Source organism: Pecten maximus, unplaced genomic scaffold (assembly GCF_902652985.1).
Source record: "Pecten maximus unplaced genomic scaffold, xPecMax1.1, whole genome shotgun sequence".
In the NCBI taxonomy this organism is placed as follows: Eukaryota; Metazoa; Mollusca; class Bivalvia; order Pectinida; family Pectinidae; genus Pecten; species Pecten maximus.
In genome coordinates this window covers 1-55,346 of record NW_022979205.1, presented here as the reverse complement: position 1 = coordinate 55,346, position 55,346 = coordinate 1, and the positions used below count along the sequence as shown (strand labels likewise).

At 35.2% G+C, this 55,346-nt stretch overlaps 2 protein-coding genes across 3 annotated transcripts; one reads left to right on the top strand and one right to left on the bottom strand.

Moving 5' to 3' along the window:
* Positions 1-9,201: 9,201 nt before the first annotated feature.
* Positions 9,202-15,371, bottom strand: LOC117318333 (gamma-soluble NSF attachment protein-like). 2 transcript variants are annotated; one of them, XM_033873333.1, is made up of 7 exons: positions 15,268-15,371; positions 15,018-15,102; positions 13,297-13,364; positions 12,622-12,706; positions 11,464-11,481; positions 10,570-10,710; positions 9,202-9,984 (listed from the first exon to the last, which is right to left on the bottom strand). In XM_033873333.1, exons 2-7 carry the CDS (start codon positions 15,083-15,085, stop codon positions 9,831-9,833), a joined length of 534 nt encoding a protein of 177 aa, XP_033729224.1. In that variant the 5' UTR covers positions 15,086-15,102; positions 15,268-15,371; the 3' UTR covers positions 9,202-9,830. The 2 variants fall into 2 exon arrangements, with proteins under 2 accessions (XP_033729224.1, XP_033729225.1); XM_033873334.1 differs by having other exon boundaries at positions 15,257-15,318.
* LOC117318334 (importin-4-like) lies at positions 15,274-55,173 on the top strand (the record flags this gene model as incomplete). Its single annotated transcript, XM_033873335.1, is given in 22 exon segments — positions 15,274-15,440; positions 18,307-18,393; positions 19,030-19,115; positions 21,892-21,933; positions 23,310-23,442; positions 24,366-24,502; positions 25,110-25,152; positions 34,228-34,293; positions 34,683-34,784; positions 37,822-37,905; positions 38,657-38,803; positions 43,263-43,316; positions 43,661-43,770; positions 44,501-44,609; positions 45,054-45,192; positions 45,619-45,732; positions 48,346-48,462; positions 48,873-48,996; positions 51,713-51,824; positions 52,937-53,052; positions 53,282-53,359; positions 55,010-55,173. Coding segments are annotated over 22 exon segments (2,230 nt in total), but the record flags the coding sequence as incomplete, so codon positions are not given.
* Positions 55,174-55,346: the final 173 nt, after the last annotated feature.

Here is a 55,346-nt window from a genome sequence, read left to right as displayed (position 1 = left end):
TTTTTTAAAAAAATTGTTAATATTTTCCCTTGTGCCCATCGTTTTTATTTTTAAATTATTTTTTCCTTGTGCGTGGGGTTTTCCTTTTTTGAAATTAAAGGGGGGGCTTTCTGTTTACTTTGGGTTATGCGTTCCTTTTGAATCATTTTTATTTGAATGAAGACTTAAGACAAAAACACTGGTACTGTGTTTTCTTGTGAAATTTGATGCGACTCCCTCTATTTTCACCCTTGGTTTGTACGCCACCATTCAAAAACATAAGTCTGCCAAAACAACAAAAATATATGTATCCATAAAAACAAAAAACTCTGATATACCTTCTTTCAACTCGTAACCTGTTTAAATCCCCCACAGCACGCATGGGCATATCTCAACCGGAAGGCAAACGTGTTTAGCGGGGCCCATAAACGCAAAACACTTTATGGGGGGGCAAAAAAAGACATGTTTAGGGGGGCGCCAAAAACGAAAACGCTTATGGCGGGGCAAAAACGATGATTGGGGGCGCCATAACGATAAACCGTTTTTGGGGGCGGGCGAAAAGACATGATTAGCGGGCGCCAAAACGATAAACAGCTTTTATGGCGGGGCAAAAAAGACATATTGCGGGGCCCCCAAAACCCGCTAACAGCGGCAAAAACTAATTATCGTCTTGTGTGGCAAAAAGACGCTGTTTATCGGGCCCTACGATAAACGTTTGGGGCGGGGCAAAGACGCGATTAGGGGGGCAATTACCCCCCGCTGATAGCCCTTTCCGTTTTCCCGTTATTTCGCGTTGAGTTGTGGCGTCTTTTCGTTGGGGGCCGGCGCCATAACGCTATTATCGGGGGGGCAAAAACGAAGATTATCGTTCTTTTCGGGGCGACAAACAAAACCCAAAAAAGGGCAGAATCACCACCTAGGTAGAACCTTTTCCCCCTTTTTTTTTACATCATTGCATTTATGGCAAAAATACCTCCTCTTTTCAATATGTGGAACATTATCATTTACCCAGCATTCCCTGCCCCAATCAAAACCAGTTCTCTTGCTTATTTATATAAAGCATTAAAATTTACTTTTTTAAACCCCTCTGACATTGTGACATGATTCCCAAAAACTTGAACAAACCCCGGGATGCTACTCCCCCCATGTCATGTCCTTACCATTGGGTTTTGTTGAGAGAATCATTAAGATCTAGGCCCCCCGACCCTGTATTTTTTAATAGGTCAAACATTCTTTGAAAAAACTTGGTACCTTTTCCCCACATACTAAAGGGCCCTATTTAAAGGTCACGGGACTCTGGTTATTGAGAAGTTTTGAAAACTTTATACACACTTGCCTTGTTTAGGTAAAGTCATTCTTTTGAACAACCTTGGTACCCTTCCACATTTGCACGGCCCTGGCGTAAAAGGTTTTTGGTTTAAAAATAGTTTTGGGAGAAGTTATGCGGACAAAACAGATGGATGACGAAAGCGGGTCTTTCCCTTTTTTCTCTTGAAAAAAAGCTATCGCCCCCTTTTGCTCTGCAGCCTGACTAAATGTGAAGAAAGTGGGGAGAGTTTTTTTTTTAATGCCTAGGTATTGTTTTGGGTTTGTAACTGAATTGTAAAGGGGGTTTTTTACCCTATTTTGGTGAGTGTTGGTGTGCTGTTCCGTGAACTGATACGATTACCCTTTTTAAATTTTTTTGAATACAAATCCGAACAAGGATTGGGGGGTTAAAAATTGTATTTCTCGAAAACCCCAAAAACTTTATTGAAACTCGGTTTGTGACGGTCCCGGACGCTACAGAAGGCACTCCCAAGGGTTTTCCTCTAAAATCAGTTCAGCGATGGGTGATTGCTCCTTACTTAAATGTCTATGAGGCCAAAAAACCACTAATTTTCAAAGGAATGTTTTTGTCAAAAATCGTTTTTTACCTTGGACAAGATGATAAAATTGTTGCACAGTTTCTTAAAAAAAAACAAGTGTCTCACTTTTCAGCATTCCACCCATACATTCAAAAAATTTTCTCATGATAAAATCTTCCACACGAGAACTTTAAAGTTTAAAAATTAATTTTCTAAAGGGATTGCCCCCGGGTGTTTAAAATTCAAGACACAGCTATACGGGCCAAAGGGGATATTTTTACCGGGTGGCCTATTTGGCTACAAAGTTAAAAATCTCCCAAAAAACCAAATTGGGAAAAGTTAGTCCCTGGCTTAGTTTCCAAATTTTTTTTTTTTTAAATTCTTTAATCAGTATAACAATTTTAAAATTTTTTCTAATGTGAACTGTCATTTTAGCATTGACTGCAGTCTTTAAAAAGATTACCAAATTGCCTTATAGGTAAATTACGGTCCCAAATTGTGAATTTAAACCCCTTTTGAGCCCTTTATCCCCTTTACAATTGTTTTTTTTTCTATTGTTGCCCTTGTTTTACCACTGGGGACAAAACCGAATTGACCAAGTACAATGTTTTTTTTTTTTTAAAAAAAATAAAAGATCCAAGCAAAATAAATCTTAAAGAAACATTTTTTGTTTTATTTTTTATAAATTTTCACCAAAAAAATTAGTAGGAGAGGTATTTGTATTTTGTAAGAGGGGTATTTCTATTGTATATTTTAGGGCCAAATGCTATTACAAAATTTCTTAAAGAAGATCTTATGTTGCAAAACTGTCACAAAAATTGTTTTAAATCAAAAAACCTAAATTTTTGTGTTTCATTAACTTCAAAAATAAATCTCCCCCAAAACCCAAAACCTGTTCTTTAAAAGTACCGATATTAACAACTTTTTTAAAAATTTTCAAGACTGATACGCGACTGAATATAGAAAAACAGATTTGACCCACGGATTTGATTCTTTGGCCAACCCCAACCCCTAATTTTCTATAATGGCATGGGTTTGATTTGTGCCAATTTCGGGGGTTTTACACAAAATCAGAACCGACCACTTTTTAAAAGTCAATATACAAATTTTTTACCCCCATCACTCAAAACCCATATCACTTTTTCGTCCCACACTCACGTAAATTTTCACACCATATATACGGGTTCTTACCTTAATTAAAATTAAATGTTCACATCAAAATCATTTCCCATGAAAACAAACTCAAAAAAAAAATCATTTTTTTAACCTCTCTGGACTTTAAAATGGGACAATACCAAAACAAAAACAAAAACTTCAGGGTTTTTTTAGTTTCCCGGGGCCTTTTTTTGTTTATCGCGCACAACAGTTTGATGAGAGAAATTCGTTTATAAATGGGGGCCCTTGTGTTTTTATGCCCTTTTGGATGAGCCTTCACGAGGCCCTTTCAAGGGCCTGTATTAATCTGCGGGTCATGAAGATTTTAATGCCGAAATTCAAAATTTAAAAAATTACAACTGGTTTGTAAAAAAAACGGGCCTATGCTGTTTTAATATCACAATTACTTCCCATTCAAGACTTTTAAAAATGTACATTACTTTTTTAAAAAAACTCTTTTTATATTAAGAAGACTCTTGATGACTTCACAGAAAAAAAATCTATTTACACTCAGTCACAATTGTAATTGTAACAAAGTACCCCAATAAATTACTGTCACGACACAAAAGACCCTGGCGTTTTTCTTTTTTGAAACGATTGGACCATTGGGATCATTGTTTTCGTTTATGAAAAAAGGGGACCTGGTGTTTTTTATATTTTTTCAGATGACCGGAAAAGGCTTCAAGGCCCTATTAAATTTTTGCGGTCCGTCAGATTTTTTTTGAAAATCACTTTAAAAAACTGAGAACCGGTTTCCGCTAAATAACGGGCCCCCTGATTTGCCAACGAACACCCATTGTTATACGCAAAAAGAATTTTGTAACTTATTTCATAAGCTTAAAGAGTTCTTACCTTTATATCTGATTTTCCCTGTCAAAATTACAAAAAAAATTCATTGAAAAATTTGACATTATTTTAAAAAGATCCAATTTGATAAAATTATGACGATCACCTAAAATCTATTAAAAGAAAATAAAAAATTAAACATTTAACAAAAAAGGGTGATCATACAACCACAGCATAAATGTAAAGATTGTGACAATCTCAAACCAATACATTTTAATTCTATAATTGTTTGAAAGCTCTCTCATATGGGTTTTTTATTTCATAACGTAAATGTTTGGGAAAACCGCTAAACTTAAAATTTTTTTTTACCAGAACTGCTGACCATTTCCCCCTTTCCCATTAAATTTAAACCCCTCTATTCTTTCCCAGAAAGAAACATTAATTTCTAAATCAAAGTCCAAAATTTTTTTTAAATTTTTGCAAAAAAACAACGAAAGGTCAACCAAAGCCCTTCTTTTAGAACGTTTTCCTATCCTCCCTTTCATTTAAACTTTCTGTGATTTAATCGGGAAAATTGCCCATCGTCCAGAGCTTGGTAGTTCCCCCTCCTTAAACCCCCTAAAACCCAGTACAAGATAAGGCTTTTTACAAGGATTCCCAAAACCCCTTTTTTCCTTTAGCACTTTTAGGAAAGAAGAGTTTAAGAAGAAATATTAGTCTTGAATCGAAACTGAACTCGACTATTTTTTAAAATCAATACAGGTAGTTTTTCAGGTAATTTAAAACTTACTTTCTATATACTCAAAAACTGGAATGATTCTGGACAGAATACACAGGGGTTTGGAAAGACTATAATTATATATCACGGGGGCATCTTTTCTCGTCCATTTCCTTTTAAAAATGACAATCAGATTTTCCTTTGAAACTTTAAAGATTTATTAAAACAATAAATAAGCAAAATACAAAACCACACTCTTTATTATAAAAACAAAAACCCAAAAGGGAAACCGTCCCCTATTTTCCCAAATCTAAACACAGACCCCCCTAGTTTATCTAAACTGCTAAAAAATGTCCAAAACTGCACATTAGTGTCAATACAGAAATTCTTTAAAACCCCTAAAAACTTTCAAAAAAACTCCAATTTTTCCCTTTTAAACTTATGTTAAATATGGATTATAATAAATTTTGCACCCCCTAGGGATATTTTAAAACTTGGCCTCTCCCGGTCCTAGCGCCCCAAAAAAGTTTTTAACAAAGACACAATGGACACACCCTCGGGAACTTATTAATTACATGGTTGGTTTACCTCTGTGATTTTATTTTTTAATATTACAGTAAATTATTGTGAAAAATTTGTAAATTAAACTTTAGGGAAAAAAAAGATTGTGTTAAACAACAGGGGTCCAAAAAATTTATTATTGGACCTAAAATTTGGGGAAGAACCATTCCACTGTTCTCCAAGTAGTCACAAATTGGCATGAAAAATGTTTAACCCCCTTTTTCGAAACTTGATGTGTTTCATTTGAATTCATCTATCTTGAAAAATTTTCAAAGTGACGAAAAACAGACAATTAAAATGATTCTAAAAGCAAAAAAAAATTAATTTAATTTGATTCACATATTTAAGTTATTTATACTAACCAAAAGTCATTTTAGAGAACATATCTCCCGTCATATCAACTGCTAGTTGCAAAAATAGCCCTATTTTGATACAGAATTTACTGGGAGACAAAACCCTCTTCAATTGCACAGTCCTGAGGTAATCCTTTACAATCAAAACCTTTGGGGAATATTCAAGTTGCCAAAACCCTGTGGTTTTTCCCCCTTAGGGCTTATTACCCCCCTTTTTTTTCCACTGACTCTGAAACCCTGATTTTTTTTCCTGCCACAATCCTCCTTCCTCGGGTCTTCTTCTTCTAGCTGTGCCCTGAGGCCGGCTAAAACAAGGAATCCTTTTTCATCCTGGCCGGGGAAATTCAAAACGGCCCATACCAGCGGGGATTTTCCAATCTCGGCAAGTTACAAACTAAAAACCCAAAAACAACATATTCCAAATACATTTGATAAAACGTACTATACTTAAAAAACAAAAACTTGTCAGAAGAGTAACCTGGTTACTTCGTGCTTCTAGGTAAATAAAAGGGAAACCAAATTTGGTCTTCTATCATAGTCCATTTTTTTTAGAATAATTGACTTACAGCTTTGTCCTGAACTTAATGGTGGGCTGCGAGAGCCACACACCCCTCTTGTCCCCATCACTGAAATTTTTGGATCAACCTCACAGTAAACGCCTCCTCACTATCCCCAAAAACCCATCCTTTCAATTTTAAAAACATAAAACCAATATCCCCTACTTTTTATTTAACTGACATTGAAGTGGATCAACTTTCTTCAGTCATATTAACGACCAAAAGGATCACCTTTTTTCACCATCTTAACTGCCAAGTGGATCACTATTTTTCAGTCATTTTAATCCTTTAAACAAACAAGAACCTTTTTTACACAAAGAAACTAATATATACACCTTTTATATGCTCAAATGAAACTAAAAATCCCAAAAAGTCTTCATCAAAAATATATTGGAAAAAAATATGTTTATCAAAATTAGTTACACCTGATATAAAAAACCCCCTTTTCATTAACCCAAATCAAATTAAAATTATTTGTAATCTCTGCTCCTCTACTAAACTGCAAACAGATAAAACAAACCAGTTGGATCTCTCACATACCTTTTTCTCCCATCAGTGTCTCCGCCTAGGAATTGTCATGTTTTTCGTTTCTTTGGAAGTATAAATACTGATGCAATTTTCCCAAGGTTTTCCCGGGCTAGCAGGGAGGCATATGGCAATCCCACTCGGGCTCCCGAGACACCCAACGATCTTATTTTTTCCTTAACCCGTACCGAGAAAACAAAAAAGGAAATGTTGTGAAAAAAAAAAGAAAAACATTTTGGGTAATTTTTTGGGAAATCCATTTACTACAAAATCCGTCGGTCAACAAAAATTTTTTAAAATTGTTTACTACTCTTGTTTTAATGTAATTCCAGAAAATTAGAAACTGCTTTTATACTGTACCATTATGATTTTCTACCAATAATGTTTCAATAAAACCTAATTTAGTCTTTATTAAATGTTTATGGTCTCATAAAACTCTTGTCATTGGGTTTATTAAAGATGCATTGATAAGTTTTATTGGGTTTTTTTGTAGCTCAAAGGCATGCGAATGAACCTCCAAAAGGGGGTTGTTAGATCTTTTATTAATGTATCATAAAATATGTAGGGATGGAAAAAAGTCTAAATTTTTAAAAAAGTTGAAATTTAAACTTTTTGGGCTAAATAAAAAATGTCCTGCGTTGGATATTGATTCCCTTTAGCCCAGGGGACTTTACGCTTATCAAAATTTTGGGTAAAGTTTCTTTTCGAGTATTTGTAAAAAATTTTCTAATATTTCGTATGGACCCCCTCTTTTCCCCATGGGAGCTTACGGGGACCTCCTCTTTTCCTAATGCCCTCTAAAATTATTTTTCCACATGCCAGTATAGTAGTACAGTAGACACCTTCCCTAACATAACTCCTGGGTATATTAATTGTAATTGTTCTGGGAAAGGTTTAAATTGAACATAAAAAAAGGGGAAAATAACCTGATTTTAGTTAAAAAATTTTCAATAATTACCCAAGGGGAGAAATTTTAAACTGTTCTGCTCCAAAAGGGTCACCCTGCTTCAATAAACCCAAAAAGCCAATGGGACCCGGCTGATTGCTGGGAATTTTCAAAACACGAAAAGTCTTCTCCTCTTAACCCACTAGTGCCTCATCATTCTGCAAGAAATATTATAAAAGGTACACATTGACTCTACTATACAAAATTTAGTGAACTATAAATTCTCTCTTATAAAACCGTTTTTTTGTTAAACCCCAAAATTTCAGGGGGGACACTCCAACGACATTGCACGCAAAATCTCAAAAAAAAAAAACATTGTACTAACATGTACATAAAAGTCAAAAACTGTGTATAACTTTTTATAATTCATTGAAGATATCATAAGATAAGTCTATACATCTTTGTATTTCATGTACGTGATTTTAATTTTACCCAAAAGGAAACAATTTAAAACCATGTAAAAAAGCGTCCTCAATTTCCCTTGGACGAGAGAGCCTTCCTCTTTTTTCGGGGTTGATGCTAAGATTAAAAAATTTTGTTTGGGAGTACGATTTTTCTTCTTCACCTAGCTACACACTGACATTTCATAGCATGTGCAATGAAATTTTGTTTGAAACGAAAAAAGTAAATTTCACCATGTTTTTCAAAAAAGCCCCGGGGGATTTCTACTGTATAACCCCCCGTTATAAAAATAGGAAAACTACTGGGTTAATCCTTGAACTTTAATGTTCCTAATCATATACATATCCGTTATGGGGTCCGTTTTTCAGCACAAAAAAAAAAAAAAAAGACTTTTTTTTTCTGGTTTTTTTATCACTATACAGATCTAGATGTCCCATAAAAAATGATCTCAAATTTTTAAATTTGTTGTATAACCCTATTTCTTTTTTCATTTTCATATCCCTAATTTAATTCTATTTTAACTCCTTGTCCATTTTGTATAAGTAGTCAAAAATTTTTTCAAAATTCTGTTTAATGCTTAATACTAACTGAAAAAATAAAAATTTTATAATTAAAATCCCTTTTTTTTTTAATATACAAATTGTCTGTAGGGGGGAGTATATTTCTATCATTTTAAAAAAATTGTGAAAACAGATCAGGCTTGCTTTTTTTTTCCCCCAAACCATCAATACCATTTTCATCTAACTGCTCAAAATTGGGGAAAAAATTGTTACATGGGTTTTTTGTCTTTTTTTTAAATTATACATGGCTCTAATTGTATGGTTTTAAATAAAGGATATTACCAAAAGAAAGGTTTTTTGGGGTCTTTTTTTTCCACACATTTTTCTCCTGAATAAAAATGGAATTTTTTTTTTTATCAAAATAAAAAAAAATATGAGATGGGGGCTTTGACTTCCAACAAAGGGGAGGGCCGAGAGCCAATAGAAGTTTTGATATTTTTGCAAAATATGATTCTATGCCTTCGTAATGCACTGATATACAATCAGTTGTGCCAAACTAATACATGTTTTAGCAGAGAATTTACCGATTTAAAAATTTCCGGGGGCCCCCCCCTTTTTGGGAACAAATTCTTGGATTATAAGACCCAAAAATTACACGGAGTCCCAAAAGACTCTGGCTCAAAATACTCACTTCTGCAAAAATTAATCCTCTGCTTCCAAGAATCTTCACTTGTCTTGGGTTTTTCTTCAACTACAATAAAAATTTACATTCATTCCCCTTACATATTGGGAAAAAAATGATGGTAGAGGTTGCGAGATGCTTAAAAGAGTTTTGATGCCCTTTGTGGGGAGATTATGGGGAAAGAACTTCAAAAGTTGCCAAACATGAGGTATTTGGTAGGGTTCTATTATCAGATAGCTTAGATCTAAACCTGTGGATTGGAATTCCTATTTCACTCCTGAAAAAAAAAATCTATTTCTCCCATCCTGTTAGCCCTCATATGCTGTCACACACTAATAAAGGACTAATTCAAATATAACATGGGTGTTCTATGGACAGGGATATCTCAACCAGAGAGTGCTGGCCAGCCAAACTGTTACACAAGGGTTGAGATATCCTTTTTCGCAGTATAGACTCATGTTGATTATTTTCTAGCATACATGCAGGCAAATGTAAGTTTTTATGAAAGTTTTTCATCACGCCATCTAATCTTCAAAGCTTCTTGGAATGTGCATTAAAATTGATGACGTCATCATTTATGACTTGGTTACTCAGTGTAAAATGATGATGTTACGTTATTGTGAGTATCGTCTTAGAGCATGTGATGGCTGTTTTTACCTGTACATTACCCTGTGGAGTATGTGAGAAAAATATATCTGGGGGGAGTACATGGCTGATTAAAGTGAATATGAATATGGAATGGTCAATTGCCATCAGAAAAAGTCAGATACATTCGTCATGAACTGAAGATATTTTTCTTAATTGATGTCAGCTAAAATGCTACCTTAAGGTAGGAAACAAGTCTATAATAAATATTGGCTGACAGTATATCATCAATAAAAGTTTATACAGTAGGACTTTTCCTACCTCTGATACATCACAAGCTTTCTGGAACAGCTGGGCAGACTTGTTAGGATGAGATATTTCCACTATTCTAAAAACAAAAACATGTATGGTACTGTTATCAAACGTTTATCATACATTTATAAAATATTGATTATCTTTATACAATTTATCTTTTAAACAATGTAATTTATAATAAAGGCTGAAAAGTAACTGATGACATACAGGTAATGGAAAACTACACAAAATGCAAGTAATGAACCTGCTTCAGGTCTTTCCAGTAAAGATCTACTCTAGTCTTGTGTGGTAAGGTATATTTTTACTATATACATGTACCTCTAATATATATTTCTGTAAGATCAGATAATGTTATTGATCCAAACCAGATACTTTACACTGACTGTGTATCTTGCATGAATATTCAGTGTATAAGACTAAAGTTGTTGGTTACTAAAATTATGACAGAATTTATTATTTGGCGGTTGGAGAATGTCTGAGGATGCAATGTTTCCCATTTGATGTGGTGACTCCCTAGTGGTGTCAAATACTGTAGTTCAGTTAGGCAGATTGACTACATGCATTCTATATACATTTACATAGACAAGTTTGCTTTCTTGAAGACCAGGGCAGCGTTGACAAACTAATATTTGAATGAAGAGAGATCTAAGGTTCTTACTTTCCAGCTCTGTCCAGTACAATGGCTGCCGTATCTGACGATCCATCCTCCTGAAATAGTTTGGCAGCATATTCCATCAAATTAATGGCGTCTTCTATCATGTTATTCTCTTTACAAATAAGTCCAGCTTGCTCATATGACCTGTAACACATACAAGTTATTACAGTTATTACTCATAATACACAATACTTCATTCGTGAAGTTTCAAGCGTTCATTTACATGCGATACTTAATAGAAAATGAAACCCTAAAATGTTTAATGTAAGTGTACTGAAGCCTTCCCTGTTTATTTGGGGTTTATGCATTTTTATTGTACACAGTGTCCACTAGTAACGAGGCAGACATATTCTGTTTCCAAGATCCTTTGAAAATTTGAGATTGTAAGGGCTGTTGCAGGAAAACATATATAGGAAGGGAGGAAAGGTATTTTGAAATTAGGGCATTTTTTTAATTTAAATTTTGATGCCCTCCCACATATCCACTTTTTTGTGAACGGTACCCTGGCCATGGTCTAGAAGCAATTCTAATGTAAAAATGGTACAAACACATCAAATACACCCAACAACAGAATACATTTATTTCACACCCCACCAACCCATAGATGTGATTTTAATTTGAACTCCACACCATGTAATTTATCGTCCCATAGATGTTTTCCTGGAACAGCTCTAACTTGTATTGTACACTATGTCCACTAGTAACGAGCCAGACTTGCCTATTTCCCGGATACTGTGGATAAGACATTAAAATTTGAGATCTATACTAAGCCATGTAACAGATCATTTGAACCTCTGGTATATATGTTTAGTAAGTATAAGGCTTGGATTCATAAAATTTGATAATTTTCTATTAAGTGTTTCCATCAGGGAAGCTAAGGGTGAGGATGATACTTACTTCGCTGCATGGAATGGTCTGGAGGTTAGTTAAAGAAAATAAACAGCTGTTACAACAGACAAGTGCTTGCAAAACAAGTTAAGTAGCTCAACACAGGTGAGATATAACCTGAACTATATCTGGTGTATATTTGTTATTTCAAATAAAACTACCTGAACTTTATATCTCTTGAGTTTGTGTTTATTTTCCAGACTAAACTTACAAGTTATGACTCAGAATGTAAGACCCTGATGGATGTAAGATCTGCGAGCCAAACCTAGGCATAGTATTTTAAGGTGTTGGTTTGAGGTGAAAAAACACTCCTTTTACACATTACTATAGTATATAGAATATTTCTACAGAGGTTGACATAAACTTGTTTCTGTACTTATCCCATTGGACAAGTACCATATATATTCACTTGTCCCACTTGAAAACTTCCAATTAAATTCAATGATGTTTTTCAATGTCTATAAGGCAGGCTCAGATCTCAAAAATATTTTTACTGTAAGTAATGTGAAATGTTGTGAATGTTGATTTCCAAATACAAATAACCAACACAAAGACAATATTTGTTACTTGTCCCGTCGGACAAATGCTTTGATACTTTCAATTTAGTCTGGTGTCCGAACAAGTGAACAAGCCTTATTGTTGACCCCTGAATTTCTAAATTAAAACATACTTTTATGATATTCTATTCAATTGTCATTTTGTACATTGTTTAATGTATAGCTTACCCGGTAGTGTCTGAATCAACCTGTGGGATGGGGTTTATCTCATACATTTTACACATCATTGAACAAATGATTTACTGGTTACACTGTAATAAGGTTCAATATATATATATGTATATATCGTGTACTTTGTTTCAAGTATGGGATGGTCATCATGCAGGACAAAGAAATGGCATTTTGACAAATCTGCAATAGACACGGGTATCCTTATCACTACTAGTCATTCACTTAATATTGGATAAATATAACACTTCAAAACAGTACATTATGTCAGGAATGCAAGTCTAGTAGACTTGATATTTTACAGGCACTTTCACATAGGTAATATTTAGTCTTGATATCATAATAAGGGACTAATTGTGAAAAAAAACTAGAATGAAAATATCCATGAATTCAGTTGACATCTTATATATACTGTATAATAAAATAATTTTGTAAAGGATACGCATTCATTTGGAGCTGCACTTCTGCTGCTTTGATACAAGCATCTTTAGCCTCCTTCAAACATTTGGCATTTCTGTAGCATGTCGCTGAAAAAGATTAAGTCATCAGACTTGGGAGCTACAACTTTATAAATAGTGCTCTCATTATATAAATAAATTAACATCATTCTGACATTTATTGATACAGGAATCAACACAGTATCAACTAATTAGATTTCAGTAAATCTATATTTGTACTATTGGCAGGAAGTTTGTCATTCATGGAGTAAATTGTACCTCTAATTATTGAAACATATTATACATTCATTTCACAAATTGAAAATCTCTATAAGCAGGGCATCCAGTAGGCCTTGAGAGTATGCTTTTGTCTACCAAAAATGTTATTTGTCTCTTAGGACTGAAGGGATCTGTCTATTTGGCTATGTTTTGACTCTTCAGATTTTGAGAAATAGTGACTGGACTTCAGAAATTAATAAAAGTGAAGGTCAACTGGATCTTAAGTTATTTATTATTTCACATTTTAAACATTATCATGTGATATGTATTGTTATGCTCATCTATAATTGTAAAATGTTTATTTATCAACAGATACATGCATATGATAAAGTTAGTATAAAGCCTTAATTATGATAAGAAAAAAAATTGGGAAATCAGATTTTGGTTGAAAAACATAATACCTGCTTTGTTGTATTCTGATGCAGCCCCATCCAAATCCGGTCTCCACTTAAAGAAAGATGTTTTCATGCTGTAAGAAAACAAAACATCAAAGGTGGAATCTTTAGTCTCAACATTAATTTTATTATTACCACCTCATCACACTAAACATATCATCAACAGTTAAAATAAAACTAAATAAAAGTGATGGGCTGATCATCGAAAATAATAAAAACTTAGGGATTTTTTTTTTTTTAAATAAAGCAAGTGTTCCTAAATCTTTAGCTTCGTACGTTTTGGTAAGTTATCGAACTAAGAAGTAGTTGATTTTTCGTTTTACTAATATATTCAATGGTCATTTAAAAGTGATTAAGGAGATTTAAATATATCAACAATAAAGTTTGTTTTCAGAATTAAATTAATTATTGATAAAAAAGGCAAAGACGTGTAATAAATGTACTTGAGATGTAATATTTTTTTACAAAAGGGTAATCCTGAGCTAAATTTAGAAAACCGATTATAATCAAATGATTTCAAGTTTCTGATTATCGAAAGTGGAACTGATTACCACACTACTAAATAAATGATATCCCAATAACTACCTATATTGGTAATATGTAAATGATCATTAAATTAATAATCCCCAGTATCCAGGTAAGGAATGAATTGGATTATTTTATTAATTAGAGACACATTACTCATCAAGAGTTTATGTTATGACTGAACTGCAATGCTGTTATTTATATATAGTCAATATATATGACAGCTAGGGTTTTGCAGACACATAATACACTGCACTAGCATATCATGGTTTTTGTATCAAACAGAGCACTCATCAGCCAATGAGCCATGTCCATTTTGGGGGTAACCTCTCTATTTTAAGCCTTTTATTTCAGTACATGTACTTGATTGCCAGTGAAACTTTATTACCGGTATTTCTAAAGTTTTCAAGAAAGATCATGATCATGATCAGTGGAAATTATAGTTTGCCAAATGGAGGTCTTTAAATCTACTTTTTAAGGATTGAAATTAAGTCCCCAAACTGAAGTTCTATTAGGCAGATCGAGACATAGTATATAGGTCTCTGTATTAGGTGAAAAGTATATTGCTCATATATATGCTGATATTCACATTTCTGGCATTTCATGATCAGGAATCAGACTTTTAATTTATATGTCTGAATAGGAATGATCATACATATAAAACTTACTTCAGGTAGCGCTGAGCCTGCAATGTCTCTGGCTATGGATAATTGATTATTATATATAATTTACTATAACACAATTAAGATGTAATCCTCTTACATTGCTGGAGCACTAGTACTTATTGGAGTGACTATAGAAATATCCTCTGTTCCCAACATCAAACCTTAACATATTCTGACAGATAGCTGTCTGTCAAAATAAATATTATGTTATTACTTGGATCAAATTCAATACCCTTTTGATATGATACATATTTAAAAAAGATTGTTGTTTAGTTTGGTAGCAGTCAATTTAACAGAATTACAAATAACCTGTGAAACAACTCTTGTCGTGTCACAAATGTTGCACAATAATACACCAGAAAAAATAGTCCGCAACCTAATATATAGTTATCAGTTGAACTCAAATATTTGAAGGGTGGCACTGGTAGATGATGTCAGACTGTCAAATGCAAGTACAATATCATTTTAATGTCAATGTGATAACTTTGTATCTAATTTGACTACATTTCCACACATAATACTGTCGTCTCTGTTTACCATTTCTCTGCCTGACGAATGTGATCCTCAGCCTCGGCTGCTTTACGTTGTTTTATGTCACTTGCCATCTCTAGCTGCTGTCAGACTACAAACATCAACATGACCAATTAATTTAGACCTATATTTTGTTTCAGAAATGTTGATATACACAACAAAAATAGGATTCTTGAGTATAACAGTTTTGGAAATATTGTTTATGTATTTTATTCACGAATATATAATAAATTTATCTTAAATACTTTTAACAAACCGAAATTTAGTCGCCGTAATCCAAGAACTGCATTGATTACTGTTATTGAAAAACAGACTATAACTGAGCTCTCCGATTTGTGAAACCACAAAAGGCGAAACACGAAAATGGCCTCCAACTTGGAAGAAACACTCGGGAAACTTCTTGTTCCAGACAACAACACGATTCAACTGGTGATTATAACATGTCATGTCTATCAAGCAATGCTAGTTTAATAACATTACATGTCTTGATCGGTGTGAGCCCGTCATGTTTAATTTTAAATATTATGACGCATTGTTCCCACGTGTCTATGGTATGCCGAACATGATGAAAAACGCGGGAATTTATGGTTCTGAATGAAAAGTAGATAGATTATTTCATTTTAACTATACACACCGTTTCATGTGTATATTTTTTTGTGGTGTATCGTTCATTTAGTGCTATAAAATGACATTGCATTTTATCATAATATACAGTCTTTAGTTGTGGACGTTTTAATTATCTATGCCAGGGGCACAACTTCAATTCGACAATTAGTATCGAGATCACCATGGGTTCATTACTTATTTATTATGATATATAGATGAGTCGCACACACACACACAAACACTCTTATATATTGAGACAAATATCGTTGTCAACATATCACATTGGACTCAGCCAGCGGGACGAATAGTCCTATAAATAATGTGTATTCGGTATTGATCAGTAAAAGTGCAATGTTATAAGCAAGATAGAACGAGTTTCCTCGGGACCTGACACGATGTCTGGTGTAGGGCCAGAACGCACTACTATACGAAAACGTGGAATTATCTGACACCGTTCATTGCTAAGGTTTTGGTGCAAACACAATAAAATTGGGCTTGACATAACACCTACCTTACATATAATAATATGGATAGGTATGTAGACATTATGCCTACCTACGTGTACCCGCTGCTGCTACTATAGCGAACGTCTACCCTGCATGTGCTAGTATAGATTTAGTTCTCTTAAAGGTCAATTAAATTGTCTTACTAATACCATTTCCTATTTGCTAAGAGAAAAAATGATATTTTAGCAACTTTTGCTGAAGTTTTTTCTCTCCAAGAGTGAGCAGAGAATAAAAGCTATGAATTACTGTTTATAGCTGTCACTGTTTCTTTGGTCAGTGGCCCATCCAAATTCAAAATAAGTGCAATAACCTATCAAAGATTGGGAAATGAATATCCTTCTTACATACATGTCAACCTCTGAAACCTCCAATGAGGGAGATCTCCCTCATTCCACATCCAAAATGAGGGAGAAAGTGCGTGAAAAAAATCGCGACATTTTTGTTACTTTAGGTGATGTTCCTCATGGGCTTGCGCAGGTGTAAATTACCTCGGGCTAATACATTTTGATATTTAAATTTGACAACACTGGTTAATTTTAAAGAATAATAATAATTAAAAAAAAAAAAAAAAAATAGATAAATTCATTTAAAAACTGTATTTAGTGAATTATATTATTAATGATGTAGTCACTTGAAATTTGCAACCAGTATACAAAGCAACTACTTATCTCCTGAATTTTTTTTTATCATTTTGTTCTGAAATATTTCTAAATGTATTTATCAAATTATCTCCCTTCCTTTCTCAAATAATAATTACACAGTAATTGTTGTTTTACTAGTATTTCTATTATGACATAAAACAAACTTCTTAAAAAGTCTTTTTATTTTTTTCTGACCCAAATTGAAATCCGGATTTTTGTGTCAGTTTACGACTTTATATTAGTATTGACCAATTAAAGATGGCGGCAGTACAAACGCTGGTACTGACAGCTACGATTAAGAAAGGCATTATTGGCTTTCATGTGAGTAAATCTTGTTGACAGATAGTACCAGTGTTTGTTCTTGAAGTGATGTATCCTAGTTGTAATCACAAAATTAACTGACCATGTCAAATGAAGCCACATTGGTTATAATGTATACACCAGTCGGCAGGCACGCATATGGTGACCAGTGACCGACTCCCCTCTCTCACCAAGCCCCAGGCCAGGGTAGCTACACAGGTGGTAGGGGTGTTTTGTTTACATAAGCAGTTCAGGGTCAAAGTGTCTGAGATTTCCGGGGTTTTATGAGAAAAGACTGCTCAAATCCGGGAGAAAGTTAACCCCGATTCGGGAAATGTACCAAATCGGGATTTAGGGGAAATTTTAATGATTTTCCGGGCACTTCCCGCGTAATCCAGGATGGTTGACACCTATGTTCTTAGAATTTAGTATGTATATGTATTGACCCACCATCTGGCAGTGTATAGCTAGAAGGCAACAGCAAGTCCTCTATATACTTCGCTCCATCTATAAACAACACCAACATAATATACAGCGAGCCAGAGTGGACTTTAGTGGAACACTCGGCATTTATTACAGTTTTAGCATGATTATATGCAACACTACAAAATATCAATACAACTATTTCCCTTTTCACTCTCTCCATCTGACCAATTAAAACGCTTGCATTACACTTAGACCTCCGCGTAAAAATGAATTAGCAAATAAAATTGGAAAGAGCCAAGCAAGACACCCAACCTGAAAACCTTAATAGGTGAAGCAGGAGGTGTACCAACCCTTAAGGCTTAAGACTCAGATGTTGGATTTCTAAAAAAAAAAAAAAACTACCTATGGAAAAACTGCTAACATATTCTGAACTAATTAAAACTGATATAAAATTAATTCGAAAATTTTGCTGACCGCTAATGTTGGTGTCCACGACTAGAATGCCTAATACTCCCCTATACATGCACTACCGCATGTGCAGACAACACGTCGAGCCCTCATTGGCTAAAGCAAAGTAACAAACAACCCACGGAAACATCCGAATACCGAAACTATAGGACAATTATTTTCCGCTATACTCCAAAACGCGGAAACATTAAATCTTTTGCACTAATTTTGAAAAAGAAGCCTGTCAATATGAAAAAATCTCAAGAAGTATATTTTCATAAATGTTTGTAGAACCGGTAATGATAACGATTAAAACTTTTCTGACATACATAATTTTTTATTATACATGTATACAATTTCAATATTTAGGCAACACAGCAGCTGAAGGAGTTATTTAAGGACCCTAACATTGTCCCTGGTCTCTGCCAGGTCCTCGGATCATCTCAAGTGCCTCAAGTAAGTCCTTGTAAGCAATAGGTTTATGACTGTCACTTGTATGGTAAATAGGACATTCGGTTGTATAAAGTCACAGTCACTTGTATGGTACATAGGACATTCAGTTGTATAAAGTCACAAATACTGGTTTAATGCTCAACTTGATAATTAAATATCTGTTATGTATGGAATTTTCTATTCATGGTAAAACTGCCTTAAAAAGTATGAAAAGAGATAATTCTGTACGACTTAATGATTGTTATACTGGTTTAGATGTTGCATTGTTTTTTTGTGGTTTTGTATTGTGATTCTTAGAAAAAGAAAGCAATAAAAAAAACCTGAGAATTTATCATTGGTCACAATTTAGAACAGTAGTTGTTATAATTACATTATATTGGTTGAACTATGTGAAGTTATAATATTTAAATTTTGAAATGATTTCCTTCTTTGGTAATTGATAATTAGAAATTGAAAATATTTTTGAAGACACATTATTATTGCATTGTTTGTACAATTTTTTGGTAGAACCTTAATGAGCACGCCTGTAATTGCTTGGAATTTTGAAAAAAAAAAAAATGAAACCTTGTATAATGACAACTTGTTTATACTGATAATCATGCATGTGGTGATGAAAAAATTCTTTGTTCTCATTCATAGGTTCGTCAATTTGCAGCAGTTCTTCTGAGAAGAAAAATCCAGAAAGGGAGACATTATCGTGCTCTCCCAGAAAATATCATTAACAAGTATGTAAGATATTGTACATGGAGACTATGAACAAACATGGATAATTAACCCTTTGCCACATGCAGGTTATAACACTTCAGCACTCTGTGCCAATAGTGCAAAGATACATTGTTGCAATGCAACATTATTGCGCTGACTGAAATATACATACACCATCTCAATGGCAGTTTTTGAGAAATTAAGCTTTGTTTTGATTAATTTTTCTAAACCTAATTTTGAAAGTGAAATAGTTGTTTTAGACATTTTTAGTAAGTTACAATTATGTTCAGAATTTCTTAAATTTTAATTCTGTGCTATTTTCTTTATAAAACCAACAACACATAACCACGAAATCAGCTGTATACAAACAGAACAGAAAAATTTCAAAATATTTTGACAATGTAATTTATAATTCATTGAATTCCTGTACATGAAATGATTCATCATTAACTCCCAAATGAAACAAACTGAATTTCAAAGTTTTCAAAAGAATATTTCAACAGTTCAGGCTTAAGCCTAGAATATTTTATATCTGATGTCACAACGAAGGAATGTGTATCCGACCATTTCGGGTCAAATCTACCTTCGTTTTTCAAATGCCAGTGAGCGTAGTTATTAGTGTGTCGAGCTATGGTGGAAAACTGATTCTCATTGAAGAAAAGGTAGAAATAATCAATGGGACTTGCAGTATCAAAATCAAAAGTTTCTGGAAGTACTGGCCCCGTTTCCCTAACAAAATCATTTACTGTGATCGGCGAAAAATCTCGGTCAACATTACCTAATGGCGGCGGTACAACTAGTCGCCGTTCGTCCTCATTTTCGGACTCGTTATCTGTTGACAGTTCATTTAGAACATCGTTAAGATCAATATCTGACTCAATGTATTCAGGTCCAAAGCCATCGATCTCTAAATTATCATCATCGGCGTCAAAAACGTCGCGCAAAATCGTAGCCACAGCCGCCATTACGCCTCGTTGTTGTCACACTTTTCTACACTCATGACTCACACTTTCTAGGTTAATTTATTCAAAAACTTTCGTATGAATGACGTGTACAAATCTGATTGGTCGATGCATTGATCTTCTTAAAATAGTATCAGGGATTTCCTGATAGGTGTCGCTCTCAATCACGGGATTTTCCATGTCTAAGTTTACCGAACCGGCATGGCGTCGAGAGGCGCTTACATTGAGATAACGTAGAGGCGTCGAGAAGCGCTTACATGGAGATAATGCAGAGGCGTCGAGAAGCGCTTACATGTGGCAAGGGGTAAAGGCGTCCAGAGGCGCTTACATGTGGCAAAGGGTTAAACCATGTTAAGCAATCATTTTCTAAAGATTGGATGGAAAGGATATTTTTGCTGATATATTTGTACCTGAACTGGTTTTAGGTGTAAATAGGTAATCGGTAGTGTGTTCTTCAATACAGTGGAACTTCGTTAACTCGAACTCGGATAACTCGAATACCCTGCTTAACTCGAAGTACATCATCCGTCCCGGCCGGATTCTCTCTTTATCTTAGTAAAAAAAACTCGGAAAACTCGAACTCGGATAACTCGAAAAACTCGGATAATACGAAGTGAAAATTTGGTCCCAACAATAAAAATCCTATTTGAAATGAACGAATAACTCGAAGTATAATTTTCGTCGATCGTTGGCAAATGCCGACAATTTTTAAGAGCTAAATTCCGTTTGTAATACTGAACATATCGGCACTACTTATAACCTACATGCTATTATAAGTGTTTCATAAATTCATAAAAGAAATTGTCGGTTGAATCTTATTACAACAAGTCTTCGTGATAAAAAGTACTGCTTTACCTACATCAGGTAATTTCCTAAGGCGGTCGCCGATATTAGTACACAAGATAGTCAACAACTCATCTACCTGCTCGCTCAAGCGGAACTAATCTCTGACACACCGGTAGATCTACCCGGCTGATGTTTTTACAGGTGTAGAAATGAAACAGTCACCGGCGCCTATTAAATCTTTAAACTGCTGAAACAATAGCGTAATTACTGCCGAGGTGTTCAGAGTACAACTGTAACGGTCAGTGCTGTCTATTAAATCGGATAAAACGCCAGCTCAGTTACAGTAACATTTTATACGCACATGCGCAGCCTAACTTTCGGTGCTAATACACATGGAAATGGCGTGGTTATCATTAAAAAGTAAGTAGGCCGATCAAACAGTATTTCATATGTCCAATAAAAGGTAATGGTTCTGTTACGTTTTGCATGCAATCTGTGTTAAACTCAAACGGTTACCGGGTATTTGATTTGACATGAATAACTTGTTATTTTGTCAAATTCCGTTTTATCGTTTACCTTTTGCAAACATGACTTGGACATCAGATCGTTCTTGAAGTGACTAAGTGAAAGAAACATTATCGTGACTGTATATCGGCAAAACTACACCAAATTACAAGTAATATAACGAAACATTACATATATATTTACATGTATTGACCAGTCTTCACACTAAACTGATGAGCAACAGAGCGATCAGTTATAATGATTATAATAATGTTGACAAATATTGACCAAACTTTTCACCAAAAATGATAACTCGCTTAATTCGAACACTCGGATAACTCGAAGTTTTTTCGTGGTCCCGTCGACTTCGAGTTAACGAAGTTCCACTGTATATTATAAAATTCTTTAGTATTGATATACTTCAGTTTTGTTCAATCTATTGAATTATTTTTTGTTGAAATGAAAACTAATCCATAGAATTTTAACCTGTCAGAGTGTCCTCACTGTGTCACTTCTTCATGCCACGATAAAACTTCTGTTTCAGTATCAGGGATAACATCTTACAGATCCTTGTACAAGAACCAGAGTAAGTATTCTCATAAATGAGACCGGTATATCTCATGTGCTACCAAGTGCTAGATTGCCTGTTTAATTGTATTTGTCTGGTACCTATACACATGGTGTTTAATTAAAATGACGTAACATCCAATTTCCTCATTGATGCATAGCCCACAAGAGTGGAAATTAAATCAGACAGAATAATTTGTAATACTAATAGGCCACATAGCTTTACTGTAACAGTTATGTTTGTGAATTTGTTTCCTGTATGTGATCAAAATCAATTTAAGTCAACATTCTTGGTTTCCTGTAACATTTCATTCTTGACTTCACTTCAGACAAGATTTTGCTGCAGAATATAAACCATTGACGAAGACAAACTTATCTTAATTAATTTACTGTACATCAAACCTCCATAGTAATATGTGTATTGTGATGAGCAGGACTCGTTAAGTTGCCATGTCAACCAAAAATACTCAATATGTTTTTTCATGTTCATGTAGAATTCTAAAACTGGCAGAATATGCATCAAGTTCAGTGTTAGCACGGGCCTTGAGAAAGCCTTGAATTTCACTTTGGGCCTTGAAAAGCCTTGAATTTCATTCTGGGCCTTGAAAAGCCTTGAAAATTGGTTTGCAGACTTGAAAAATTCTTGAATATTAAGGTTTCATTAGGATAAGTGAAACCCTGGCCACTGATCACTTGGGTTCAACTTTGTCCATGTCGCCTCCCCTACAGACGTTAATAACTACCATGTCAAGTTGTATTTTGATCAAGTGGATAGTTATAAGTTGCGTTTTTGTTCTCTTGCTCCCTCTTAAGCTGACTTAGATGACAGGTAAAATGGGTCTTGGATATTTAATTAGGACATAGAAAAGGCCTTGAATTTGGTTTTGACATAATCCGTATGAACCCTGAAGTTGTAATTGTGGGACAAAGACACTCAATTATTTTTACACAATATAATGTGTGTGGATGATGTACAAACTCTTACTTTACACAATAATGTGTGTGGATGATGTACAAATTCTTACTTTACACAATAATGTTTGTGGATGATGTACAAACTCGTCTTTTACACAATATAATGTGTGTGGACGATCTACAAACTCCAGTTCCAATGTGAATATTGAGTTGGAGTAAAAATAGATATTTCTTATAGCTTTGATGTTTTATAATTGCAATACAACATATGTCCTGATTTAGATAATAACAGGTTAGTTTCTAAATTACAAATTATAGGGAGATAAAGCCAGATAATCTGATTAAATTTAATTACCAGGAAGCAAGATTGAATGAATCTCATTTGTTGATATCCATTCATAATAGTTGAAATTATGAACATAGATTTGGTTCCATTCTAAAAATAGATATTTTATTTTTTGAATTAAAACTTAATCACAGGAAGAGTGTGAGGAACTCCATTGCCCAGGTGGTTGCTGTGGTGGCCAAACATGACCTTCCAAACAACAGCTGGCCACAGCTGCTGCAGTTTCTGGGAACCTCGTGTAAAAGTCAAACAGTTGTGGAGAGAGAGGTATGTCATTGTGCTATATTATCCCTTCAGAAAGTAACTTAAACAAATTCATCAGACACAACTTAATACTATATTATTCAGTAACATCCAATATTTATCTGGTTAGACAATCAAAATTGACACTGACATGGATATAATTTCTGATGTTGCAACAAAAGCATGACCTTGAGAGTTAAATGTAATTTCCTCTCACTCTCAATGTCACTTGCATGACTCGGGGGTAGGGACTCCGTTTTCTGAGGAACTTGAAACCAAAATAAAAGCTTTGTTTGAGGAAATATAGGAATTGAAGGGAGGTAACTGTATTTTGAAATTTGCATCTGCCAGTCTTGGTTATTCTATTTTACTGGCACCACAAAGCTTGACTAGTGTAAAACTAAAGAGCATACATGTAGTATAATTATTATATACCTCTGCAAATTTCAAAATACAGTAAGTTTATACTTTAAATTGGCCTAGTATATAATGTTTTTTGAATTGTGAAAGCAGATATTGGTTGGAAATTACAGTGTATTTCATATATAATTTGGTGCGACCTCATTCCCAATGCACTTTAGCCATATTTCCCCCCCCCCCCCCCCCCCCCCCCCCCCCCCCCCAAAAAAAAAAATAAAATTCTTGATTGTGTCCATTGATTAAAACTTCCGAAAAACACAGAAAAATATAGTGGCAAATATAACAACAAAAGATAAGAAAACAAGATTCACACATGTTCAATTTACAGGTAAAATTTTCCCAACGGTCTATTGGATTTTTCTAAAATACCTAGGAAAAGCACTGAATTACTGTTTTTGTACTATTCATACTTAGGAAAACCTCTCTTCAACAATCAGGTTGGAAACTCGGTGTGAAATCAATATCGGCTATACATTGTACATGTGATTCCTTACTTATGACTTGTTGAAATAATATTTATTTGACAGACTGGTGCATTTGTACTTCACTCTGTGGCATCTGGGGCGGGAGAACAGCTGAAGCCTCATCTTGCAAGTCTGCTGCAGATGCTGTCTGTAGTAGTCAATGATACAGAGAGTGTTCTTGTTCCATACTACTCAGTAAGGTACTGTCATATGTGTCCATGTCAGTAAGGTACTGTCATATGTGTACATGTCAGCAAGGTACTGTCATATGTGTACATGTCCCCCTATACTCAGTAATGTAGTCATATGTGTCCATGTCCCCTTAGTAAGGTACTGCTACATTCATGTCCGAATATAATGTGATGTTTAGAATGCCACTTGTCAGATATCATTACTTCCAAACTTAAAATGGTTATTTCATACTACTAGTTTTCTCACAATATTTTCTCTCTACCCGAGGACGGAAATTGTAGTGGAGAATACAAGTTGAGAGCGGATATCTTTTAGTTCATATACACATACTGCCAGACATTAGATAATTTCTTTTCATCGAGGCATCAATTGTACTACACAAAATAGTTGTTGGCCACATTTGCATCGAGTGACAGGTCTGGTTTTGTTGACACTAAATTACATTTGCACTAGTGATATTTTAGTTCTGCTGATTAATCCGATTTAGAAATTTGAAATTTGACGTCAAATTTTTGTACGGTGTGTAGATTTATCTTGCTGGAGTCCTTTTAGTAGGAAAGTGTCTGATTTATTGCTTAAAGTCATTTATATTTGATACACATATTTTATTTACAGAACAATCACAGAACTTATCTTCTTTATTGGCGAAGATGAGAAGGTAAGGTACACTCTCTCATATTGGATGTTTACAATTGTGATGTCATTAATCAATAGTGCGGGTGACATCAAACTATGGTTAAATGGGAAAAAAATATTTCTTAATTTTTATTGTGCTTTTATAGACTATATTTTGTTTGTGTTTGCATGTATGTCAAAATTTGACAAGAGTATTAGATACAATAAAATCCCATCACTATCAAACAATCTGCTTTTGATATTGAAGAAAACTTGTTAAACAATGGATTTTTAGCTCACCATCATCAAATCGCCTTTCGTCCGTGGTTCGTCGTCCGTCCGTAAACAATTCTTGTTATCGCTATTTCTCAGAAAGTACTGAAGGGGTCTATCTCAAATTTCATATGTAGGTTCCCCTTGGTGCCTAGTTATGCATATTGCATGTTGAGACCAATCGGAATACAGCATGGCCGACAGGCAGCCATCTTGGATTTTGACCATTGAAGTTTGTTATCGCTATTTTACAGAAGGTACTGAAGGGATCTTTCTCAAATTTCATATGCAGGTTCCCCTTGGTCCCTAGTTATGCATATTGCATTTTGAGACCAATCAGAAAACAACATGGCCGACAGGCAGCCATCTTGGATTTTGACAATTGAAGTTTGTTATGGCTATTTCTCAGAAAGTACTGAAGGGATCTTTTTCAAATTTCATTTGTAGGTTCCCCTTTATCCCAAGTTGTGCATATTGTATTTTAGGATTTATCAGAAAACAACGTGGACGACAGACAGCCATCTTGGATTTTGACCATTGAAGTTTGTTATCGCTATTTTACAGAAGGTACTGAAGGGATCTTTCTCAAATTTCATATGTAGGTTCCCCTTGGTCCCTTGCATTGCATTTTGGGGCCAATCTGAAAACAACATGGCCAACATACAGCCATTATCGCTAAATCTCAAATTTCATATATAGGTTCCCCTTGTTTGAAAAGTACTGGAGGGATGTTTCTCAATTTACACCGATTAGTAAGAGGAAGGAAAAAATAGAAGATCAATCTGACATGGAACCTATAAAGCTCATTCAATGGTGGGCGCCAAGATCCCTTTGGGATCTCTTGTATATTAATCCCGCAGAATTAAATCCCCGTGTCACTGGGGGAATTGGTTAGTATTTCCTCTTGTCCTGTATTACCTCTATATAACACTGCCTACATTAGTAGATAGAGTTAGATACTGTAATACTAGTCTGCAGATCATGATGTCATTATTGTTGTAATGTTAGAGATGGCTTGTTCACACTGGCTAAATGTGTAGAGATGGCTTGTTCACACTGGCTAAATGTGTAGAGATGACTTGTTCACACTGGCTAAATGTCTAGAGATGACTTGTTCACACTGGCTAAATGTCTAGAGATGACTTGCTCACACTGGCTAAATGTGTAGAGATGGCTTGTTCACACTGGCTAAATGTGTAGAGATGACTTGCTCACACTGGCTAAATGTCTAGAGATGACTTGCTCACACTGGCTAAATGTCTAGAGATGACTTGTTCACACTGGCTAAATGTCTAGAGATGACTTGCTCACACTGGCTAAATGTCTAGAGATGACTTGTTCACACTGGCTAAATGTCTAGAGATGACTTGCTCACACTGGCTAAATGTCTAGAGATGACTTGCTCACACTGGCTAAATGTCTAGAGATGACTTGCTCACACTGGCTAAATGTCTAGAGATGGCTTGTTCACACTGGCTAAATGTGTAGAGATGGCTTGTTCACACTGGCTAAATGTGTAGAGATGACTTGCTCACACTGGCTAAATGTCTAGAGATGACTTGCTCACACTGGCTAAATGTCTAGAGATGACTTGTTCACACTGGCTAAATGTCTAGAGATGACTTGCTCACACTGGCTAAATGTCTAGAGATGACTTGTTCACACTGGCTAAATGTCTAGAGATGACTTGCTCACACTGGCTAAATGTCTAGAGATGACTTGCTCACACTGGCTAAATGTGTAGAGATGGCTTGTTCACACTGGCTAAATGTCTAGAGATGGCTTGCTCACACTGGCTAAATGTGTAGAGATGACTTGCTCACACTAGCTAAATGTCTAGAGATGGCTTGTTCACACTGGCTAAATGTGTAGAGATGGCTTGTTCACACTGGCTAAATGTGTAGAGATGACTTGCTCACACTAGCTAAATGTGTAGAGATGGCTTGTTCACACTGGCTAAATGTCTAGAGATGGCTTTTTCACACTGGCTAAATGTCTAGAGATGACTTGTTCTCACTGGCTAAATGTCTAGAGATGACTTGCTCACACTGGCTAAATGTGTAGAGATGACTTGTTCACACTGGCTAAATGTCTAGAGATGGCTTGTTCACACTGGCTAAATGTGTAGAGATGACTTGTTCACACTGGCTAAATGTCTAGAGATGACTTGTTCACACTGGCTAAATGTGTAGAGATGACTTGCTCACACTAGCTAAATGTGTAGAGATGGCTTGTTCACACTGGCTAAATGTCTAGAGATGGCTTTTTCACACTGGCTAAATGTCTAGAGATGACTTGCTCACACTGGCTAAATGTGTAGAGATGGCTTGTTCACACTGGCTAAATGTCTAGAGATGGCTTGTTCACACTGGCTAAATGTGTAGAGATGGCTTGTTCACACTGGCTAAATGTGTAGAGATGACTTGCTCACACTGGCTAAATGTGTAGAGATGGCTTGTTCACACTGGCTAAATGTGTAGAGATGACTTGTTCACACTGGCTAAATGTGTAGAGATGGCTTGTTCACACTGGCTAAATGTCTAGAGATTGCTTGCTCGCACTGGCTAAATGTGTAGAGATGGCTTGTTCACACTGGCTAAATGTCTAGAGATGACTTGCTCACACTGGCTAAATGTGTAGAGATGGCTTGTTCACACTGGCTAAATGTGTAGAGATGGCTTGTTCTCACTGGCTAAATGTCTAGAGATGACTTGCTCACACTGGCTAAATGTCTAGAGATGACTTGCTCACACTGGCTAAATGTGTAGAGATGGCTTGTTCACACTGGCTAAATGTGAAGAGATGGCTTGTTCACACTGGCTAAATGTCTATATATAGAGATGACTTGTTCACACTGGCTAAATGTCTAGAGATTGCTTCAGTGTTCAAAAGTAAAGGTGGTCCGATGATCCGAGGCTATAGAAAACCTTGTTCGTCTATGTAAAATTTCAAGTGTTGGCCCCATTGGCTATGAAAAGTTTGAGCCCTGACATACATTACAATTCATGAAAACAACATTCCATTATTTTCTGACAAATGATCATATGAAATCAGAGGTTACAATAGAGTTTATTTTACCCATAACAGCGTGTTATTACTGGATGATGCAAGCATTTGTGTGACAGTTGTGCTACTTTCAACAATGTTTTAAAAAATTGGTCTATGGAAAAATGACTTGGGCTATGGGATTTCAATTTTCTGTAGACATATTGTCTAAGGAATTTTCATATATAATTTCATACACTGTTGCTTGTTCACACTAAGTGTCATTTGGGTTGTTCACACTGACTTAATGTCTAGAGATGGCTTAAGCTTGCTCACATTTACTAGGCGGTTTGGTCTGATCAGACATCTTTCTATTATCCAACCATCTTTCTTAATTTCTTCAAATTACCACCATAATGCAAGCGTGATTGCTCCTCCTGTGATATTAGACATAGGTCTTCACATGGAAAGTTTGATATCCACACAGGTACTTCCTTGCAGATCATGAAGAATGAAGCACTTTCTTGTAATCCATATGCACCCTGGGGTTTGCCCTTGCCATCCACTAATTTATTTTGTGTAGAATCTACCGAGTCTACCAATTAATTGTCATCCCCTGCCTCCCAAACTTTTGAATATTTTATCCTAACTGCAGCTTGACAGGTCGAAGATAAAATTGAGTGATCAGTTGTTCAATAAAGATTTTTTTCCTTTCAGCTATGCAGTATTGACAGAGTATAAACAAGATGTTTTATTAATACATTTGTTGTTATTTACATACATTTTGTTTTCTATGGGTTTTTTGTTGTTTTGTTTTTTTTAACATTTTCAGTTTTCTGTCATTTTACGTTTATATGATACACTATTATATAGTCACTCGATTCTTAAAAATAAAAGTATGGATTATTGCATGCAATATGGTTAAGCCATACATTTATATTTTTAACGTCAGGATGCCTTTGACACCTGCCGTTATAGTCATGGGTAAATGTTGTTAATCACACATTTGTTTCCGGCTAACAACTTCTCTTTTCTGTAATACAAATGATATTCATCCGCAGCCACATATAGTTCCTATTTTAACACAGCAATTATTGACACGATTTAACCGATAGTTCCCGTGTTTACTGCAATTACTTAAAATGAAATATGAATTTTCGGTGTTCTAAACTATTTTACACTATAAATATAAACATTTTCCTCATCAGTATATGCAATTTTGTTGGCGTAGGATTACGTAGTTCTGTCTCAATCCTGCCTTGAAAACAAAAGTAAAAAAATTCAGTTTGATTGTCGCGGAAATTTACATGCGTCCACAGAGCTGTCCACATGTCTTAGACTCATAAAAGCTGTTCATCCTGAGATCATATGCAGGAACATTTCATATAAGCCTAAAACCAACCGTGTTTACGTAGTCAAATGTTTACAAATCTATAAATAGTTCTGCAGCGAAACAGGGATTACTTCAGCTGTCACGTGACTAATCACGTGATCATCAGCCAAAATGGCGGTTATGTCTAATGTAATTAAACCAGCGACCGTTCGCAGTTTCATATTTATTTGTATGTCACTAGAATACGCAAGAAATGTCAACAGGAATTGATGGCAAGTTGTAACAAACTACAATGTCGTTTTTCATGAGGATTTTGTTAAATTAGATTATTATTTGTTAAGAATCTAACGAATATGATCCGTGACTGATGTACCACAGTACTAGCATTTTGTTTGTCAAAACTGTAGGCCTATATATGTCTCGTCGGACAGCGTGACCGACAGCGTGACCGTAGTTTTATATCAGAGGTGAAATATGCATTTTCGATGTTAACTAGGGGTAATAAAATAGGTGTTTGCTAGGCCTAATTAACATCTTATGGTATAGATAAAAAAACTTAGGGTGTGTACATCTTGGATTATATCTCTGGTTGTACAGTACATGTAACTGTTAATAAACCGTCCTTCAGTTGATTTTCAAACGAACATTAATGTTCGGTTATTGTGATCAAGAACTGGACTGAGAAATATAACCATATATGGTTGCCACATTCACCAATACGCCATCTACTGTCTGTTTCAATGAAATATGGCTGCCCCCATTGCCTTACGCTTCAAATAATTTACTTGCAAAAACATCTTCGTTTTATATAGTAGTTTTACCGAAAAGGTTGAAATGTATTCAGTAGGTGTTTTCAAGATGCATACGATTTGAGAAATGCATAACGCTAGCGAAATGAGAAGACTAAATGAACCTGAACTTTGCGAATAACTCCGGTCCAGGTCAATATATTTATGTAAACAACTATATTGCGCAGGCGCATTCGTCTCCGGATGTTTAGAAAGTTTTGCTCTTCTGTGTTCTTTCCAAAACGGCTGACATTATAGCATAGGTCTGCAAATTTGTCCGCGATTTACTTAAATGTGTAATATATATATTCTAGAATGTTACATCATTATCAACTAGGTGTGTATTTCTATAATTTAGAGAAAGAAATATATCAATGACGGCATACGAGACGATACATTGTATCATACTATACTGTAGTTACTGTACGTGTTTGCGAGAAAGAACTGTACATATGTATAGGCTTACAATTAGGTGGCATTTGTGGTCAGGGTGACTGGTCATAGCGTTAAAATTGTCATCGATTTCCATATACCATTTTCCTTTGACGAAAATGACCCAATAAATCAAATGCAAATGATAATATCTTGCTATGTGCACGGGATTGCTTGTTGTAGGCGATACTTGGAACGTATTTACTGTTGTAAGGGAGGTAACTGCAAGATTACGGAAATCAAACGTTAAACCAATTTGATTGGTCGATTCTTCCATGACTTTGGCATGGGGGTTTACAATCGAAGTGACAGATAACTACGGCAATATTCAGATGATATCAACAATAACATTTTTAGATACGTGTGGTTGGCAGTTGTTATGTTTAAAATGAACAATTATATAGCTTGTTTTTATTTCGGCAAAGACGAGAATATTTACTGAAACGGACCTCACGTGAAGCAGACTTGGAAATACCGAAACGAAGAAAAATCGGGCTTAATTATAATATAAATTGGCATTATTTTCAGAGGATTGACCAAAATATATGTTCTGCAATGCCTGATTGTATCATATATAAAATATTAGAGGTTTATTTGACCGAATTTTAAATTAATTATTCATTTGCGAATCGCGGCCCGATTGTCGTTGGAGTTGAATTACCGAAATGGCCGATAGTCGACCCAAAATCGATATTTTTACGAGAATTTTTGTTTTCTTTTACCTGAAAGTATTTTGAAATAATTTGCAAAATACCGAATTCACGACCAAATTTTCGATTGCGAAGAACTTCTGTGACGGTGTTAAGTTCATGTTAAGTTATATCTGATTAAAATCAGCTGTTACATGGCTACGTTTACTATGCGCTACGTCTACTAGGTATTTTTTTTAAAGACGGAAATCCGGATTATCTAAAAAACAAATGCAAAAATACTTGTGATATTCACTTAATTTGATATTCATTCGTTAATTGTTATCTGTAGTTTGATAACTTCTGATATATTGTGATTGATACTCTATATAATATTGCTGTGGAACTTGTGTTATTTTTCAAACAAATTCATTTTAATAATTTGTTAATTTAGAATTTTCATCAAGTCATAATCAAGACTTGAAATTCTCACTACACCATACTTCAAACACAGAGTAATCGATGAATTGATAAACTGAAAATTTAAGTCAAGCAAATGAGTTAATATTTACCTTAAATATTTTTTCAATATACAACAAATGTTCAGATGACTATTTGTGCCATGCTGTTACAAGATTTCAGTTACAATTCTAAAATTGAATTAGTATGTAAATATATGTTATACTGTCAATATCCACAAAGCGAGTGTAATATACTGTACTCAGTCATGCCGGTAGATAGCGGTACATATACATACTGCTTACATCTAGTGCTTACTTGTGTGAACTATAAATCAATAACAAAAATGGTTCATATATTTCTATATATGACTTCACAAATTATGCGGTGTCTGAAGATCTGAATGAAGTGAATAAACGATGTATTAAATTATTTTTATGAAATATTCAAGTCACATATCATTCTTTTTTTTTAAATACTGATTTCAGGTCCATTTTGGTAATTCAAATATGACGGCAATCAGGCCTCGAATGGCGAATGATTACAAACATTTTAAATACGTCTCGGTCAAATAAACCCCTAATATTTTACATATGATTAATTTTGACATTGGAGAACATATAATTGTGTCCATTCTCTAATATAAGCACTGGTAGAAAGTACAGAATAGAGCTTGATAAATATATAATCAAAATTACTAATTACCCCGGTAAATATAACATTTTACGTAAACCTCCCATGACTGATGGTGAACTTAAACTTGCAAATCTCCTGTGTCATTCCAGTTTTGATATGTGTAAATATATACACGAACGGTATATATATAGATATAGATATGGAATGATTCACAAATTTGCATACAGTTATGGAATCTTATAACACCCCGAAAACTGTTCTCTCCACATAAAGGATGTGATTTGTGCAATTACATTGCTGAACTGTGTGTGGTTCACTATGATTGGATGGTCAACATTGGAAAGGGACAATAAATAGGGAATGCGTCATCCCATCGAATGGACTGTAACCTTTATCAGTTTGAAGTTGAAAATGAAGCTTGAAGTTTTCTTTTCCTGTTTGCTGAATTATTTGATGAAGATAGTCTTTATATGGTTGTTATTCTTTATCACATTGTGTACAATACTGTAATTATACCAGAAGTATATCTTCTCATATACAGATTGATTAACATCAAATGATTCATGAACAAAAGGAGTCAAGTTTTTTGTTTTGAAGTACCATACATGCTTGAGTACAGTTTCAATAGGATACATTCCTAATCCGGGCCTTGATTAGTAGCTCTGGTTTTGGTTTTCAGTAATTCTTTATGTGTGTTTCATCATATTAAGTTGAAATATGCTAAACTAACGATGGAACTAGCCTAAATTTAGTGCATATTAGAAGTTGGCATCAATAAGGTCACAGAGTCCTGGTTGTATTATAACTGATGATGGCTTCCCGAAAGAAAGAAGACATATTTTATTTTCATCCATCCAAGATAGATCAATAAACTTCCAATTTCAATCAGGACCTTACAGAAAAATGCATGTGTTCAATCATATCAGAACAGCTGCAAACATTTCAAATAATTTGCAATTAATTCCTAAACCAATATCAGTAAATTTATCGACTTTAAACTTAGAAGATTACTGATTTTGCATTAAACAATAATGTTCGTTTACAGTACTTCCAGTACTTTGATTTTTTCAAGTTTACAAGCAGCTTTACTGATTCAGAAGTACATGTATATCAATAATCTTCCACAAACATTAAATAATTAGGTCAGAGAAAGAACTATACTCAGCTATTGGAAACTTTTCAGCAGATTAATATGTTAATCATACATGTTTTCTTTAATATATATATAATAGGAATAACCAGATTAAGACATTTCATCTAATACAAATGTAGCTGTCTAACTATAAATTCAATTTTAAATTTTTTATTTTATGACCTCAGACCCTGACGTTTCTCAGGGCCTTTGGCCCTTTGATTAATACCTTGAAAAGATATTTTTCTAAACTTGAGCAGAAGTCTACTTCATGTACTTATCCAGAAGTTTAAGAAGTACAAAAAATATTAGCTATGTAAAAATGTTGTTGTTGAAGTGTAACTTATGAATCTGGGAACTATCTGTGATATTTCTTTGTAACACATATCTGAAACCCCTACCGCCCCTTTAACAATTTGACACTAAAACAAGCTTTTAATTCTTTTTACAGAAATATGTTCAAGGTATGATTCCAAGAATTTTGGAGTTTGCAAAAATTCTTATACCACAAGATGAGGTGAGTCATACAGTGTTAAATAATTATTGAAATGAAAAAGGAATTCTGATATGGTACATCCTGGTATTTTCACCTGTATGCCTTTCTATTGTAAACCTTGTTTTTTCTCAAAGATCTCCTCTCCCCATATTTAACTTATCTCTAAACTTAGTTGATATGCTTTATAATCATGATTTGTAGATTTGCTTTCCTCAACGGCATTTGAATCAAGAAATTTCCAAAAAAAAAAAGAGTTATTTTCCTTTTTGCATTTTATTCTTGTCCATGTGTCTTTTCACTCAGTTTCTGACTGATCTTTTCAAAGCTTAGTGGACTTTATCTATGACACATGCAGTTTTATATTTAAGTTCAAAGTTCATTTTGACCCTGAAGGTGTTGTGTTTTTACAGGAGAAAGCGTGTGAAGTGTTAGAGGTATTTGACGAGATGTTGGAGTGTGAAGTGAACATCATAGTGCCTCACATGAAAACCGTGGTTGATTTCTCTCTAGAGGTATGTACATGAGAAATAAGTTATTCAATTTTACAAAATCCACCTTGGCACAGTCAGTGGGAACATGTTTCTCCTCCAATAGCAGAATTAGGAACACAAATTACTTACATTTACACTATTTTTAGGTCATCTGACCCGAAGGGTCAGGATGACCTATAGTCATCATGCTTCGTCCGTCGTCGTGCGCCGTGCGTCGTGCGTAAACTTTTCACATTTCAAACTTCTTCTCAAGTTCCACCAGTGGGATTGAGCTGAAACTTGCCTGAAATGATCCTGAGATGGTCCTGACCAAGTGTTGTTATTTTTCGTGTAGGTCCGAAATCCAAGATGGCCGCCATAGCCGCCATTTTGAAAACACATTTTAAAAATCTTCTCATGTTCCACCAGTGCTATTGAGCTGAAACTTGCCTGAAATGATCCTGAGATGGTCCTGACCAAGTGTTGTTATTTTTCGGGTCGGTCCGAAATCCAAGATGGCCGCCATAGCCGCCATCTTGAAAAACACATTTTAAACTTCTTCTCAAGTTCCACCAGTGCTATTGGGCTGAAATTTGCCTGAAATGATCCTGATATGATGCCGACCAAGTGTTGTTATTTTTCGGGTCGGTCCAAAATCCAAGATGGCTGCCATGGCCGCCATCTTGAAAAACACATTTTAAACTTCTTCTCCAGTTCCACCAGTGCTATTAAACTGAAACTTGCCTGAAATGATCCTGATATGATCCTGACAAAGTGTTGTTATTTTTCGGGTCAGTCCGAAATCCAAGATGGCCGCCATAGCCGCCATCTTGAAAAACACATTTTAAACTTCTTCTCCAGTTCCACCAGTGCTATTGGGCTGAAACTTGCCTGAAATGATCCTGAGATGATGCCTACCAAGTGTTGTTATTTTTTGGGTTGGTCTGAAATCCAAGATGGCCGCCATAGCCGCCATCTTGAAAAACACATTTTAAACTTCTTCTCAAGTTCCACCAGTTCTATTGAGCTGAAACTTGCCAGAAATGATCCTGAAATGGTCCTGACCAAGTGTTGTTATTTTTTGGGTTGGTCTGAAATCCAAGATGGCCGCCATAGCCGCCATCTTGAAAAACACATTTTAAACTTCTTCTCAAGTTCCACCAGTGCTATTAAGCTGAAACTTGCCTGAAATGATCCTGATATGATCCCGACCAAGTGTTGTTATTTTTTGGGTTGGTCTGAAATCCAAGATGGCCGCCATATCCGCTATCTTGAAAAACACATTTTAAACTTCTTCTCCAGTTCCACCAGTGCTATTGGGCTGAAACTTGCCAGAAATGATCCTGAGATGATGCCGACCAAGTGTTGTTATTTTTCGGGTCGGTCCAAAATCCAAGATGGCTGCCGTGGCCGCCATCTTGAAAAACACATTTTAAACTTCTTCTCCAGTTCCACCAGTGCTATTAAACTGAAACTTGCCTGAAATGATCCTGATATGATCCTGACAAAGTGTTGTTATTTTTCGGGTCAGTCCGAAATCCAAGATGGCCGCCATAGCCGCCATCTTGAAAAACACATTTTAAACTTCTTCTCCAGTTCCACCAGTGCTATTGGGCTGAAACTTGCCTGAAATGATCCTGATATGATGCCGACCAAGTGTTGTTATTTTTTGGGTTGGTCTGAAATCCAAGATGGCCGCCATAGCCGCCATCTTGAAAAACACATTTTAAACTTCTTCTCAAGTTCCACCAGTTCTATTGAGCTGAAACTTGCCAGAAATGATCCTGAAATGGTCCTGACCAAGTGTTGTTATTTTTTGGGTTGGTCTGAAATCCAAGATGGCCGCCATAGCCGCCATCTTGAAAAACACATTTTAAACTTCTTCTCAAGTTCCACCAGTGCTATTAAGCTGAAACTTGCCTGAAATGATCCTGATATGATCCCGACCAAGTGTTGTTATTTTTTGGGTTGGTCTGAAATCCAAGATGGCCGCCATATCCGCCATCTTGAAAAACACATTTTAAACTTCTTCTCCAGTTCCACCAGTGCTATTGGGCTGAAACTTGCCTGAAATGATCCTGAGATGATGCCGACCAAGTGTTGTTATTTTTCGGGTTGGTCTGAAATACAAGATGGCCACCATGGCAACCATCTTGAAAAAACATTTTAAACTTCTTCTCCAGTTCCACTGGTGCCATTGAGTTGGAAATTGGTGAGGATTTTAAGGAAGGAGTGCCAACAAAGTGTTAATATTTTTCCGCCTTGTAAAATCATTGACTTGACTATTTTAAACTTCTTCTCAAATTCCCCCAATGGAATTCAGCTGTAACTGTAACCAGAAATGATCCTGAGATGGTCCTTACCAAGTGTTGTTATTTATTGGGTCGGTCAGAAATCCAAGATGGCCACCATGGCAAACGGCGCCACTATATACTTGCTACAGAGAATACATACTACAATTATATCAGGTTTTTAATTTAGAGTCAGATGACCGTTAAGGCCCCTGGGCCTCTTGTTCTTTCTTGAAAGTGCTTTTAGTGAAGGCATACATCTTGTTAAAATTAAAAAAAAACAAATGTATGTAAAATATGTTTGAAATGAAACCATTCCTGAAAATGTGAAAATTTCAGATATTCCAAACCTGGTTTATATAGTGATATGGCAACATAAAAAATGTCAGCCATCTCTAAGATTTTTGGGGGGAAAGGAGAAAGAAACAAATAAGTAATAAATGACTTAACTTACAAATATTGAAGATGGTTTTGAAATGTGCAGTGTTGACTCATTTAATACCTATATTTGGAATTGTTTGATTATTTCAAACTATGTACACCCTTTCAAAATGAAAATACAATGTGTGTATTTTGTTTGAAATGTCACTTCCAAAAAATTCAATATATTTTACATTCAAACCTATTTAGACTCTTTCTTAGGAAGTTTTATCTGCATTGAAGTCCAAGAAGGTGATCACTAACGCATATCAGAGATGGCTTTTTGGATACTGAGGTCTTGGTTTAGTTATATTCAGTAGCACATTTAGACAATGAGGTTGTAGTTTGAAGAAATCATCATATTTCAGGTTGCCGGAACATCTGCCCTGGGCGACAGTGTACGAGTCAAGGCTATGTCTTTCATAGCCTCATTTGTCAAGCTCAAGAAGAAGGTAACTGTTTTTTTTCTAAGATAGTTAGTGAATTCATTGATTCTTCTAGGAATCATGGACTAACATGTACACTTGCTGTTTCCTTATGACAAGAAAACCTTTTTCTTCTCATGGTTGTTCCAGAAAAATATCAACAGAGTGGAAAGGAATGATTTAATTACGTCAATACCATATACTGGTCATAAGACTCATTTTTACCCATGCCCACCATCCGTAAATGATCATAGCTGTTGATAGGCTGTTGAACAATACAAACCAGTTCCATGAACACCTTGCATATAGTGTTATGGAATATATATTTTACTGGATAGCCCTCAACTGAATTTATGCATGTATAATGTTGAAAATTCAAAATTTGGAAATTCTACGGGTATTTAGAGAATAACATAATCAGGAATATTTGCTCATGTAGAAAGTTTTTGTATGAGAATAATTTGGTGTACCCGAAAAAGAAAGTTACGATATCATTGTGGATGTATAGATTAGTTTATTCCTGAATCAGCTACGATGTCAGAAGGAAAGTGTTGATAATTTGTGGACTTTCCTGAAACAGAAGTTACAATATCTGAAGGAATGTGTGATAATTTGTAGCCTTTCCTGAAACAGAAGTTACAATGTCAGTTGGAAAGTGTTGATAATTTGTAAACTTTTCTGAAATAAGTTACAATATCAGAAGAAATGTGTTGATAATTTGTAGGCTTTCTTGAAACAGAAGTTACAACATCAGAAGAAATGTGTTGATAATTTGTAGGCTTTCCTGAAACAGAAGCTAGTAGACCCTGTGTTAAATGTGGTTTTCCCTGTGATGTGTGCTGGAACAGAGGACGATGAAGAAGATGATGATGATGAAGTTGTAGATGAAGTAGAGGCACAGAAGCCATCTGTTTATGGCCCCCAGGTAAGTGTCATGAGACATCTGTCGGTTGAGAATTCATTTAATATAAGATTTTGGTGACTTCTACGCTCTTTGAATTAGAAAAAAGTGGCAAAATGTCTAGAGTACTGGAACTAAAAATATATCAATAAAGAAAAATATGTCTTGATTAGATGCTGTGGAACACAGCAACCAATTGCTCTGCTCGGAGACATTCCCCAATAACAAATTCATTCGGAACTTTTGTGGAATCAAAATATCGCTTACCGTAAATAATCGGGTATAGTGCGCACTCGCGTATAGTGCGCAGGTACATTTTTGAGGTTCATTTTCAAAAAAAAAAAAAATTTAAATGAACAATTTTTTGTTCAATATTCAACTGCGCGGTAGATGAATTCTAAAGCATAAGATGATAGAAATTTGTAATTTATGAAAGCTTATTTACCCCATTTAATTTGAATTACCAGTCAGATTTGACACATTGGATTGACAGGTTGTTTACATTATACCGCGACAGGCCTAGTCAGCTTGCAAATTTGGAGCGGTCCCATCTACGATGTTGTACAAACAAAATAATTAATCCTACCCTCAATTACCTTGTGATTTTCACGCAAGTATGATCTTTTGTGGTATTTGTCCATGATATATACAAAGCTAATTAAGCTCAATTATAACAAGATTGACTAGTAAGCTGAGTATAGCTACGTAATGTAACACAGGCCGCCATTTTGTGTACAGTACGGAAACAAGTCTGCTGTCGTCGTGCTGGTCACAACTTTTATAACAATGAAATAAACATGTGTAATGGATAAATTTACAGTGCATACGATAAATAAGAGTACCCCGGTAGTTTTCACAGTCGGATCGTATTTTACTGCCGCACGAGATCAAGGCATTAGTGTTACCCTTGCCTAATTGCACATGCGTGCTGTTACAGCTTCCGTAAATAAACAAGTTGAACGTTATCAGTTTCTGGCAACACTCTGGATTTATAAGGTGATTAATTTAGAAGTATGAAATAACTAAGTACTGCTATATCATCTCAAGTTTTGTTTGATGTTAATTGAGATTTTATACATCGTTTTGGACCTGAATACGGGAACATGCTCAAGTGAGATCGTATGTGTATGGAACATGTGGCTCACGATCCACTTAGATAAATCCAAGAAATTGCTGATAAATACACAATTTCAAGGAATTAAACATCAAAATAACTACAGTCAAACTTGTAATAGCGGACACCCTTATATAGCGGACACCTGTCCATAACGGACACTTCCAGGAATCCCCAATGAAAATCACTATATAAATATCATGTATATAGCGGACACCTTCCTAATGCGGACAGCGGACACTTATTTTTGTCCGTAAAGTTGTTTAAAATTCCGTATAACGGACACGTGAAACCATAGCTGTGTTGATATTTGTGTGTAAAACGTTTCTAAATAACAAGCAGAGCCTTAATTACTCAATTCCCCTGGCAGCAATGCTAACTTAGGAGGCCACTTCATCAGTCACTAATTGTCCTGTTACCTGTAAGTTGCTGTAACAATGGGCAGTAATTACAAGAGAGTGACCGATCGCCATCGGCAGAGGTGTTTGTTTACTCAACCTCACCGGTGACAGCTAAGCTTAGCCATTCAACCATAGCCTAGACAACAAGAATGGTCAGGTGGTAATTAAATCATTACCAATACCAACAAAAGAGGGACAAAGCAATAGTTATGTTTGTCATAATTGTTTTACTTACAAAATCAACCGTACGCAAATCTGACAGCACATGGTTGTCAGCCGCCATTTTCTCACACTCGGAACTCCTCGGAATATGACTACGTAACATATGAAGAACTGCTGAAGAGTTCCGAGTGTCTTTGTATACACTATACTAATTGACTGAACCAGAAAACGGTATTTATTAAATCAAATCCCAACATGGATTTCAGAAAATAGGTCTCAAATAAATGCTGAGGGATTATAATTATCAGAGGAAAATGCACTTTCATTTATAAAGAGTTAATTTTGTAATAGAAAAGATATTTCAAGCATATTTATTTTCCAAAATATTGAGGATTAATGAAAATTGTTTTACTATGATAAGAATTATCTTTACATTTTTTACTATGTTGAGTATTTGTCTGAATAGATATTCAGTAAATTATGATATTGGGAAGATTTTTTTAGAAACAATAGGCTTAATATAAATTATTAAAAATATCAGCTCTAATTTTTGTGTCAGATGAATGATTGAAAATTAATTAATTAAGCATTTATCTTTAATTATTTGTCTTTTATTCATTTGTTTAAGTGTTTAGATATAATAAATCAGGAGACATATAGTGTACTATGAACAGACTTTGGTTTGTTTCTTCCTTTATAAGGGACATAACTCGTTGAACCTCTCTATAAAGGACACTTTTGCCTTGTCCCTTAGGTGTCCTTTATAGACAGGTTCGACTGTATTCATTTCTTTGATTATTTGTTAACTATTACTTTCTTAATGCTTTATATGTTATATATATATATATATAAGTATTAAATCAAAATCCTGCTGTGGAAGGAAACGATCTCAAATCACATTTCATTAGCTTGTACTTGCCTATAGTGTGCAGTGGTCTTTTTCACTTGTCAATTTTTGAAAAAAGTGTGCACTATATGCGAATATTTACGGTATTTCTATGATAGATCCCAATGAGTTCATGATTGGGCCGGAAATGATTCTTCCCAAACACAAACAACACACTAGACAATCTTTTTCCTTCCGTGAAGTATTTTTTTGTTATTTAGTATTATGATTCATGCTTTTATACGTTTGAAGACATCTGCTTGAGATAAATAAATTATAGAAAAACAGTTAGAATCATACACAATGACCTGAGTATTTTCTCCGGTAAGGCCAGTCATTAACAATTCTTTGTTAGCACTTTCTTACCTTTATCAACAGATTAATATGAAACTTGCTACAAATATTCTATCCCACAATAGCTCAAACAGGTTTGGTTTACGGAATTTTGTGATTATTTTTACCAGAGTTATGCCCCTTTAATTGCCAAATATGGGCATTATGTAGAAAATGACAGATATTTTCTATTTCTTATTCAATTCTTCTAAGATTTTTTTCAATACAACAAGAAGCAATTATGTTCAACATATATTAGGGGTTTATAATCACCCATCAACCACGCTTCATTTTCCTGCGATAGCTTTTCCAGTGACCGGTATATCATGCTCCCACTCACAGAGCTTTTGTTGATTTGGTTGGTTTAAACAGTATTTTATTACCAAAATGTTTACAATATATGGGTCAATATATACAACAATTTAAGTTCAGGGATTTGGCAACAAAAGTACGCTCTTATTTGAAGCCATTTCCCTACATATGTGATTTACAAATGTGTTATACTAATTAGTTTACTGATATAATAGCAATTAATAAATGTTAAGATCAAATAACAGGACTGACTATGATCATTATGGTAATATAAGTTCTTTAAAAAAGATGAAAAATATTCATATAGATATAGATACATGATAGCTGAGAGAGAGAGTGAGAGAGAAAGATAGATAGATTGAGAAGGAGATGAGAGATTTGATATGAAACCCATTATAATTTTAAAATCTGCCTAAATGTTGATTTGGTTGCTTGGTAAAATGAAGTGATGCATTCATTCTGTCTTTTAATTAAATTTAACTCGTGGTAACTCCAAAATTGCTGGGTCCCCTGGATGATTTACATAGAATTGAGAATTGGAAACAATTGTAAATATTTCAATTTCTACTCAAGTTGGACTCTATGAAACTACCAAACTTAATCTGTTTCATTTGCTCATGAATTTGACCAGATTAACACTGATCGGTGCGTATGAATACATGGTTAAAATCCTTCCGCGGAACGATTTCACTTTTTCTACATTGTTGTTATAAACATGGATTAATTATTAAAATTATCAAATTTATAATGTATTCTTGTATTTTATGAAAGACCAGATATGCTAGATACTTCTATTTTGACAAAATAATGCTGTTTTTTATCCTAAAATTGCGGACTATTTTACTCGACCGACTAGACATGCACAATCCGGAACTCCTCGGACTTTTCCGCATTTGGACTTGCACAAGCTTCGAGACATTAATATCTAGACCGCCTTTTTTATTCGAAAAAAAAAAAACAATTGAAATATAAGAATTGAATCTTGATTTGGTCGATTTCATGGGGTCATGAATTGAGTTGCTCTTGAGAGATATTCAACATGAACTGCTTCGCAGTTCATTAAATTTGTCTCAAGAGCAACTCCATTCATGACCCCATGAAATCGACCAAATCAAGATTCAATCCTTAATTGAAATCGTTTCTGCGTACAACACTACATATAAAATAACTTTTTTTTTTGTCAAGCCAATTCCTTATAAACCATATTTTTGTCAAGCAAAGTCTTTATTATGAACCATCATTATGTTTGATTACCTGATTAACTTGGTTTAACAGGTGATCGATACAATGGCTCTCCATCTTCCTCCTGACAAATTCATTCCTAACATGGTGAGTAATGTTACAACCTCAAAAAAATGTTAATATTCTCTAACATTTTGAACAGAATAAACAAATAATTTAAAAAAAGTGATGTAATTTGAAAATATTGAAGGTGGTTTTAAAATGTTTAGTGAAGACTCATTTGATACCTTTATATTTGGAATTATTGTTTGATTATCTAATTGTTTAATTTGTATTAAGATGATAAATGAAAAAAAGTTTATAGAGACTTGAAAGTTGATTTTGTTATAATCTAGTATGACATCCAATAATGAAATACAGGAAAATAAGCAAAATGATTATTTTTGGGGAGATGTATTGTTTATAGGAAAATGATTTGTATATCCCTCCAGATGAAGATCGTAGAGCCTGCAGTTTTGAGTGAGACAGCTTCGCATCGTCGTGCTGCGTACCTTGCTCTGGCTGTAGTAGCAGAAGGTTGTGCTGACTACATCACTAATAAGTTAGTTTTACCATATGTCCATAGCTGTATAATTATGTATAAAAACCTGCAATCTGTTTATAAAATTTTCAATTAATCTGGTTTCGTTTGAAATATTTTCAGATAAAACATTCATGTAATGAAATCATTAGGTTAGTTTGTGGTATTAAAAAGATTTTAGAAACATTTCAGTGAGTAAGAGATGTATTTATCCAAGATTCAAGTGTAGAAAAAATGTATGTGTACAGTTGAGTTAGTAACTGATGCACCAATCCAAGATTCAAGTGTAGAAAAATTGTATTTGTACAGTAGAGTTAGTAACAGATGTACTGATCCAAGATTCAAGTGTAGGAAAAACATATGTGTTGGTAGTGATCCAGCAATAAGCCAATGTCTGGTAAAATACTACCAAATGTTATTTCATTGTCTTGCAATAAGCACAGCCCCTACTTAAGTATGATTTTATTTATTGGCCCTCTATGCTTATTACAGGATAACTATTGTATATGAGATGGATGTTTAGTACCTGTGATATTTTGAGATGGATATTGAGTACCTGTGATATTTTGAGATGGATATTGAGTACCTGTGATATTTTGAGATGGATATAGAGTACCTGTGATATTTTGAGATGGATATTGAGTACCTGTGATATTTTGAGATTGATATTGAGTACCTGTGTTATTTTGAGATGGATATTGAGTACCCCTGATATTTTGAGATGATAATTGAGTACCTGTGATATTTTCAGACACTTACAGGCAGTATTACAGTGTGTTGTCAAGGGTCTGAATGATCCAGAACCACAGGTTAGGAATTCTGCGCTTTTTGCTCTTGGACAATTTTCAGAACATCTACAGGTAAGAATATTTTGATATTGTAAAGGTTGAAATATTTTGCCTCAGTACAGACACATATATAAACTAAGTTTAAAACAGATCCAGATGCTATTGATACTGTATCATATGAGCTCTTTATAAACTGGACCTTTATATAGACTTGACACTGTATAAACTTTAAGACCTTATATACACTGAACCCTGTACAAACTGGACCTTGTATGAAGTGAAACCTTTATTTAATAAACCATGTATTGACTAAACTGTTAACTCTGCATCAACTAAACCAGGTATTAACTGGCTGGACAGTGTATAAATTTGACCCTGCCTTATACTGAAGTCTTCATCAACTAATCACTGTATTACCTGGACCCTGTATAACTAAAGTTGCTTATTAACAAAGGTGGCCACAGAATTACTGTTCAAGTCTCTTTCTCAAATATTCCCCATTTCTCTTGCTTTCAGCCGGATATCAGCAAATTTGCCTCAGAGTTACTTCCCCTGCTGTTTGAATACCTTGGCCGAGCAACAAAGGAGGCTGATAAAAATCCCAAGGGCCTGACCAAAAGCTACTACGCTTTAGAAATGTTCTGTGAAAACCTTGGTTAGTTGTCACTTTATGAAAAGTCAAGACAACAAAAAGAATGATTAAGTTTATAAAATGTTATTTCTAACTTGTTTACTCACTGAAAATTAAGTGTTTAGTTAAAATGGTAATATTGTTATTTGTTAAGTTAAAATGGTAATATTGTTATTGATGTTAACTGCTTTATACCTCGGACATGGATCTGATAGGAGATTTATGAATGTAAATAATGTTGCCTTTGAAAAAGTGGAATGTACTGATTTTGGTAATTTAAATTTTTCAGGAAAAATCTTGCGAAGATTTTGTAATATTCATGTTTCATGACTTAACCTGTAGTTGTAGTCTAGATACATTGTGTCTCACTTATCAGAACATTGTGTTATTATAGGTAAAATTGTAACATTGTGTTATTATAGGTAACATTGTACCATTGTGTTATTATAGGTAAAGACATTCTGCCTTACTTAGCTACATTAATGGAGCACCTGATCAATGTTCTCCAGACCTCGCCCACCAACCGACCAAAGGAACTGGCAATAAGTGCCCTAGGAGCCACTGGTCAGTAGCCCTACATCTCTCCAGCCTTTGTTCCATGCATGCACTTTTCTATGATGAACAAGAATTCTGTATAAAAACTTAACTAATTTATTGACAGGTACAACTAGCTAATTTATTGACAGGTACAACACATTGTAAATTAAGCCTTTGTTTCAAATATGAACTTATCTTTAACAAGCATTCTGTATAAAGATGTAGACTCTGAAGCAGATTTATTGTCAGGTACAATACATCTTTAATGTCAAAAAGTCCCTACATGTTGAAAGATACACTATACATTTTGTATCTGCTATGACATGTGGACTCATGCCTTTGCTTTAGTCCACATGTCATAGCAGCACAGAGATCACATCAGTCAGTTTTTGACAATCCTCTTAAAAAATTGTAGACCGATCATTTTATCATGGAGTAAAAGTTGTTAACAGATTAACTGTTTTAAATTTCCGACATGTTTTAAAATCACAGTTTTTAGCATAAAGGGCCTGTTTCCAAAATGGCCCCTTCTCTGATTCAAATTTCCTGTTGGTGGTGCATTGCCCATGCCGTTGTGGTCACAAATCTATAAAGTATAAAGATTTAGGTCACTTGGTTTGTTTTTTATGGCTCCTCAAAGTTGTACCTTTCAGAAGCTGTCTAAATGTTGATAAAATGTGCATGTTATGTAAAATATTAATGAAAATCTAATCAAATGATGGTCACCGTAAAGAATATGTTCATGGCATGATTGTGACAAGAAATCATGTTTCCATCGCGCCATTTGGCTGTTTTATGGAAGAAACAATCTCAAAAATGCCATTTTCGATGATAACATTTTAGACACAAAAACAGTGTTTTTTAGAGAATACACCCTTTTATGGGCGTTGGATGCAAACCAATTTTTATCTTATTAAACAGTACGTAATATGCTATTGATGAGAGGAAAAATCATAAATATGTAAGTGGTTGAACATTTTCAAATCTTGGGTTGAATTAGCCTATGGTTGAATTGCCGATTTTCCACTTTCTTTAGATAATTAACAAAAACATGAGAGTATTTGTTCGGTATGTTGAGAATATGTACACAGATATGAAAAAAAGTGAGAGAAACACTTTTTCATAAAAAAAATCCAAGATGGCTACTTCACAAGTCCCCGTGGTTGAAGACATTGGCTGACAAATAGACAGAACAACAAACAAAACTAGATCAAGATAAAAACACAGGAATTCCAACTAGAAAATGATTGCAGACATGTTCTCGTTCTGACGAACGCTTTTGTACGTTTTACCTACGATTTCTCCTTGCTTCTCTTCTTTAACCGATCAATTGACTTTCAACCCTCTCTGTGACCTTGAACTTCGAAGGTCAAGGTCAAATATGTGGATACCTTTTGTAGCCAGTCATTAATGCTTTATATGTGCCAATTATCAAGTATGTTGGTGTCAGAGTATTGGAGGAAAAACATTTCAAGTGTAATTGTAGGATAATATTTAATTTTGGCAGTTAAATGTTTTCCTATGTATTTTTTCTGAGATAAAGTTGACGTTTTGACCTGGAAACGTTGCAAACATCTTCAAACAAACGTTTTCTTAAATATACAATAAAAATTAACCGTTTGAAAGAGAATTTGAAATTTTCGATTTTTGATCATTTGACCTCTGTGACGTTGAATGAAGGTCAAGGTCATTGAAAAGCAATCAAGTTTGTAGGCATCCGTACATGCTATCACTGTGCCAAATATAATATCTGTGTATGTAAAGATTTTGGAGCAGAGGGTAATTAAGTGCATTTTGGGGAAAATTTGAATTTTGGCGGAAAACAAACATTTTACAAAGTGCCATTTCTACGTCATTTTTTATCGCACGACCATAAAACTTGCACCATTCGTCTTCATTATTCATGCACTTTGCAATGCAGTCAAAAATTAACTCATTTTGAATTTTCTTTCAATTTACAACCACATTCAGGCGGCGATATGAGAACGTTCCACCACATGGAATTAGCTGATTTTTGGTACTCTATCCGATTTTGTGATGGAAATTTGCATCCAAAACTATATAACGGGAGAAAATTGCAATTTTATAGCATTTTTCTTCATAATTGTGTCTCTGCAAGTGCATTTTCATCCGAGAACATTTTAGTTTTATGTTTTATGAATAAACACGATGTTTTGGAAATATTTATCAAAAGAAATTTATACTATGTTGCGAATTACAATTTCGAGATAACCTTCTTTTATTTACGACCTTATGTCTTTGATGCTCAAAATGACAACTTTATAAAAATACATTTTCACTGACATTATGAAATCTGGGTGTCGGAAAGGTGTAAAATTATTCTTCTGAAAAGAAAAAAACTGTAGTTGAGCTAGATAAGAAATTATACGGGGGCAGGCTCCTATGGAGAATTAACATTACTGGAAACAGGCCCTTTGTAGGCTGATGTTTTGGTTAAGCTTTGCATTTGGGTCCATTTTTCCGCAAATTAGTTTGTCCTATTTTTGCAGCATTTATAGGGCAATACTTAGTTGGCAATCCTAATTGTCCGTGTTTTTATGACAATAAAATGTGTTTAAAAAAAAGCATTTATATGGATATATATTTCACTGACGTAACACTATCACAATCTATCCACAGTCAATGCAGCAAAGGAAGGTATGAAGCCCTACTTTCCTGTTATCATTGAGCAATTCAAAAGCTATCTCATGGCTGGAGAGGATGAGGAGATGAGAAAGTTACAGATACAGACTTTAGGTAAGGCTCTTTGTTAATGTAAAAGATAAATATCTATGTTTATTTCTGCGTATTTAATCAAAATTATAGGTATTGCTTATTTCTGTTTGTTAAGGTAAGATAAAAACTTTAAGGCTTATTTCTGTTGTTTGTTAGGTAAGATAAAAAGCTTAGTGCATATTTCTGTTTAAGTAAGATAAAACTTAATGGCTTATTTCTGTTTGTTAAGGTAAGGTAAAAAGCTAATTTCTGTTTCTAACGTAAGACTTATATTTCAGGTGATGTTTGTTTTTGATGTCTTTGTTATTTAAAATAACATTTTTTGTTGTCAATACTTTATAGGAAACATATTTCAATTGTTATGTTAAGAAGTTAAGAAGAAAAAAACCTTTTTACCAAGTCTTTAATTATTTATTCTCTTCCCTTGATAGACACCCTTGGAGTGTTGGCTCGGGGAGTAGGACTGGAGACCTTTCTTCCGTTGACTAAGGAGTGTGCACAGCTTGGCTTGAATCTCCTACACACAGTCGATGATCCTGACCTTCGCAGATGCGTGTTAGTAGTTTTTTAGCTCACCTGGACCGAAGGTCCGGTGAGCTTATGCCATGGTGCAGCGTCCGTCGTCCGTCCGTCGTCCGTCCGTCCGTCAACATTTGCTTCAAATCGCTACTAGTCAAAAAGTTCTTATTGGATTTTGACCAAATTTGGTCAGAAACATCCTTGGCAGAAGGGGATCAGATTTTGCATAAATGGTGACTCTGACCCCCAAGGGGCCTGAGGGGCGGGGCCCAATAGGGGAAATTGAGGCAATTCCTTTAAATCGCTACTAGTCATAAAGTTATGAATGGATTTGAACCCAATTTGGTCAGAAACATCCTTTGGGAAAGGGGAACAGATTTTGCATAAATGGTGACTCTGACCCCCAAGGGGCCAAAGGGGCGGGGCCTAATAGGGAAATAGAGGTAATTCCTTCAAATCGCTACTAGTCATAAAGTTATGAATGGATTTGAACCCAATTTGGTCAGAAACATCCTTTGGGGAAGGGGAACAGATTTTGCATAAATGGTGACTCTGACCCCCAAGGGGCCAAAGGGGCGGGGCCTAATAGGGAAATAGAGGTAATTCCTTCAAATCGCTACTAGTCATAAAGTTATGAATGGATTTGAACCCAATTTGGTCAGAAACATCCTTTGGGAAAGGGGAACAGATTTTGCATAAATGGTGACTCTGACCCCACAGGGGCCTGAGGGGCGGGGCCCAATAGGGGAAATTGAGGCAATTCCTTTAAATCGCTACTAGTCATAAAGTTATGAATGGATTTGAACCCAATTTGGTCAGAAACATCCTTTGGGGAAGGGGAACAGATTTTGCATAAATGGTGACTCTGACCCCCAAGGGGCCAAAGGGGCGGGGCCTAATAGGGAAATAGAGGTAATTCCTTCAAATCGCTACTAGTCATAAAGTTATGAATGGATTTGAACCCAATTTGGTCAGAAACATCCTTTAGGAAAGGGGAACAGATTTTGCATAAATGGTGACTCTGACCCCACAGGGGCCTGAGGGGCGGGGCCCAATAGGGGAAATTGAGGCAATTCCTTTAAATCGCTACTAGTCATAAAGTTATGAATGGATTTAAACCCAATTTGGTCAGAAACATCCTTTGGGGATGGGGAATAGATTTTGCATAAATGGTGACTCTGACCCCCAAGGGGCCAAAGGGGCGGGGCCTAATAGGGAAATAGAGGTAATTCCTTCAAATCGCTACTTGTCATAAAGTTATGAATGGATTTGAACCCAATTTAGTCAGAAGCATTCTTTGGGGAAGGGGAACAGATTTTGCATAAATGGTGACTTTGACCACCAAGGGGCCAAAGGGGCGGGGCCCCATATGGGAAATAGAGGTAATTCCTTTAAATCGCTACTAGTCATAAAGTTATGAATGGATTTAAACCCAATTTGGTCAGAAACATCCTTTGGGGATGGGGAATAGATTTTGCATAAATGGTGACTCTGACCCCCAAGGGGCCAAAGGGGCGGGGCCTAATAGGGAAATAGAGGTAATTCCTTCAAATCGCTACTTGTCATAAAGTTATGAATGGATTTGAACCCAATTTAGTCAGAAGCATTCTTTGGGGAAGGGGAACAGATTTTGCATAAATGGTTACTCTGACCCCCAAAGGACCAAAGGGGCGGGGCCTAATGGGAAACAGAGGTAATATCTTTAAATCGCTACTAGTCATAAAATTATGAAAAGATTTGAACCGAATTTGATCAAAAACATCATTGGGGGAAGGGGAACAGATTTTGCATAAATGGTGACTCTGACCCCCAAGGGGTCAAAGGGGCGGGGCCTAATAGGGAAATAGAGGTAATTCCTTCAAATCGCTACTTGTCATAAAGTTATGAATGGATTTGAACCCAATTTAGTCAGAAGCATTCTTTGGGGAAGGGGAACAGATTTTGCATAAATGGTGACTCTGACCCCCAAGGGGCCAAAGGGGCGGGGCCTAATGGGGAAATAGAGGTAATTCCTTAAAATCGCTACTAGTCATAAAGTTATGAATGGATTTGAACCCAATTTGGTCAGAAACATCCTTTAGGAAAGGGGAACAGATTTTGCATAAATGGTGACTCTGACCCCCAAGGGGCCAAAGGGGCGGGGCCTAATGGGGAAATAGAGGTAATTCCTTAAAATCGCTACTAGTCATAAAGTTATGAATGGATTTGAACCCAATTTGGTAAGAAACATTCTTGGGGGAAGGGGAACAGATTTTGCATAAATGGTGACTCTGACCCCCGAGGGGCAAAAGGGGCGGGGCCCCATATGGGAAATAGAGGTAATTCCTTTAAATCACTACTAGTCATAAAGTTATAAATGCATGTTGTAAACTCAGAGAGTCTGGACTTCATTATTTCTTTGAAGCAGTTGGGATCCCCACGCTATAACCATAAATAGCATTGTTTGAGGTTAACAAACAAAAGGAATTGAACATGAACATTATTTTGACATTTGGTCAAATCCAACCAGGTGAGCGATACAGGCCCCATGGGCCTCTTGTATCTCCTAGCCATAAAATGGCTGAGGCATATAACATAACCTTTTCTGTTATTGGTCAACGCAAACACATATCAAAAACATTTTAGGAAGTTACATTTATGTTTCAGTAAAACACAGATCAACACATTATTTTAAAGGAATAAGCTTAATGATAGATCAGGTTTTTTGAAAATTCATAATTTGATTTGTAATTATTTTCACTACTGTCGACAGGTATGGGCTGTTTGCATCACTGTCCTCCATCATGAAAGGTGATATTGGGCCTTACCTAGAAAATCTCATTACACATATGCTTGGTTCTCTGAAGTCTACAGAAGGCGTAAAGGTAAGTACTAATGTTGCTTTACATTTTACTTGATAATCACATATTCTTGTACACTTTATCTATGTATTTTAATTTTGTGTAATTATATAAACAAATACAAGTCATATTTACATGACAACATTTCAAGCTCTTGTGTGGTTCCTTTGGGTTCAACATCTTCTATTTTACGGATGAAGTCTTTGGAAGAGGGGCCTTTATTTGTCGGGTCTACAGGCTGGGACCCCTCTCCTTGAAGGGACATGAACGCAGTACATAAAGGTTGTGGTTTTCCACCTAGGTCCTTATCGGGTCCTTTTTGGTCCACTGGCAAACTGAAATAAGCCTCTCTTGAAAATAAGCCTGTAGTTTCTTACAAGCAAAAGTAAAATACACCTTGTTTAAAAATAACAAGCCTTTCCTGAAAATAGAAAATAAAATGTTCAACATCCTGTATGTAGATAAGTGATTCTTCAAGGATTGAAGGAGTTCTGGATTTATCATATTTCATCATATTAAACAAAATAAACTATAGTGAATTGTTTCCCATAATAACTTCATAAAGACATGCCAACCTCAACATAAACCTATCTTGTAAATAAGCCTGTAGTTTCTTATGAGCAAAAGTCACTTGAAAATATGCCTCATTTGAAAATAAACTTTTCCTAAAAATAAGCCTGAATGTGGTCATTGTCAATGAAAATCAGCTGAGTTTTTAGGGCATGTGTTTACCATGTATAGGTCAGATATATTTTATGGCAGCTATTAAGTTGTTATGAAGACTGACAGAATAAGCAGTATAACTGAAATAAAATGTTCTTCGGTCCACAAATGTTGAGACTTAGTCAGACTGAGTTTGGTTTAAGTGTACTAACATCTTAACAAAACAGACCATATACACTTTTGTCAAACTAATCATGCTGCTTGGCCTATTTAACAGTACCACCACATGGAATCATTAGTTTCTGGAAATGTTAATGCAGTAAATTCAGCCCAGCCTCACTAATAACCCAAAAATCATGGCACTAGATCTTTCTGTATTTACAAGTAGCAGTATGGTAATTGGCCTGTTTAGTGACTAATTGGTATAATTAAGACAGAGAGAAACATTTCAGGAATATCTGAAAATGTTTCAGGCACATGTGAAGACAGCGGAAGAACAAGTGAGCTTATTTAATGAGGAAGACTTCGGTGAGGAGGAGGACATATCTCAAGAAGATGACGAAGAAGATGACGAACAGCATATAGAAGGGTATACTAACTCGTCACCCGATTCTTTACCCCTAAGTCCATACACTAATACAGTTAATGGGAAACATAGTCAATCAGTTTTGATTCTGGTTTCTTGATTCATCAAAACAAAAAACAAAAAAAAAACATGACAATGGAAGTCTCATTTCACTGTGGATGCATATTAAATAACATATTTTTGACTTTCTGTGTGTTTCTATTGCAATACCTTCAATACTCTTTGTTGACAGGATCAGTGTAGAGAATGCCTTTGTTGATGAGAAAGAAGACACCTGCTGTGCTCTAGGAGAGCTGGCTGCCAATTCAGGGTATGTCTACATTTTGTGTAGCAGAGAGGCATTTTATTAATGAATGTAAAATTATTAAAATTCTATCATATATTTCATTGTGGTAAATCTTTTGTCTAAAGTTTGTTCCTCAACAATTCTTGTCATCACTACTTGAGGAGCTATTAAAGGGTCTTTCTTAAATTTCAATTATAGATTCCCCCTGATCCTTTACTATACATGACAATTACTTTAAAAGCATTGAAGATATCTTAACCCTTTGCCACATGCAGGTTATAACACTTCAGCACTCTGTGCTGATAGTTCAAAGATACATTGTTGCAATGCAACATTATTGCGCTGACTGAAATATACATACACCATCTCAATGGCAGTTTTTGAGAAATTAAGCTTTGTTTTGATTAATTTTTCTAAACCTAATTTTGAAAGTGAAATAGTTGTTTTAGACATTTTTAGTAAGTTACAATTATGTTCAGAATTTCTAAAATTTTAATTCTGTGCTATTTTCTTTATAAAACCAACAACACATAACTACGAAATCAGCTGTATACAAACAGAACAGACAAATTTCAAAATATTTTGACAATGTAATTTATAATTCATTGAATTCCTGTACATGAAATGATTCAACATTAACTCCCAAATGAAACAAACTGAATTTTCAAAGTTTTCACAAGAATATTTCAACAGTTCAGGCTTAAGCCTAGAATATTTTATATCCGATGTCGCGACGAAGGAATGTGTATCCGACCATTTTGGGTCAAATCTACCTTCGTTTTTCAAATGCCAGCGAGCGTAGTTATGGTGGAAAACTGATTCTCATTGAAGAAAAGGTAGAAATAATCAATGGGAATTGCAGTATCAATATCAAAAGTTTCTGGAAGTACTGGCCCCGTTTCCCTAACAAAATCATTTACTGTGATCGGCGAAAAATCTCGGTCAACATTACCTAATGGCGGCGGTACAACTAGTTGCCGTTCGTCCTCATTTTCAGACTCGTTATCTGTTGACAGTTCATTTAGAACATCGTTAAGATCACTATCTGACTCAATGTATTCAGGTCCAAAGCCATCGAACTCTAAATTATCATCATCGTCGTCAAAAATGTCGCGCAAAATCGTAGCCACAGCCGCCATTACGCCTCGTTGTTGTCACACTTTTCTACACTCATGACTCACACTTTCTAGGTTAATTTGTTCAAAAACTTTCGTATGAATGACGTGTACAAATCTGATTGGTCGGTGCATTGATATCTTCTTAAAATAGTATCAGGGATTTCCAGATAGGTGTCGCTTTCAATCACGGGATTTTCCATGTCTTAAGTTTACCGAACCGGCATGGCGTCGAGAGGCGCTTACATTGAGATAACGTAGAGGCGTCGAGAAGCGCTTACATGGAGATAATGCAGAGGCGTCGAGAAGCGCTTACATGTGGCAAGGGGTAAAGGCGTCCAGAGGAGCTTACATGTGGCAAAGGGTTAATGAATTTTGCTGTATTAGATCTTTATCACCACAAAGGAAGTGTAGTGCTATGTCATTTGGTCATTGTGACAAATGACTTGGACCAATTTGTATTAGGACTGGCTTTAATTCCTTGCTAAATTCTAAATACAATATTACCATGGGCATAACTTTTGAACAGTTAAAGATATCATGAAAATTTACTTTGCAGGTCAATATTCTTTCCATACCTAGAGAAGAGTTTCAAGGAAGTATTGGATATGATGGACTATCCTGCCCAGGGCGTTAAGCGTTCTGCCTCCGCAGCCCTTGGACAGATGTGTATCTGTGTCCACAAGGCCAACACAGACTCTCCAACACCGGAAACTCAGACAGGTAGGCTGCAACTTAGGGATGTCTGCAACAGAATCTTAATGTTTAGAGTGTGCGTCTTTAATAGTTTATCTCGGAATTGTGTACAAATGGTTCTAAATTCAGTTCATGTGTAATTTGGCTGATGAAAGCGACAGAAGTGATTGCATTGAAAAGTATGAGCATAAAGTGTTGAC

Coding starts and splice junctions, on each gene's coding strand:
- LOC117318333 (XM_033873333.1), bottom strand. CDS start 15,085: ATGGCAAGTGACATAAAACAACGTAAAGCAGCCGAGGCTGAGGATCAC. Junction 13,365..15,017: donor ATTCGTCAGGCAGAGAAATG/GTAAACAGAGAC, acceptor GTTTTCTTACAG/CATGAAAACATCTTTCTTTA. Junction 9,985..10,569: donor GTACTGGACAGAGCTGGAAA/GTAAGAACCTTA, acceptor TTTTGTTTTTAG/AATAGTGGAAATATCTCATC.